This window comes from Tamandua tetradactyla, chromosome 11 (assembly GCF_023851605.1).
Source record: "Tamandua tetradactyla isolate mTamTet1 chromosome 11, mTamTet1.pri, whole genome shotgun sequence".
Classification (NCBI taxonomy): domain Eukaryota; kingdom Metazoa; phylum Chordata; class Mammalia; order Pilosa; family Myrmecophagidae; genus Tamandua; species Tamandua tetradactyla.
The window spans coordinates 98,388,164-98,460,252 of record NC_135337.1 but is presented as its reverse complement, the minus strand read 5'-3'; the positions used below and the strand labels follow the sequence as shown (position 1 = coordinate 98,460,252).

At 34.2% G+C, this 72,089-nt stretch overlaps 1 protein-coding gene and 2 pseudogenes across 1 annotated transcript; 2 read left to right on the top strand and 1 right to left on the bottom strand.

Annotated features, from left to right (window-relative positions):
* Positions 1 to 18,044: 18,044 nt before the first annotated feature.
* LOC143649308 (olfactory receptor 5T1-like) lies at positions 18,045 to 29,109 on the bottom strand (annotated as a pseudogene).
* A 5,516-nt stretch (positions 29,110 to 34,625) lies between these two features.
* On the top strand, positions 34,626 to 35,567 carry LOC143649732 (olfactory receptor 8K3-like). Its single transcript, XM_077119661.1, has one exon. The coding sequence runs from the start codon at positions 34,626 to 34,628 to the stop codon at positions 35,565 to 35,567; it is 942 nt and encodes a 313-aa protein (XP_076975776.1).
* A 1,508-nt stretch (positions 35,568 to 37,075) lies between these two features.
* Positions 37,076 to 37,174, top strand: LOC143651087 (U6 spliceosomal RNA; annotated as a pseudogene).
* The last annotated feature ends 34,915 nt before the right edge of the window (positions 37,175 to 72,089 follow it).

Sequence of the window (72,089 nt, the reverse complement as noted above, 5' to 3'; positions counted from 1 at the left end):
ATATGGTACAGATATGTGTGTTACAGGATCTCTTAGGACCAAGAGCCAGGCCTGCCCTCATATACTGAAAGGGGGTATGTTTTCCCCAGTGTTCAGAGAGCACACGGCCACCAACCTGGTGTTTGGAACAATGAAATTGTCATCTTGGTAGTCAGAGATGGTTGAGCTGTCACTTATGCAAAACGAGAAGACAAAGCATTAAGGCTCAGATCGCCCCATGTATCGAAATATAATAGAATTTGTCCTTCTGGTTTTGGACTTGGTTAAAACCTGCGACATCCTCACAACCCTTTTCCGATTTCTCTCTCCTGGGATGAGAATGCTTGTCTTATGTCCCATCAAAAAATTGTATTCTGGAAACAGGTAAATTGTTTTCTAGGTTTTAACAGTCTGAAAATGGGGAAGAATTTTAAATCAGGGTAAACCATATCTAAGAAGGATTTAGATCAGATTTGAGGTAGATGGTTGGTATTGAACTTGCTCAAGGTCAATGCATATTTTGCGTTTGGTAAGGACATGTTTTATTTTGTTCCACATGGCAGAATGATATGAATATAATTGTGTCCTCAAAAAGGTAAGTCCGAGCCTTACCTCTGTCCAGTGAATATGATCCTTTTTGGAAACAGTGTTTTTGAAGATGTGATTAGTTAAAATGAGGACAAAAACATTACAGAGGATCTAATCTAATATGACTACTATTTCTATAAACAGAGGAAATTTGGATGCAATAAGAGGACAGAGATGGCTATATGATGAAGGCAGAGATAGAATAATGCCACAAGTGAAAGAACATCATAAGCTGCTGCCAGACGATGCATTTCAGAGGAAGCATAGTCCTGTCAGCCCTTTGATTCGGATTTTCTGCCCCCATTATTTTAAGGCAATAGATTTTCTTTGTTTAAGAAAACTAATCCTTGATACTTTTTTATAGTAACCTGCAAAATTAAGACTTTTATATAATGGATGTTATACCACAATTGAAGAAGAAGGTTGGATTCCACAGACATAATATTAAATGAAAGAAACAATATATCCCCAAAGGAACTTACACTGGAATATACTATTTTAAAACATTAATAAGCTATGCTATTAAAATCTGGGTGGTTTGAAAAAGTCACACATACATATTTATCAATGTATAATAGAGGTAAAAGATTATGGTATATGTACATGAATTCAAGGTTGATTTCATATGTGAAAAATCAATGGAATTAAAATTGTTATGATCTCAAATTAAAATGGGCCTATTATAAAACTCAGCATCAGTATGATAAAGTTACAAGGAGAATAGAATTAAAAATATCAACCTAATAAATGCTATCCATGACCTTCTTACATGAAATAGATAAAATAATTGTGAAATATTAAATATGTCCTTATTAACATTGGCCCCATAAGAAGGCTGAATAGGCTATAAAGGGGAGACTCAACACAGTTCTAATCTGCATATCCTGAGAGCTGTTCTTTCTTGATATTGTTCTCTTAACTCCTTCCATATGAGAAATCTCTGTCTTAATGCTAGCTGAATACAAGCTAAGACACAGATTTCAATGATTATATGCATTAAGGAATAGAGACTTTGCAAAAATAGATTGGAAAAATCACTAAGGAGATATTCTAATACCCCCTTCAACAAACAACAACAAAAAATAAAACAAACTTATAGGAAGGAGAGAATATGAGTTGTACAGTTAAAAACATCAAAATATTCATATGTCCAGATTTCAAAATAAATCACCAAATATTCAAAGAAAGAAGATTGTCCATTTCAAAGGAAAAAATAGAGTTACAGGAAACATCCCTGATGAATCTCAGACATTTTGCTTACTACATAAAAGCTTAAAACAAGCATTTTAAAAATGCCCAGAGGTGAAAGAAAACATGGACAAAGAACAATAGGAATCAGGAAAATAACATATGATCAAAATGATGGGACATATTAATGATGACAGAAGTATTGAGCCCCCATAATAACTATGTTTTGCTGGTGTGTGTATATATTGGTATAATCACTTTGGAAAACTATTTGGCACTATTCCCTAAGGCAAAATATGAATACCTAAGGCTGAGCAATTTCAGGCCAATGAATTATATATACATTTATATGATAATAATAATATGCACTAGAATATGAATAGAAGTACTCTACTAGTTTGAAAGTGTTGTGTACCCCAGAAAAGCTATGTCCTTTAATGCTGACTCAATATTGTTGGGTGGGATCATTTTGATTAAGTTCTTTCCACAGAGAAATTACTCATCCAATTGTGGGTGGGAACTTTTGGTTAGGTACTTTCCATGGAAATGTGTCTCCACCCATTTAAGGTGGGTCATTTCTGGAGTCCTTTCAGAGGGAACCATTTTGGAAAATCTTCAGAGCTAACAAACAGACATTTGGAGGTGCAGAAAGAAAATGTTCCTGGGGAAGTTGTATGAAACCAGAAGCCAAAGAATGAGCAGACATCAGCCACATGCCTTCCCAAATCAGCCTTTCCTGAGTAAGGTACCTTTCTCTGGATGCCTTAGTTAGATATTTTTATGGCCTTAGCACTGTAAACTTATAACTTAATAAACCACCATTATAAAAGCCAACCCATCTGGCATATTGCATTCTGGCATCATTAGCAAACTAAAATAAGTACCATTCATAAAACCATGTGGGACTCCTCAGTATTCATGATAATGTTCTTTATTTTTATGTTGTTGTTGTTGAATTGGATTCCAGTTATATATGTGTGGCAAATTTATAAAGATTTATTTAGGATATATACATTTGTTTATACATACATTGTATTTCAATATGTTAAAAATACAACATGTAAAGAAGAAAAATGCCTATGCATAGACACATTATTATCCCCATATGGATTTTTTAAACAATGTAATAGGCAGTGTTTAAACACTTCTCCATTTTATCTTCACTTGTAAAGCTAGGAATAAGCTACTGTAAAAAGGGTTTTTATTAAGTTATAAGACAGATTCAAAAATCTGTCCTACAGGTATAATGTTTCAATTCTAAATCTCTCATGGCAGCAGAGGAGACCTAAACAAGAGGAACTTTGGAAAGTTATGAAAAATAACTTTCCTTTCATTGGAATATAAAGATATCATTTGTAATTAACAGGTATTCCATTGTCTTGCTTTGAAGACTTCAAATGATTTAGGCAAAAGTAATAAACTCAATGCCTTCTTCTAAGGGACAGTCTCAAAGGAAAAAAGAAATCCATCATTTCTTCTTATTGGGTTGATAAGTTGTTCTCAGGGAACAAAGACATGTTTCTCCTTAACAAAAGAAAACCTCCCTTCCATTTTATAGGACTTGTGTTTGAAAGCGTATGTGTCATGGATAGGGACATGTGTCAACTTGGCCAAGTTGTAGTACCTGTTTATCTGGTTGGGCAAGTGCTGGCCTGTCTGTTGCAGTGAGACATTTCTTAGGATTAGATCATGATCACGTCAGCTGCATCCACAGCTGATTCCATTTGTAATCAACCAAATGGGAGGGTCTTCTACAATGAGTGATGCTTAATCTCATCACAGGAAACCTTTTAAGGAGGACTCAGAGGAGACAGGTTCCATTCCTGCTTTGGCTGGTGACCCTCTCCTGGGGAGTTCATCCAGACCATCCATCAGAGTCATTGGCTTCACAGCCTGCCCTGTGGATTTTGGACTCTGTGTTCCTGTGGTCACATGAGACACTTTAATAAATTTTATATTTGCAAGTGTTCCCTGTTGATTCTGTTTCTCTAGAGAACACTAACTAATACAGTATGTATCTCAGTAAAAGATGTTCTTAAATCTAATTCATTACTTGGGTGTGAACTCATTGTAAGTAGGACCTTTAGATGAAATTACTTCAGTTAAGAAAGTGTAGCCAATCTCAATCAGAATAGATTGTAATCCTGTCCTGGAGTCCTTTATCAGAGGAGTGAAATTGACACAGAGAGAAAGCCATAAGGAGCAAGAAGTTGAATCGAGAAGTGAAAGTAGAGGACACATGACAGAAGTCAAGGATTGTCAACAGCCAGCCCCAGAACACAAGTCTTTGGGAAGAAAGCATCATCTTGATGCTGCCATGATGTGGCCTTTATCCCAGCCTCAAATCATGAGCAAATATATTCCCATTGTTTAACCTGGCCCACTACTTGGTTGTTGTTTGAGCAGCTTAAGAAAGTAAAACAGGGATAATCCCTCAAGTTTCCAATGGCCTTTCTGGGCCCCCATTTTCCATTTAACTTGTATGCTCTAATACCCAATCTAGGTGGTTTAGCAATGTGTGTACATGATCTGCCATGATAATTTCATTTTCTAGACTAGTGAGGTATTTAACAACCTCTATTATGGCCTTTGAGGAAAACTATTTCTACACCCATTTCACTAGTTAATTGATATTATTTAGATAGAACAAACATGCATCCTCGGAGGAGGGAAAATTCCACCCCCATATTCCTAAGATTTTCATGATGATTTTCTTTCATCTGGACCCACAGTCAGGATATCAAGTATGATATTGTCATTTGTAATTAATCAGTTTTGTTTCAGAATTGACCTCAAGATTTCCATTGTGCTTCCAATCTATCTTTAAATTAAAAGAGTGTTATTGGGGGATGAAAGAATAATTCAGTGGTAAAATTCTCACCTGTCTTTTGGGAGACCCATGTCTCATTCCTGGCCCATACACATCTCAATAAAACAATCAAGCAAGCAAACAAAAAATAATTAAACACAAATTCAACAATTGGTGCTGCAATAATGGTATACTCACATGGAAAACGAATGAAATGTTACCCCTGCCATACAGCATATGAAGAAAAAAGAATGTTATCAATATTTTCTATGGTCCTTGCATTTACTCTGTTTTGAATATGCACTGGGCAGTTCATTTATTTCCAAATTTACAAATACAGTTCAAGTTATCAATGTCATTTGCAAGGTATTACTTTTAGTTGGAGGGTGAGGCCAAATGAACATATTAAATTGTCTGTTTCAGTACAGTGTGATTCAATACACAATAATGTCTAAGAGTAAAAAGACTGCCCCTGAATCTTACCTCCAAGACTTTGGGGAGTCTTTGAAAGATCATCCAAATTATCATTTGAATGACTAAACACATCTAAAGGATATCAGATCTAAGAATACAATCTCTACAACTATAGATTTAAACAAAGAACTGTTCTTGCAAAATTATGGAGAAGGAACATGTATGTGGCTTAAAATTGTAGTGTTTTCTACTACTCATTTATTTAGTGGTTTTGGGTGTTCTTTCAAAATGGCTTTGTTATTTAAATAAATATATTAGAACACATATGTTTTCTTGATCTCTCATAGTAGAAATACATTTATTGCCATTTATTTTGGTGTCAAAATTTGTATTGGAATTGGTAGTTAGCACTGAACAATTTTTATCTTCTCTAATTTCCTCTTATGGCCTGGTTTTATAGTGATATGACTAGAAAGCTATTCCCTGTTATATATTCAATTGTGAACTAAATGTATTTACCATTCTAGTTGTTATCATGTGTATCATTGCGGATTTCTTTGAGTTGATCCTACTTGGAGTCCATTGATCTTCTTTAGATGTATATCTTCATATCTTTCATCATATTTGTGTTCAGCCACTATCTCTTCAAATATGCTGTTTACCCCTATCTCTCCTTCTTCTCTTTCTTGAACTCTCATTATGCTGATGTTGTTATGTTTGATGGTGTCCCCCACAGGTCCTTTGATGCTATTTGTTTTTGTTTCTACTCCTCAGAGTGTGAAATATCCTATGACCCACAGTGAAGTTCAGTGGTTCTTTCATCAGTCAAATGTACTGTTGATATACAGTACTGATATTTTGTTTCAGTAATACTATTTGTTATTTCTAAAAATTTTCATAAATTTTTCTTGAAAACTTGGTGTTTGTATTTAAATATAAAAAATGATAACTCTTGAATTCAGATTCTCCATCCTCCTCATGGTTGTTTGATTTAGTAGCTTGTTTCAGGATTATATTTATGATAAAAGTATTGTCACAAATATTTCATGGTGATATTACATAATACATGCTTTATGTTAGTAAGAGACACAAATAATAGGTTTTTAACTATTATTTATGTTAATTAATTCATTGGTTAAGGTTCTAATGCTAAGATCTTTTCAGGAGTATGCTTTTCATTTTGTGCATGACAATATGTAGGATAAAATTCCACACATTAAGATGATATTAATATCATCCTTTAATCAATTTCCACAATGTGATTATAAAATTACTGATTGAACCATACTGTATCATATCTTATTCATCATGCATGCCACTCATTTATTTTGGAATAGCTGTTTAATCTTTGTATTGATGTTGCCAATTTACAAGAAGAGATACATGGCCATCAGTGTATTTTGTAAATACAGTAATAATATAGTTATGGATTGATTTTGCACAAATTATTTAAATATTTTTCAATCATATTATCTAAAAGTTGTTGATTGCTCTTATAATTATTTCCAATATAGGTGCCTACTGAGTGGCCTAGGTGGACAAAACCAATCTAACAATTCTGAATCAATTCATTCTAGTGGGAATCAAAGATCACCTTGAGCAGCAGACTCCACTATTTGGGCTCTTCCTCATTATTTACATGGTCTCAGTGGTGGATAATCTGGGCTTGATCATCCTAACCCTGATAGATTCTAGGCTACAAATGCCCATGTACTTTTCCCTCAGACATTTGCTCTTAACTAATCTTGTTCATTCAACAACTGTAGGACCCAAAGTTTTATTTAATTTTCTTGCAGATCGACATCCAATCTAATTCAGTTGTGTGCTACCAAAATCACTTCCTTCAGCATTTTTCTCACTGGTGAAATTTTTCTTTTATCAGCAATGCCCTATGTCCACTCTGTGGCCATCTGCAGCTCTTTGCTTTATGTAGTCATCATGTCACAAAGAGCATTTTATCTGCTGGTGGTGATTATTTATCTCTGCAGTGTATACATGCCTTTACTGGCCATCATAAATATTTTATCTTCATTTTGTGTCAACAATGTCATCAGGTATTTCTACTCTAGTGGTCTTCCTGTGATATCTCTACTCTGGTCAAGAACACAATTTAATTAATCTGAAATTAAACTGATAATACTGAATTTCATAGCTTTCAGTTTGGTGTAATATCTTCTGATAGTCCTCATGTCCCACTTGGCAATCTTCACAGCCTATCCTCAGCCTGAACTCTGCTAAAGTCAGGTATGAAGCTTTCTCCATGTGAGGATGTCACCTGAGAATGGTGGTGTGTACTATGGAATTCTATTCTTAATGTATGTGCATCCCAAATACAGTCATTCCCTTGATACTGGCAAAATGACCTGTGTTTTACACCTTGTTGATACCCATGATAATCCTATGGTCTACAGTTGAGATACAAAGAGGTGAAAAAGACCCTAAATGTGGCAAATGTGTGCAAATTTTCTGTTAAAAATTCACAATAGGATCCAATAACAATAAATTATGTTATAGTCATTTTATACTACATCTGACATTTCCTTAGTTTTGTACTCTTTGCCTCCAAGAATCTATCAATAAGATAGATTAACTACTAAAATGTACAACTGATAATAAATACTATGAGTTTATTTCTGGAATACAAATTTAATTTAACCATTCCAACGTCAATTAATGCCATTCTTTGTACTAATATGCTTAAAAAGAGATAAGCATAAGACCATATCAATGGAGAAGGAAAAGTCATTTGGAAATATCCAATATTCATTAATGATAAAATATTTCAGCAAACTAATATTAAGATGGAATTTCCTCTTGTTAAAAAGGGCATCTATGGAAAATCTACGGCTAACATCCTACATGATAATGAGAGATCTACAATTTTTTTCCAAATAAAATAACCCCACAGACACAATCATGCACGTTCACAAATGTGTACATATTTGTGATATATATACATATATAAATATATATGCATAAAGATATATACAGGCACACACAAATACAATGAGTGATAAACAGATGGGCAGATAGATAAATAGAGAAATAGATAGATAAGCAGAAAGACAATTGATATATGAAGCAAAGATAAAAATATGTTAAAACCTTTTGATGTTACATTTCTAGATGACAATTATACTAACCATAAAGCTTTTTCTTTGTTGTATATATATTAATATAAAATATGCTGAAGCACTTGGACCTCACATTTCTAAACATAGTCCCATGATAGTCCTTATGCCTATAGGTGGTTCAGGCTGAAGCAGTTAACATACTTCACAGGTAAAGGACATATATGTGTTGTGTACTAATGTGTTTGGAAAGAAAGGAAGAAAAACAGAAGAGAGAGGGTTTATCATAGGAATTGGCTCATGTGACCGGGGGTTGGGAAATCCACATTCCATAGGGTAGGTAACAATTTGAGAACTCTGATGAAGGTTCTGATGAATTTCTCAGGAGAAATTTGCTGGCAGAAGTAAACGTAGAAAATTCATCTGTTGTCTGTTTATCTATGTCTGTCTATCTGTCTGTCTCTCTACACATTTATCCATCTATCAATTTATCATCAATTATGCATTCAATCTATGAATACATATACGTGTATGTTCGTGTGTATATTACTTGTAGGATGTGAGTTTACTTTCAAGATCCTTAATTAGGAAATTCATAATGACTTTGTATATTAAAAATCTATCAAGTGATACTATGTGAAAGCTACAGGCTATGCTGATATCTCTCAGAATAGATCACTAATAGACCTGGGTGGAAAAAATACAATTTAACACTGTTGAATGTATCTATTCTAACAGGAAACACAGATTGCCTTGACCTACAGACTCCATTAATTGAGTTATTTCTCATCAGCTACATGATCTCAGCAGTGGGCAACTGGGGCATGACCATCCTCATCAAGAATGACTCCAGGCTACACACATCTGGCATCTCTTTCTCAGAAATCTGGTTTTGAATGTCCTTGGTATGTAACATTGGAACTCAAAATGTTAGTGCATTTTGTTGTAGATGAAAATAATATCTCCTAATATTTTTGAACTACACAGCTAGCTTTCTTTGTAGTATTCATCATTATTGAGCTTTCACTCTCTTGACAATTCCTTGGCCACCATAACCAAGGACACCAACTAAATATTCTCAAACATGTGAGTACTCTTGAATTTACAAAAGAGAAAAGAAAGTCTCTAAAGAAAAGTACAAATTATCAGTGATGTGGTCATGCTAGCTAGAGAACATACACTAAAGAGCAGGTTACTCTGGTGTAACAAAGGAATTCAGAAATGGAGTAGCTTAACAAATGGACAATTATCATCCTTGAATATAACCATGCCAAATTTAGCTGACCAGAATTTGTGGATGGTTCTTCTCCATCAGGTAATCCTGAGGCTCATGTTTCTTTTATGTTATTGTTCTGCTGTCTCACAATATATTGCCCTCTACTACAGGGATGAAAGACTATGGAAAGTGTTTGTTTATGTGGAAAGTTTTCAAGGATTAATTCAAATTTTCAATGGATTTAGGACTACTTAGGTTCCCCATTTCTTCTGGTGCGATCAAATTTAAGCTATTATACAATTCATATATTATTATCAATAAAAACTTTTAAGTATTTTCTTGTTTCCTTTTGATCTTTGTGGGTAATATTGTGATATCTGTTCATTCATTTCTTATATTGGTAATTTGTTTTTCTTCTCTTTTCAGTGTTTTCTCTAAGGATTACATGAATTAATAAAAGTATAACATTTACATAATTGTCCAGTACCCAATAAACTTATAGTGGTAACTATTGCTACTAATTTTTACCCATTCAGTGAGTTATTATACATGCAGTAAATGTTCTCTAAGTAAATGACATGCTCCAGATTCTATGTTTTTTTACTGGTGATAAAATTGTGATGGCAAACAGACACAATGTGTGCCTTTATGCAAGTGGCAGTGTCAATATAGTGGAAGATCTACAAAGTAATCAAATATCTCAACAAATATTAAATGATAACTGTGTAAAATAACATGAGAGGGAGGCCCCATCAGGGACTGGGGTGTCAAGTAATTATTCCTTGAGGAAAAGATCACTGAGCTGCAATAAGTGAAGACTTAGTAATGTGTGAGTTAAATAGATGATTATTCAATATTTATTTGAACAAATAGCAAATCAAGGGGTACTACTTATTCCCAAAAATTGGTTTTTACTTTTAGGAAATAAAAATGTGGGGGACTAGTCGAATTTCATGCATCTTAACTTGACATCTATTTTTGTCATTTTGTTGAATAAATGGTTGCCCAGATGTTTTTAGACATAAGTAAGTGTGTACTTATTCCTAACAGTCAACTCCTTTCTCATAAAATATTATTTTGGCCAATTTTAAAGAGCAACTAAACCAGTGAACCAAGGGAAACCTTGGCTGAAACTTTGCCTTAACAATTTTGAAACCATGATTTGAACAAGCAGATAAAATGATACTGGAATGCAGCAAGAACAAATTAATTTTACAAGCTAACTATTCAGAAACACTTTTGAGATAACATTTCTTTTTCTAGAAAAATCACCTCAAAAGTTTGTAGGAAAAAATAAATAGTTTTATTTCATTGTAAGACAAAATATTTCTTACATTATGGTCTGTGCTGTGTTTCTCAAAATTATTATTTTTTATCATTTAAACCTCTTTTATAGACTTTACATTTAGAAGCAGAATTTAACTCACACAATATTTCATAGAAAGTAGAGTGTCCCCATATGTTCTCTCTATCCCCTCAACACTCCCTCTTATTATCATAAATCACTGTGGTACTTTTGTTACAATTGGTGAACCAGCATTGATAGATGCATCATCATAAACCAAGGCACATAATTTACTTTGTGCTCACTCTTCATTTTGTGCAGTTCTATAGGTTTCTAAAAAATGCTAAGTATCTTGTATCCACCATGACAATATCATATAGAGTAGTTTCAGTGATCTTAAAGTTCCCTGTATGCCATTCTTTCTTCCCTCCCTATTACCTCTGATTCCTTGACAACCACTTGTACTTTCTCTCTGTCTACAGTTTTCCACTTTAAATGTTATATACTTGGAATAATGACATTTCTTGCTTTTAAGATTAGATTCTTCCATTTAACAATATGCATTTAAGGTTGCTTTATGACTTTTTGCATTTTGATAGTTTTTTCCTTTTATAGCTGAAGATAACAAGTATTCCATTGTATCAATGTATCACAGTCTATCTATTCACGTGTTGAAGGAGTTCTTGTTTTCTGCCAAATATTTTGGGATTTTCCTGATTTCTTTGTATTATTCTTTATTAGTTTGATTCCATTGTGGTTCAAATGTTTCCTTTGTAAGAATTTTATGCTTTTAACTTTGTTCGAGGGTGTGTTATGACTCAGGGTGTGGTTTATTGTGGTTAATGTTCCATGTGAGCTTAGGAAGTGTGTGTAGTCTGCTTCTTTTGGATGAAATAATGTGTAAGTATCAAGTACACTCAATTGAGTAATTATTTTGCTAAATTTAACTATATCCTGACTGATTTCTGCCTACTGAATCCTGCAGTAATTGATAGAAAAGTGTTGAAATATCCAATTGTACTATGAATTTATCATTTTCTCCTTGCAGTTCTCTCTGTTTTTTTTTTGGTTGGCTTCTTTCTTTATTTACTTTTAATTAATTAATTTATTAATTAAAAAATTAACAACAAATGAACAAAACATTAACATATGATCATTCCATTCTACATATATAATCAGTAATTCACAGTATCATCACATAGTTGCATATTCATCATTTCTTAGTTCTATCTGCTTTTATCTCACATAATCTGACCTTCTATTGATAGATGCATAGGCATTCAGGATTAATATAGGTTCTCAGAGAGCTGATACTATTATCATAGCATAATGCTGCACTTTATCCTTCATCTAATTTCTTTGTTCTGAAACCTGTTTTATCTCAAATTATAGCTACTTTTATTTAATTTTAGCATGGCATGTAATTTGACATCCTTTTACTTTTAAATTATCTATATTTTAAAATTTATAATTTTTATAGATAGTGTATAGTGATAGTCTTTATCTTTTAATTGGTGTGTTTTGACCAATCTGTTCACAACTAAAATATGTATCGATAGAGTTGGATTGATATCTATCACATCTGCAACAGTTTTCTCCTCCTTGCCCTATTCTTTGATTATTTTTTGACTCCTGTTCTTTTCCTTTCTTCATCAGTGCTAACTAAGTATTTTAGAGGGCTCCATTTTCTTTTATCTTATTATGTCAATTATATTTACTTCTAATTTTCTTAGTTGTTCTGTTTGTTACTGACTCACATCCCCCACAAAAGGTGTGTTCAGTTCCCAGCCATGATCTTGTGGATGTAGGCATTGTAAATGAAATTTCTTCAAGAAACTTAAGGTTGTGGCCCACAAGAATAAGGCTGAGTTTTAATCCAGACTGCCAGAATCCCTCATAAGAAGAGTTATGGAGAAGGAAGTCTCAGGGAACAGTCACAAGCTGGAAATCCATGGAACTTGGAAGAAAAAGAAGAGGCCACCATGTGACCATTGTATTATGGAAAAGTCAAAGATTCCCTAAGATTGCTAGCCAGTCAGAAGGTACTGACCCCAGGAGGAAGCAAGCTTTCTAGGTTCTGAAATCATGAACCAGTGCTTCCCTGTTGTTCAAGCAACCCATTGTATAATATTTGTTTTAGCACACAGGAAACAGAAACTGAGGCCGTCATGTTGGTAATATACAGTGAATAAATCAAAGTCCACTTTCTAATAGCACTTTACTAGTTCACACTTAGTTCTGGTACCTTCCAACAGAAGTCCCAATTCTCATCTCCCTCTCATTGTTTGTAACTTTGTTGCCATACATTTAATTTACCCTTAAGCTATGATAACCAGGTGTATTGTTATGTTATTATCTCAAACAAACTATTATGGGTTAAATAAGTTAAATATAAGAAAAATAAAATGTATTATTTTACTTTCATGTATTCCTTCTCCAGTCCTCTTTCTGTCAATATATAGTCCTGAATATATTATCTGTATAATTTTCCATCTTTCTGAAGCACTTCTTTTAACACTTCTTAAAAAGCAGTGCTATTATTGACAACTTCCCTCAATTTTTGTTTTTCTGAGAAAGTTTTTTTTTCTTTTCTTCAATTTAAAAGATAATTCTGCTGTATATAAAATTCTTAGTAATTTTTTTATTTCAATTCTCTAAATATTCCACTTCACTTTCTGTTTGTTTACATATTTTAAGAAGTATGAAACAATGCTTAAATTTTTATCTCTATACAAAAGTTATTTTTTATTCTGGCTATTTTCAAGACTTTCTCTTTGTCTTTGATTTCCTTCAGTTAAAGGATATGCACATTTTCAAAGAAGTATTTTGTCCCTTTGGAATTATTTGAGTTTCCTGAGTCTGTGGTTTAGTTTCAGTTTTGGTTTGCTAAAACTTTTGGGATACAATATACCGGAAATGGGTTGGCTTTTATGATGGGGCTTCTTTAATTCATAATTTACAAAGAAAATCTCAATTGAAATAAGCTAATCAAAAATTCCCAACTATAATAGGTCTGTACCCAGAAGAACGGGATAAAAGAACATGGGGTACAAACCACCACAGTGTCTGTCAAAACTTTTCAAAAATTCTCAGCCTTTAATACTAATATTTCCTCTGGTCATTTCTTTCTCCTTATGTTCTTCTCCATTATACCAATATAAACATTTTGTTATTGTCCCATAGTTCTTGGTTCTTCAGTTCCATCTTTTAGTCTTTTTTTTCTTTTCTTCTCAGTTTGGGAAATTTCTAATGACATATGTTTAAGCTCACTGATATTTTCCTTGGCCATGTCCAATCATCTAGTGATCCCATCAAAGAAATTCTCTATTTCTGTTACAGTGGTTTTGATGCTCTGCATTTCCTCTTGATTCTTTCTTAGGATCACCATCTCCCTGCTGGCTGACATTAATCTTCAGTGTTAATTATGGTTTTATTATAGTGGCACTTACACATCTCAAAACTCCCCCATTTTTAAAATGTTTTTACATGGGCAGGCACCAGGAATCGAACCCACATCTCCAGCATGGCAAGAAAGAACTCTGCCTGCTGAGCCACTGTGGGCCACCTTAAACTTTTAACCATTTTCAAGTATACAATTCAATGGCATTAATTACATTAATCATTGGGCTACCATGACTGTTCTCTATTATTTAAACTTTTTTATTACCTCAAACATTGCCTAGGCAATAACTATCTATTTCCCTCATAATCTGGCCCCTAGTAACAGGTAATCTACTATCTGACTCTTTAAATTTACTTGTTCTAGGTATTTCACATAAGTAGGATTATACTATATTGGTGTTTTGTGTTTGCTTATTTAAGTCAAGTTCATCAATACAGTATTAAGGTATATATCAGGATTTCATTCTTGTAGCATGCAGAAAGAAGACACTCTTGTCTTGTTCTTGATCTCAGTGGGGAGGTTTTCAGTCTTTAACTACTAAATTTAATGATAACTGCAGATAAAAACCGTATGCCTTTTGTGAGCTGAGGAAGTTCCTTTCTATCTCTATTTACCAAGTGATTAAATTATGGAATTTGGTTAGATTTTGTCAAAATCTCTGTTCTATATCAATCTGTTTGATAACATAATTTTTCTTCATGTATTAATGTGGTATATTACATTGATTATTTTCTTATGTCAAACCACCCTTAAATTTCTGGGATGATTCTCAGTTAGTCATGGTGTGCAATTTTTTTACTATGCCATGATATTCAGTATGCCAGAATTTGTTGAAAATTTTTCATAAAGGAAATTGTTGTAGAGTTGTCTGTGTCCCTTCTTAGTCTCAAGTAGATCCCAGGTTAGAGGACCCCGACATCATCTGAGTCCACAGACCTGGTTGGGGCTGATGTACATAGACTCACAGTATTTTCATTAAGATGAAACAATAACCAGGCCAGATGGACCATCATTTGAATGTGGATGAGTCACCAGGTGAGTCATACAAACTATCAAGCAGAATTAAGGGAGGAAGAGGGACCCAGGACAAACAAACTTTCCCTGGATATCTCCTAAATTTATTGCGTGTGTGTGATTTAAGAAAATAACATCAGTTATATGTTGAGTCAATGTCTAGCATTTATTGGCTTCCAAAGCTTGGAGAAAGTTAGCTCTTAAAAATTCTGCCGATTTTTCATTACTTCTCAGAGGACTGTGTGCCACGTGTTCCTCACTCCACAGTCTTGCTTATATCAGTTTCTATGCAACATTTTTAGCATGTTGCCCACTTTTCCTTTTAAAGACATTAACACATTAATCTCAGCTATTTAAAATTATTCCTCTAATAATTCCAGCATCCCTGTCAACTTTGAGCCTGGTTCTGAGGTGGCACTGATCTTTAAACTGTTGTGTTTTTTATCGTCTTTAAGCATGCTTTGTGATTTAATGTTGAAAGCCAGACATGGTGTATCAGGTAATAGAAACAGAGGTAAATAAATTTTGTCATCAGGATTTATGTTCATCTGGCTTGAAATTAGGCTGTGTTCATTGTTTCCAATAGCTGTGAATTTCAGTGGTTAAATTTCTCCTGAGTTCATGTTTTTCTCTCCTCTGTTGCTTTTGGTTTACTTTAGGGGTTCCTTCTTAAATTGGGTCTGAGCCTTTTAATTCCTAACAGTTTTAACTCTTTGTTTCAAGTTGTTAAATCTGCCAGAATGCAGTATAACCCAAACAATGAATTTTACCAAAGAGATTTATTAAATTCCAAATTACAATTCTAAGGCCTTGAAAGTGTTGAAATTAAAGCACCAACAAGAGGATACCCTCTTGGAGGAAAGCCAGCTGGCAGAAGGAACACCTCTGTCAGCTGAGAAGACATATGGCTGTTCTGCTGGTCCTTGCTTTTAGCTTCTGATCCCAGTGTCTTTCTTTCTCTAAGTGTCTGTGGGCCCTTTCATAGCCTCTGTGGGGCAAATTCTGGATTTCATTTCTTAGCTTAGCATCTCATAGGGCATTTCTGTGTGGATCTCCAAACATTTGTGCTTCTTCAAAATGTCCCTCTCTTAAACTACTCCAGTGACCACATTAGGACCCACCTTCAATGAACAAGGACATATTTCCATGGAAACAACCTAATCAAAAGATCCCACTCATAAGATCCCACACAAGAGTGGATGCTGACTTCTTTCATTCTTTTGAAAAATGAGCAGACATTTTCAGAATTAATTTTCTCCAAACTTTGGAAGACAATCAAGACTAGATATGGATTCAACACATAACCAATGCTATTTTCTAAAATCACACATGGAAAATAAATTTAAGAGAACCCCACAGAAATTTTGCTTGGTTTGGGTCCCTCTCCCTCCCTTAATTCTGCTTAATAGTTTGCATGACCCACACTGGAGTGATGCAAATGTTCTAAAAATGATCATGGTGAAGAATACACAACCATGTGATGATATTGTGAGCTGCTGTTTTCATAATATGATTAGACTGTATGTGTGTGCAGATTTCTCAGTAAAAATATTGAAAAAAATGTCTTTTCTGGGGTATATAACAGTTTCAAACCAACACATCCATTCTTATTTTCAATAACCCTTTAATGTGTTGGTAAGATATAAAAAGATCTAAATGCCTTATTATCCTCTGATAAAGTCATTTACCAAACTTTTGTCCATAAATTGTGATCTCTATGAAAATTTGTTACTTTGTTATATCCCTTAGAGGATACAAGAGTGACAGAAGGGCCTGGCGTTGGGTGTCTGTCTTCATGTGAATCAGACTTCTAAATCCAGGTTGGTTACTCATTGGTAAAACTGTATCATTTAAGGGAAGGTGTTAAGGAGAAAAGAAATCTTTGGGAATAATTAAAATGGCAATATTTACCTTTATCTTGGAAGGGCCACACAGAAATTTTCATTTGAGAATCAGCAGGGTTCATGAAAGTAAAAATCAAGGAAGTGTGAGAGTCCCCATAAGACTGAGCTTCCAGTAATTTTTATTTTCCAAGTAGACACACTCAATATTCAGCAATTAGTCACTTTGAGTACATAATAGTAATTCAAGGAAAATTTAATATACCAACTTTGAGTACTTTAATCTGGAGCTGGCTCCAGGGCAGTTTTTATTGCTAAGGAACAAAAGTTGGAACCAAAGTAAATACAGCAAAAAAGTAAGGTAGAATTTGGGATGCCTTGAAATGACAATCTTTCCATTATGCATCTTTCTCATTAGGAGTAATTTTAAGGAACAATAACAAAGAAAAAGTCATTCCCCATACATAGAGGATAAAGGAAGGGGTAGAAACTGAACCCAATGTCCTAGCATCTTAAGACATCTCAAATATGGACTAATTTTTCAGATTGTGGAGCATCTACATCCTGTAGTCAGTTGTAGGTTCTTCATAATCTATAATTTTCTTTCTGGTCCCCATGTACACTCTTAATAGGTATTGTCATGTAGTTACAATATATTTTGGGGAGTTTCAAAATAGACCTAATCAATATCTGTAATTGGAAAGTGGAAAGGAAAAAATTTAATAATGGAATAAATTTATGCTGTTGAGCCAAAGTGTAAAAGGCACATCTACAGGCCAGGGTGGTGTGGGTGTGGAAGAGCACGTGGAGTAAGTGAGTTAACCACAGAGAAGCCCTTCCATGGATTTCAGAAGGAGGATTAACTTTGTAATGAGTGCAGAAGAATTATTATGAAAATATATGAAGCCATCAAGTCCTGAATATATCAATTCTAAGTGTAACAAGTAAAAATCAAGTTACGCTGTGAATGAGAACAGCATTATATGTACATCAGTGAAGTTTAACATGGGTATGTTCAAACATTGTCATAGGCATATAGATGGCACAGTTAATCTTCATTCATAAAATATTGCACAGGAGGGATAGCTAATTATTTATTTCTGAACATTTTAAGGTATATTAACTAAGAAGCCATTTTTTAAATTATTTCTGACCATAAGATATGGACTGACATGCAGCATTCTTTTCAGTTTGACTTAATGCCAAAAATGTGCTTTATTGATGAACCAATTTTTCTTAAGATGTTTTTTCAATTGCCTCTTTTACATCTTTGTTCAAAATGTAGATGGCAGGACTCAGCATGATAATCACAGTGCTGCAAAATATATACACTATCACATCATTGTACAGGCATAGATGGAATTGGCCTCAAATTCTTGAAGAAGATTGTCCCATAGTAAACTGATATACCAGTTAGATAAGAGCCACAGATGGAAAAGAGTTTTTGCCTCCCTTCAATAGAATGCCTCCTCATGACCAGAAGAATAAAAATATAAAAGATCAGGACTATCAATATAGTATTTCTATTAGTATAGTCCACAACATAGAAGAGTAGAAGCTGACTGATGTGAGTGTCAGAATGAGGAATAGTGAAAAATGTAGGCTATTCACAAAGAACATGTCTAATTTCACTGGGTGCAAAGAAGAATACATTTAAAGGTAGCCACTGTATGTAATGCAGCATTCAAAATGCCAGCAACATAGGATACAATGATAAGTGGCACACAGACTCTGGCTGCCATGTGAACTGAATATAGTAGTGGGTTGTAGACTGCCACATCATGATGATAAACCATTGCAGCCTAGAGAAAGCATTAATAAAAAAGTAGCATCCAGAAACATCTGTGTTGCATATCCAAGAAATGAAGTGACCTTATTAGCTGCCAGTAAATTAACTAACATTTTGGGTGTGGCAACTGAAGAATAGCAGGCATCAAGAATTACAACACAGAAAATACTGCATGGGGTTGTAGAGCCAGGAATCCCCAATGACTTATAAAACAAGTCTCAAATTTCCTAGCAGAGTAACAAGATGTATTCCTAGAAATAGGAAAAACATTGAGAATTATAGCTAAATATTATCACTGAAACATCCCAATATAAACTTGGTGACTTCTGTCAAATTTTTCAACTCAATATTGCATGGCTCCAAATGTGATGGTAACTCTGACATCTTGGTTTGTATTCATAGGTCTGCAAGGCAGTATCTGGTGAAATTGGTTTCAACCAATTATATTCCCATGTCTGTTTCTTAGAGGGCATATGATAATCTAGACAATGATAAGACAGATATTGATGAAACGTTTAAGCCCATATGGATGCAATTTCCTACAAACCAAAAGGAAGGCATGTCCATTCATATGTTGCCTAAATTTGTCATTGTTCTAGTTTGCTAGCTGCCAGAATGTAATATACCAGAAATGGAATGGCTTTTAAAAGGGAAATGTAATAAGTTGCTAGTTTACAGTTCTAAGGTGGAGACAGTGTCTCAATTAAACACATCTATAGATGCCAATCTGGCTTCCAGGGAAAGATATCTTGGTTCAAGAAGGCTGATGAAGTTCAGGGTTTTTCTCTCAAGTGGAACGGCACATGACAAACACAGAGATTCTCTGTCATCTGGAAAAGCACATGATGCACATGACCTCATCTGCTAGCTCCCTCTCCTGGCTTCCTGTTTCATAAAGCTCCCTGGGAAGGATTTTCCTTCTTCATCTCCAAAGATCACTGGCTGGTGGACTCTGCTTCTTGTGGCTGCATTGTTCTCTACTCTCTCAGAATCTCCTTCATTCTCCAAAATGTTCCCTCTTTTATAGGACTCCAGAAACTGATCAAGACCCACTCAAATGGGTGAAGACACATATCTACCTAATCCAGCTTGATGACCACTCTTGATCAAATTGCATCTCCAGGGAGATGATTTGATTACAGTTTCAAACATACAGTATAGAATAAGGATTATTCTACCTTTATGAAATGGGATTTTGATTAAAACATGACTTTTCTGGGGTATATACATCCTTTCAAACCAGCACAACCACTGAAAGTGAAAATTTAGTTCAACAATGAATTAATTAGAATCAACAGTACCAAATTTAAATATTATAGCTTATTATATTAATATATTTAAACACATCAATTGAGACTCGTTATTACAACTTCTAAAATATTTTGCAAGTGATAAGAAAAAAATGTTAGTCTTACCTGTGGGACTGAAATGTTAACTTAATGAAAGTAAGCTCAGACTATTAAGCATTTGGATTCATTTATCAGTTCTTGGGTTATTTTTGAAGTCCACAGGGAATGCTCTGAGTGGAAAACCTACTAATTCTCTCTTGGGACATGATAAGTTGATATTTTTTTCTGTAGAAAATGTGAATGAGTCATGTTTCAAAGACCATATGATAAAAAAAATGAATACATGAATGAACTTTGGCCTCTGACAAAACTTGAACTATAAGTGGAAAATATATTACATAGGATTGGAAGAGAAATCAAACTGTGCAGGACATACTCCTAGCTGTGATATTAAGGAAATAAGTGACACTGGATTAATAACATAAATTTCCTGAAATTCAGTTTCATTTTCTTGGGAATATAGCCTGATTATTTTTTTTAAAGTCCAGTAAAAATGTATATAATGAAATAATGTGGAAACATAATGTGGGATAGAATTTATAGTTGTTCATTAGAAATTAGTTTATTTCACATTTAAAATTTAAATTGCAATAGTTTTAATTATAGCTCTAATGCAATAGGAGATAAATTTAAACACAATGAGATTTTAAAATAAAACATGTGATATGAATAAATAAAATTATCTGTTAACTCAGGGACATGAAATATTAAGAAGTGAAATGAGGCAGTATATAAATACCTACATTAAGCTTTATGATACAACATTACAATATTAGAGATCTGGAAGATTTAAAGGTCACATTTTTTGAGTAGTATAAAATCTTTTCATTATTTGGGAATTTCCTATACTAATTTATAGATTACTACCTGGGAATGTATGTAAGAAACTCTACAAAAATTTATTAAGACACACGTATGCCTTTGCCTCATACCCAAGAGTATAAGTTAGTCAATAAGGAATTCTGGTCATCAAATTTGAATGTAAAACAGAAAGATGATAGTGGTAGCCAGACCACTTGGGAAACATCAATCCATTAATTGAATGCAATCCCAAACCATTCTTTAGATTTAGTGCAACCTTAATAAAATTAAATAAACATTTGCAGAAATCTACAATCTGATTACACAATTGATAATATAAACCAAAGGAAATAAGATAGTTACAACAATTTAGAAAATGAATATAATTGGTAGACACATAATCTAATCTCAGTACTTACCAGAAAGTTAAAATAATCAAGAAAAGCTGATATATACCTAATACAAAAGGAATAGAATAGTAAGTACAAAAATAAATTCACTCCTATATAGTAATTGACTTTCAACAAAGATGACAAGGGAAATTCACAGGACTTGTAAAGTCTTTTGCAAACAATGGGGCTGAAAAAAAATCAAACAGTCTCTTTCCACAAAAAAGGATATAGTGATTCACTATTTGCATCATGTATAAAACTTGTCTCAAAATGAATGTTAGACAGTCATATAAAACTTAATGGCATAAAACTTATAGGGAAAATGTAGGACAGGAGCTGCATTACCATGAGTTGTTAAATTGATTTTAAATAAAAGTCAAAATGTATGAATCATAAGAGAAGACCTTGACATATTGTACCTTGTCGCAATTAAAATCTTATGCTCTGTGAAAGCTGGATGTATCTTTGTGATATGTACAATTTTTAAAATCTAACACACAGAACACTAATCATGTGGAAAATAAAAAAGATTATTTGGACTATTTTAAGAAATTCCCTTTGGTAAAATTAACTGTATGGAAAGAGCAACTGTTTAAATTAGAAGGGGATTTTATATAGGACACAGGTAATCATACATAAATGTCTGAAAAGAACACACATGCAGAATGTAAAAAGAACTTATACAATCAATAAGTAATTGGCATGAAACTCAAAAGACTTGAATAAACACCTTTCAAAAGAAAATTTCTAAACAGCCATTAAACATATGAAAAGTTTCTCAATTTCATTAGCATCTTGATAATGCAAATGAAAACTAGGATGACACCAATACACATCATTGTGAATGACTAACAAGGCTCTGTGTGATGGGAATATTGAGTGCTGATAACTGTCATTTACTGCTGGTACAGGTATATCTTGGTGTAACAAATTTGGAAAACCATTTGACAAAATGTACTAAAGCTATATATACATACACTATGACTCACTAGAATATACCCGACAGAATTGCCTAAAATTTTCCATTAAAATGTACTTTAGAATGTTCATAGCAGAACTAATAATAAACCCCCCAAATTGGAGCCAATCCTACTGAACAAAAGAGTAGTAGGTACCTAATTTACACAATAGTCAGTAAATGGAATTTTATACATAAATGTAAAATGAGCAATTTAGAAGGACATATAGCAGTATATTGTGGGTGAACCCGGCCACAAAAATTAATATACTTAATTAACCACTTAAATATAGTACAGAAGCAGATGAAATCAACATATGTTTTTAGAAGTCAGAAAAGTGCTTATACTTTTGTTGGAGTTTGGAGGTGGTTGTGTGTAGCTATTCATAGCAGAAGGGAACATAAGGTATTCTTTGGGGTTCTAATAATGTTTCATTTTTTTGGTTATTGGTCTTATTTAGGCTTATTGGTCTTATTTGTATATTGGTACAATATATCAAGGGTTGTGGTTGCATAGATATAAGTTTGTCAAATTTATGGTGTGTGATTTTTGTTTATATGTATATTATATTTCAATAATCGGTTAAATGCAATATATAAGGGAAAAATCTCTACACATGGATATACTGTGTTTCCCTTCTAAATTTTTTAAACAATGTGATAAACAGCATGTAAATACTTCTGCATTATGTCCACAATCATAAATCCATACATAAGGCATTGTATTAAAGGAGAATTATTAAGGGGTACAAGACAGGCTAAAATAACTTTCTTACAAGTATAGTATTTGGATTCCACATCTCTGGGTGACAGCAAAAGAGATTTAACCAAGAAGCTACAGAAGCATATCTAGACTGAGTTCCCTAATATGGGAATATAAAGGTGTCCTGTGTAATTAGTAGGTGTCTCATTGGCTTACTCTGAAGTCTTTACATGTTTTAGACATGACTCAAAAATGGCATGTTTTCTCTTCATGGAGGGTCTCATAAGAAGAAAGAGACTTACACATCATTCTTATTGTGTTGCATTAACATGGGGAGCACAGGCATATTTCTCATCAAAGGGGAGTAGAACAGTACCTTTTTGCATGACTCCCATTCAGAGTTCCAGTAATTCTTCATGGACCCATCTTCCATTTAACCCGTATGACTACTCCACCATCCAGGTGATTTATCCACATGCATTAACAACCTTATTTGATAACTGAAGCTTCTGGGGTAGAGTGGTTTTGCAACAATCCCTATTATAGTTGGTGAAGAAAGCTAGGCATTTACTATTTCTTCTGTAGATAGTAGGTACTCTTTGAACAGCAAAAGAGAAAAGAAAAGAAGCAAGCTCTAACAACAGAAAACTCCCCCTCACAAATCCCTAGGCTTTTCATGTCATTTATTTTCATTTGGGTCTTCAACCAAAATGTCAAGTTATGTGCAGAATTGTTTCAGAATTATTAATCTTGAGATTTTCATAGTGTTTTCCCGTTCTGTCTAAAAAGAAGTTTAAAAAAATATTTGTATAACCTTGCATTTATTCTGTTTCAAATGTGCCATATACATTTTATGTAGTGTCTGACTTTACCAATATCATTGTAGGAATCAATGTCATTTCAAAGATGCCACCTTTATCTGGAGGCAAGACCAAAGCAAAATTTTAATGTGTGTAGCATGCTTCCACCACACATAATGCCTCATCAGTAAGAAGACTGTCCCTCACTCTGACCTCCTGTACTTGGAAGATTCTTTGAAATGAGATCAAATGATCACTTGAATGACAAATTATACATATAATGGAGATAAGAATTAAGTTAAAATTTTGCACAGCCATGGGTTTAAACAAATAACAATTCCTTGCAAACTTATAAAGCAGGGAATATGCATTTTTCTTTTCCATTAATCTGGCATCATCTCTTCTCTTCATGTCCTACATGCTGATCCTCATGGCCATGCTCAGGGTGAACTCTGCAGAGGGTAGACACAAGACCTTATTCTGGCAGTGGTGGCTGTCTTCTATGGAACTCCATTCCATATGTATGTGGAGCCCACATCCAGTCATTCTTTGGTACTGATAAAATGACGTCTGCACTTTACATGTTGGTAACTTCCAAAATGAATCACATGCTCTGCAGTTTGAGAGACAAAGAGGTGAAACAATGCCTTACATAGAACCTGAAAGTGTGTTCACATGTTCTATTTAAAATTCACTGTGGGGTAAGGAAGTAACAAATTGTGTAATAAACAATGTGACCTGTATCAGTCACTTTTTATCCTTGTCTTTCTGCAACCATGTGGATGAGCAAGAATTAATGAAGGAGGAGCATAAAGATATATTCCTTCCAAATTGTCAAATTTAAATCTATCTGGGGGTGTGTTGGGATCAAACTCGATTGCAGTTGCAAGGGAGTTCAGCACAGTATGATCAAGTGCTCAGTCAGTTGAATTTGATCAGATGCCTCTATGCCAAACCCTAGCTTCTAGCTCCTTCCTTATCTGTACCTGTAATTTAATATATGACACCAAGGAGTCTGTTAACTCAAAATACTTTGCAATTCTACAACCCACAGTATGATCTTGGCATCTTTCTCTTGCTCTCTCTCTCTTTGTTCTAAGGAACCATTTTATCTACATCAGTGGAGGTCAATGATAGGGCCTTCTAGGATTTTACATTTTTACTATTTCCTTTTGGTATGATCTTGGCTCCTGTCTGTCTGTTTTGTCTCATGGATTATTACATTCTTTATCTATCTGAAAAGCAATATGTACATAGATATATTTTTTGGCATGGGTAGGTTCCAGGAATCAATCCCAGGCCTCTGGCATGGCAGACAAGAATTCTGCCACTTAACCAACATTGCACTGCCCAATAAATGTTTTTAAAAGTCTTTTTCTAACTGCTTTTTTTTTATCTTTGACAATAGTTCTATTTAATGATGAATTGTGTTTCTCCCTTTCTTTATTTGGTTGACTTCTCAAATTGGGTTCACAAGAGTATTTAGCATAGTTTGATCAGGATCCTTTCTAAGCATTGATTTGGTGATTTTACTCAGAGGAAGTGAAAAAAGATAATTCCATGGTTTGGACTATGCTACATTTTTAGTGAGAGTTGGGTGTAATAAGAACCATTTCATACACTTGTCATCTACTTCATACAGTGCTCTATTTGGTTACATGAATTTTCCCATTTACATTTTATTATAGTCTATATAATGTCTATAGGAATTTATTTACATGATTTGGAGACTGGACAGTTTGCTTGGTGCACCATCATGGAATATAATTGTCTGCATGGTAAATAATATTGAAAGGATGTAACTCATTTGAAAAAAGAAAATGCTGCATGGTATAGTGTTATGATAGCATAAGTATTACTAAATAGTTCATTTAAAATTAAGGTAAATTAATTAAGATATAGATGTATATGCAAATATGAGCTATGGACATGTGACTATAAGACCATTATTTTTTACCCAAGGAAAAAGGTATTTTGTAGGGAGCTACAGAGAAATATTAGTATTAGCTATTGATAGTAACTGAAATTATTGAAATTTCTCAGTTTTCTTTTGCTTTTTTTTGCTTATGTGGTCTCCCCAAATTATCTTTCTAAAATGTATAACTTTTTTAACAGATATTTTAATATCTAAATTTGTGAAAACAAGGTGGTTTTAAATGTAACCCAATTACTATTACTTTTAAAGAAACTTACTATGTCTTCTGATTGTTTCTCAAATGAGGAACAAAAAGGGGTATAGCATAATAAGAGGTAAAGTTTTAATATTTGGAAAGTCAGTCTCTATGTCATTATCAGGTAGACATATAAGTTATACAACAAAATTTAATTTTTGTAGAATATGAAAAATTATGTTAGGAACTGGAACATAACTGATTTTAAAGGATATTTGGTAGATCAATATAATCTAATATAGAGTAAATAGTCAGAACATTAAGTAAGAATCTGGAATAAGAAAATCAGAATAAAATTTTAGACACACTAGATGTGTTTTTGCAAAATAAATTCAATTTGTATTTTAGATTAAGACCCTAAGAAGATGAACATCACATATTTCCTGATGTAGGGACTAAGAAACACATTAATAAAAATTCAAAGGGTAAAGGAAAATCAAAATAAAAATTTCTATTTAGAATATCCCCTCCCCTGAAACAAAATCATGTCCAGGTGACTTTATTGGGAACTACTAAACATTTAAGAAAAAAACCAAGTAATCAATTCTCTACAAAGTTTTCCAGAAAACTGAAAAGGATGATATGTTTCTCAAAATGCACACATAGAGGCTGAAATGTGATAAATACATTATGAGGAATTTGGGTCATAGTATTTTAAGGGGCCAAGCACAAGGCTGTGCACTAAAGTTATATATTGAAACGGTATTGATTGTAGCTGATAGTTGAAGGCAAAAAAATTTTACCATTAAAGAGTAGCTATGTGAATTTTTTCTTTGATATGTGAAATTTGTTAGGTGTATGTATATTATGGAACATAATGCTTTAACAATCAAAAATTTGTCACAATGTTGATACTTTTAAGACATTAAAGTGATTTAAAATGTAGCATTAAGATTTACAGCACAATAACATGAATGCGTGGTAGAACATGTACATAAAAATGTTACATTTTATAAACTCAGTAGAATGCATGTTAGGGTGGGAAATAAGAATAGGAATAAAAATTGGACAAAATGGAAAACATGAAATATTGAAATGTAAGAAAAGAAAATATAAATAAGTCTTAAACAGGCAGCTTGTGGCCATCATGATGTAAGTAGGAATAACAAATTTCTGTCTTGAGGTCAAAAAGGGAAAAAAATAAGGCCAATAACCAATGCAAAAAATTTCAATTTCTATGTCAATGTACTTATGTTTTAAATAATTCAGTAGGGAAGCTTTTAGACACTTCTCCATCCCATTTGAAGAGACTACAGTAGAGCCAAGAGAATGTTTACTCACTTATGTTAAAGATATTTTTCATCCACAACATTGCTTATTAAAAGCGAATGTTAACCAAGAGTAAAAAGTAGAAACTTACAAAATAAATAAATGATTAAACAAATTAACAGATAAGGAAACAAGTGAGTATATAAATATTTGCTCACTGGTGAGCACAAATTGTCCTGAACAATTAATAGACACCCCAAGGCATTTTGCGAAACTTTCAAATGCTTCAAGGATAATTAACAAATGGATTAACATCTCCTAAGGGAGAATCTTAAAGGGTGAAAAATATCATAAATTGTTCTCACTATACCTATTAAGAAACACTTAGGGAAGTTGATACAGAAGAGTCATTACAGGTAAAATGATAAAAAATTTCATCTAATGTCATAGTTTACTGTTATTTATAATGTTTCAGTGATGTTTGCAAGATCCCATTTTTATGCAGTGGAAAAGCCCTAGTAAAATATCAGGATTTTGATTTTCTGTGTGCATTCTACTATTCAATAATTCCTGAGCAAAATAGGACCTCTATCCTTTTATCTTCATATTATTTTTTCAAATATTTTGCATCTTTTAAATATCATCATGACATTGCTTATCTCATATTTTTTATCTATATAAATAAGTTTATAATAGGAGAGGTCAAAACAAGAGCAAATGAACATGACTAAATGTACAGGATTAAAATATTTATCACAGAATTCTAAAGGGGCAGATATTCTATCCTAATTTTGAGTGCCTCCACATTTTTGGTCATTTAATGGCTCTAAGTTCTTCAATGTCTTTCTCAAAATTAATTCAATATTTAATGTACACTGAAATAAATGTAGGAAAATGTATCAAAAATAGGAAATACTCAACAAAGTTAGTTAACCATGAAAAAGTACAGGTAATTTCCAAAAAATTCCAAAGCTGGTAAGAGGCATCTTTCTGTCTTCCTCTCAGGAAAATCTATTTACCAATGCAATTTTGTTTCTTAAGTGTTTCATCATTACACCTAAACAAGATTTATATTGCTTTTTATAAGATTTTAGGAAGTGATATTGACACTCACTAACAATATCTTTTCTAAGTGTAATTTCTAGCAATGCTCAATTTGACATTTCTAACATAAGTGTTTGTATGAGGATAAGATTTGATATCAGAAAGTCAAAGCCTTAAAGCAATGTTTTACATAATGTCAGTGTGATATCCCTGAATGGCTTTGACACATTACTTGTATAAATTTTATTTTATGTCTGGTTGCTTGGAGCTTACTCAGAGCCTGCTGTCACTGCTTTTTTTCATTATAACTAGAATCATTCCTTTTTTTAATTTTTTAAAGTGAGTACAGATGGCCAAAATTTCTTAAATCAATAATTTATGCTATCCTTATATTGTAGTAGGCAGGCCTTCCCCTCTTTCTGGTTTAGCTGTGCTCTCTGTGGAAAATCCCCAAATTCCCTCTCCTTGCAAACAAGTGAGATAAGGCACATTTCCTGGGATAGAAACCCCCTCCCCTAGCCTTGAGGAACTGGTGAAGATGCACGTAGGCAAGGGAAGACATTCATGGGGTGGGGGCCCCTCAATGGTTCAGTTCTGGGCCATTCTCAACTTAAATCAGCCAATTGTTTACCTTGTCTTTAACATGTCAAAGAGTCTATAAAATCTAAGGTTGCCTTTTGTTCAGGGCTCAGACTTTCAGAGGCTACTCAGCTGACCCCTATGGCCATAGAAAATAAAACCTGCTTCCTGAAGCTATGGATCCTTAGTCTCAGCCTGTTTTAACTTTGCAGAACATTCCTGGGGGCCTGCAGCTTCATTCATGGTCTTTGTGCCACATTTCTGGAAGCTAACCTTGGATATGAGGTAGGTGTACTTTCACCTCCCTTGCCCACAGTGGTGGTAGCACCCTGACTAGGGCCCGACAGAATCCAGTGCCAGCAGTGGGGCATTTCCTCATCTCTTGGATTCCTGACCTCCCCAGATGGGACGTCTGTCACCACCAGAGTGGCAACTGATCCGGGACAGTTTCTGGAAGCAGGTTTCTTGGAGTACCACTTGTCTCTCTGGTAAACATCCGGCTGCATCAATTTCAGCCCACTCATAAAAGGCTAGGGGGGCCTGAGTGGAAGGGGAGCCTGATCAACTCCCAGACTACCCGAGTACTGGTCTCCAGTTGGAGGACCAGGGGAAACGGAAGTCTCCAGGTTCGGTTCTGGAAAGGGAGGTGCAGGGGGGTGTGGAATGTGTGTGTGTGTGTGTGTGTGTGTGTGTGTGTGTGTGTGGAATTGTGTGAATGAAAGGAAGTCCTGGGCTGTGCACCAGGCCATGAATGAGTTCAGATTCTGCAAGTTTGTGGCAGTCCTCATATGGCTCAGGGTGAGCAACCCTGAAAGGGGGTCCTGGCTAGGGGTTTAGGTGCCCAATGTCCCCAAGGGGGAGCAGCCAGACTGAAGGAAGTGACAGTTTATTCAAAACCCTTTGCTGTTTGTCTGAAAGCCCTCACACTAATCATTGGTGCTACAGATATGAGAGATGAAGTCAGTAAGACACAGTTGAAATGCATGATTTCTAATTTTAAGAAAGCTTTCACTAATGGCTGGGGAATCAAGCTGACCCCTGACTGACTTAGGAAACTGTATGAATTAAAGTGGACCACTTTCAGGGAGAATCCAAAGAAGAAATTTTCTTATAATACAGCTTATCACTACTCTGTCTCATAAATTAAATCTTGCACATTTCAGAGTAAAAGGAAAACATCTATGTAAGGGTTTTAAATTTGATTTCATGAAAAGAATCTGTTCTGTACAATTAATGTTGCCATTGTGTAACCTTGGTAAAACAAACAAAACAGTTAAAATGTGCACTGTAGCTGAGAGGAATGGCTATCCTCTCAGAAGGAGGTGTACTTTAATAAAAATATCTAGGTCCCAGGAGCTCCTCTTGGTCCCTAGCCAGTTCCCAGAGGATCAAACTGGGCCCAGTCACATAAGCTAACTGGAATTTGGCCACTGCTATGTGAAGTTACCATAAAAAGAGGAAAGAGAAAAAAAAACTTATGAGAGAGGAACAGAACCTCATCAAAATCTTATGCTTTGCTATGTATCTTAACAAGGACACTCTGAATGGAGTTCCCAAAGTTGCTATGGATTTTTACTGAGTGTTATAATGCTGCTTCTGAAATTCTCCAGCACTTCTCTTCAGGTGGTAATGCCATCTTACCTGGTGATGTAACTATGCTCTATTTTTGAAACCTTTTAGTTGCTATCTTTTAAATATTTTCTTTACTTACTCTCCTGACAAAATCTGTTTTTATGTTTTATGAAGTCAGTGTTGTCTGCGAATCTGAACCTATAAGTTAAATGGCCACAAATATCACCTTGTCTTTTATGCACAAAATTGGCACTGGGAGCAGGATTCGCATTTCAACATGACTTCATAGTAGTAGAGGTCAATGAGACAAGCTTTAAAAATTTATGCAGAAACTGTGGAGTATGTTCTTCTAAATATTGTGATGCTTTATTAGGACCATGCTTGATAAATTGAAAGTTGCTGTTTTCTTGTCTTTTGTAGGCAGATTTGTTTTAAATTTAAATATTTTGTCTCCTTGGGTTATACTTTCTGGCGCTTTAAGACATTTGGGAATTTTTCTGTCAGTAGGCCCTCTTCAAAGTTTACTTAAAGTGAATTAACAGTAGGCCATGGGCTTTTAGCATAGATTCAGAAATGATGTATTTTTTAGGGAAAAAGATCCTCTAAGCGCAAAATAAAAAAAACAAGAAATCACAGGATGGGATAATTTACCTTATTCCTCACTTGCAGGGGAATGAGCAAAATGCACAGGACCCTGTAAAAATTAGAAAAATAAAATAAAACAGGAAAAGCCTATGAAAAGGAATTGGTAGAATTACAGGAAAAACTGTAAATACTGCAGGATCAAAATTTTGTTTTTGAAGAAGTTGTTTTAATTGTCAATCAATAGCTGAGAGGGCCAGTCCATATAGCCCAATATAAATATAAGAAACATAAGATAAAATAAACAAAGGAAAAGTACATATGTTATTAGCCACAGCCACTGTGATTAGAACCCTGATTGATAAGTAAGATGATAATGTATAGAATAAAACAGATAATAGAAATATTTTAAAAAGAAAAGGTTTGTCAGGTAAAGAAAAAATATATTATCTGGATGGTCAAAATTTCTGATGTGGGGCTGAAGGAGTGGTGTTGGACTCTGCAGACTGCATGAAATTTATAAAAATTGGCACTGACCCCATCGTATAGACTGCTTTTTAAAAGTTTAATCAGCAAGCTGGAAAAAGTTCTATCTTTCTGGTATTGGTTGCACAAAAGTGTAATAAGCAATGCCTTGCTGAAACTGTGGCTATAAAACAATCAACCATGGTATACTTCATAAAATGGCAAAACTAGAAAACATGGGAGACTGGAATACAGGGAAAGGAAAAGCCAAAACAAACAAAAACAAAAATTTTTATATGTTGGAATTTCAGTTGTGCATTAACTGGAGTGTTTTGGGTATTGAACATTATTCTAACAAATTTAATTTTGATAATAACTGCATATGATGAAATGTTTGCTTGAGGTGGTGACTTGAGTTTGAAGGATATAAAGGATTTCTTTTTTGCTGAGAGGAAAGAGAATAGTTTTGTCCTAACATGAAATGAATGGCTGTTGCAAAATGAAAAATGTGGGACAATGCCTGAATGAATAATAGTAAGTTATCAAAGGTTTGTAGAGGGGAAATTATGGTCAAAGTTAAGAAAAAATTTAAATGAACTAAAAGGAGAGGTATTAAAAACAGTACTCAAACGCTTTAGAATCTACCCTCCCTTACCTGAGGTCAAACCAGGAAACATGGTATGGGTAAAAAGCTGAAGAGGAAAAAAAAAATAAAAAAAGAGACTCCCTCCAGTCTTAATAGAAAGATCCTTACCATGTAGTTTTATTAAGCCCAGCAGCTGTCAAAGCTGTGAGAAGCATCCTATAAATTCACCATTCTCAGGTCAAAAGGACCAGTAGAGACCACCCCTGGGGGTTCACCCCTGATCCTGAACACCTGAGATGCACCATCCTCTGGAAACCACTGCACCCTTCTCCATGGCAGCTGAGATGAGCTGATCAGCCTGCAACTGAGGCTGGAGTGACCATCGTTGCCCTGCTCTAGCTCACCAGAAGCAGTTAGTCAATGCACAGCCAAAGCCTGAGGAGACCTCCAAGCCCTGCCTCAGTCACCCCAGAAGCTGACTGATCTATGCAGGTTCAAAAATTAGAAAATCAACACATGGACATCCTGGCCTGCTGGGTCTGTGCACTAACTGTCTTTTCTTGTTCTTTGTATTTGTCTTTTGCTTAGCAGTTTCAGCCCTCCAGGAAATAGGTCTCCTAGCATTCTTCCTGAAAACCAAATTTACTCTAATTTAATGGAATCCCTCTTACCTGGATAACTTCCCCCTTCCTAGCTGTTGCTCATTGTGTGTGTCTACATTAACATTATGAAAAGGTTTTTAGAGTAAAAAATAAGTTACTGTTTGTAGGAGTTAAAAGGTTGATATTTAACCTAAAGCTTGCAGACACAAGTCTATAAGGAAATGCAGACTTGAGCTTTCAGGATCTGGAACTTTAATAGAAGCTGAAATATGCAGATAAAGCACAATGATGTGTGGAAGAGACTTGCTTAAGTGAAATTAACATCCTAGCCTTTGGAGTATTTACTTCCTGGAACTTATTTTGCATTATATAGCTTTTGCATGCAAACAACCTTTATCGTCTTTCTTGCTAGTAAATAATTTCGTACTTGGCTGAAAATATACCCCAGTATACTATAATCCCACCTCACCAGGTTCAATAATGCTGTTTTCATTACTCTAGGATGGCAAAACTGAGAAGGCTTCCTGGGAGCTGGTGCTAACTTTATCTCTTACCCAAAAGTTATGAGCTAAGCCTTCACTGAAGGAAAAAACAACATGGGCTCCCAAAAACATGTAACCAAAGCTAATGCCCCACCACTAGGTGAAAAAACCTTAAAGCAGGTACTGGGCATAGAGGCTGGGTGCATAGGCTGTCAAAAAGACAGATAAGACCCTCTCAGGGGTTGTTACTGCTCCCTCACTTGCACGCCTCATACCACCCTTCTTGGCCCCAGAATATGGCTGGATAGCCAAATATGGATAAGATTCCTCAAGGGAGGAACAACCTAAGACAGGCACAGTCACAAAGGAGCCATCAGGAGAAAACCTGAGACCAACAGAGGGAGGACCCAGACCTTTACCCCCACAACTTCACAGGGGCCTAAACCCTGCATGGCTACATTGTTTCCCATGCCCAGCTCAGATTGGAACATACCAACACCTGCAGCAAATAAATAAAATAAAATATAAGTGATGCTATAAGCATCAAAGGGGGGAAATGTAGCAGGCAGGTCTTCCCCTCTTTCTGGCTTAGCTTTACTGTCTGTGGAAAATCCCCAACCCCCCTCTCCTTGTAGGCAAGTGAGATAAGGCACATTTCCTGGGATAGAAACCCCCTCCCCTAGCCTTCAGGAACTGAGATAGAAGAGAACGGCTGTGGTCAGTCACATGGAGAGCACCCTTCTCAGCCTGCTCAGCACCATGGCCCTGTCAAGTCACATCAGAAAATGTAAATAAATATAAATGAAAGAAATGCCTTTCATGGGACTTAATGGCATCACTAAAAAAATGAAAATATGCAAAACAAATAAACATGATGTACTTGATATTTGAGAGGTACTTCCTGGTGCCACAAACACAGGGAAACATTTAATCCTCACTTATCTTCCTCAACAGGCATGCAAGGAAGTGTTGATTTTGAAGATGTGTTTAAAGAGATTTAGAAAACTTCCACCATATGCCCAAAGCACCCCTTTGTATATGGCACATGTGATGGTATACAGAGATTTTATCTCTCTCTTTCTTTATCTGTCTCTCTGCTTGCCTCTCTGTCTGTGTATCTATCTATCCATCCAAACATCCATGCATCCATCCATCTTTCTATCCATCTATGTATCTCTCTATAATGTATCTCCTGGATATTTCCCTATATAAAGACAAATGATCCTCATTGTGATCAGTGATGGTTTCATATTCTTATCCTCACATATTTCATAGACCGATTATATATATTAATTGTTTCAGCATGTGCCATCTGTCATAAAACTATGCAGTGTAAAGGGGTTCCAAATGGTTCCACATTTTTTTAAATTTGTGTATTAAATTTTAAGTGGTTGAGATGTGCAACATGTCAAATTCTGTTTAATTCCATAAGTATCATCATGTAGCTGGCATTACATAAATATAAAGCAAAAGATTATCATGCATATGACCAAGCATAATTTTTCTCTATCTCTTTTCCTAATGCTACCTGTCATCTTTGTGAATCACTATCATTGTCTCTATACAGGAATGTTTTATTTGTGAGAACTGATTTTATGTTCAAATATTCTAAAATTGGAAGATTTGAACTTACATATTCATACTTCCTTTATACAAAATATGTCTTAGTTAATAGTAAATTAAAGCTATTATGTTGATGTTTCTATCCAGCATAGATGTCCTGATAGGTTCTCATGGACAAACACAATCTAACGGTGTTGAATGAATTCATTCTGATGGGGATCACAGACCGTCCTGAGCTGCAGGCTCCACTATTTGGGCTGTTCCTCATCGTCTACCTGATCTCAGTGGTGGGCAACTTGGGCTTGATCATCCTCACCATGATGGACTCCAGGCTGCAAACACCCATGTACTTTTTCCTCAAACACCTGGCTTTTACCGATCTTGGTTACTCAACAGCTGTGGGACCCAAAATGTTGGTAAATTTTGTAATGGATGAAAATGCCATCTCCTATCGTTTTTGTGCCACACAGCTAGCATTTTTCGTCATGTTCATCATTAGTGAACTTTTCATTTTGTCAGCAATGGCCTATGACCGCTATGTGGCCATCTGTAGCCCTCTGCTCTACACAACCATCATGTCACAAACAGTGTGTTGGGTATTGGTGGCAATCCCTTATCTTTACAGCACATTTATTTCCCTACTTGTTACCATCAAGATTTTTAATTTAAAATTCTGTGGCTTCAAAGTCATCAGGCATTTCTATTGTGACAGTCTTCCCTTGTTATCCCTGCTCTGCTCAAATACAAAAGAAATTGAATTGATAGTTCAGATATTCTCAGTTTTTAATTTAATTTCATCCCTTTTCATTGTTCTTGTGTCTTACCTGCTCATTCTCGTTGCTATTCTCAGGATGCACTCTGCTGAGGGCAGACACAAAGCCTTTTCCACCTGTGGATCCCACCTGACAGTGGTAGTAGTGTTCTACGGGACTTTAATATTTATGTATGTGCAGCCCCAGTCCAGTCATTCCTTTGATACTGATAAAGTAGCTTCCATATTTTACACCCTGTTTATTCCCATGTTGAATCCCTTGATTTATAACTTAAGAAACAAAGATGTAAAATGTGCCCTAAATAGGAGTTGGAAAAAAATACGTGATATCTTTTCTTAAAGTTCACTGTAGAATATGACACCTATAAATTAGGTTATACACTTTAAACCTTGTTTGACGTGCTTACAGATGGGATAGCAACAGAAATAATTTCAACACATATTTACAGGTCCCTTTGTACCAACCACTGTTCTGAATGCTGTAAATAATTAATGGCCAAAGCAGTAAAAATAATTGTCTTTCTTGAAGGGGACATATTGTAAATGTTTTACATTTTATGATAAAATAGAATGCATCAGGTATCAGTTGACAATTAAGTGTTCAAAGAACGTAGGTATGCTGAGTGGAAGTGGGGAAATATAGGTACCCAGGGGGCACTTATAAATATTCTATATTTTACTAAACTATTTACACACTTTAAATAAACATTTCAGTGTCCTTGCATGTGTTTGTTTATGTATATGTTTTGATAACCCCCTTGTTCCTTTTTTTAATCTTTGTACTCTCCTCTGGGGTGTCTTATAATTAGCTCAATTGTGTGTGTGTGGAGGCTCAGTGAGATGTGAGGATTTGAAGTACTCAATCTTCTGAATTTTCTCAAATGCTCCTATTCCAAACCTAAGGACCCACTCTCCTCATCAATGTCTTTCATTTAAACTTGAACCCTAGGGAATCTGGTAGCTCAAGGTACTTTGTAAACAGTAATCTATGGATTCTTCTCAACATCGTATTTTGTCTAAATCAACCAATTTTGTCTGTACCAGTTAGTATACCAATCAACAGAAACTTCTTAAAGTCAATGATAAAAGCTTCTAAGCGTAAATATTTGTTCCACTATGAATTAACATTCTTCTGCTTTTTCATGAGGCTAACTATTCTCCAAGATTGGTTCATATTTGTGTGCAATAAACCTTGATTAAGATCTGTTGTTTGCATTGATTTTATCAGTGTCCTTGAAGTGAGAAAAAGGGAAGATCCCATGGTTGGAAAACACAGTATATCTAGTGAGGATAGAGTATTATATGTAGCAGTTTATGTCGCTGTCTTGTGTTCTGGAAATAATTATTCCATGATTTCTCTCTAAATTTTACCATGTATTTTTTGTTTACTTTTATTTCTTTTAGGATTCAAAGGATTTTATTTATGTCATATAGAAGTTAGAATGCTTGTGTACTTCACCTTGAAATAATTTTTTTATTTATTTGAATGAAATTTGAATAAAACCAATTCAATGGGGTAAATAAAATAGTACTGTCATGTGAAAATAAGTATTACCACAATGTTTATACAGTAACTTTTAAAATGTTAATATTAATTAATGGGACTGCTGAGATTTAGAAACTTTAAATTTTTTCTTATATCTTTTGTTTGCATGATTTTCCAAAAATTATCATCAGTAAATATTTATGGCTTGTTGCAGAAAGTAAAAAGTCATAATGTCTGGATTTGACAAAAAATATTGGGAAAAAATATAACCCTTTATCTTATTTTACAAAAAGAATCATGGGTCTTTATTTCAAACTTCAAATGATGAATCCAAAACGGATAAAAATATACTGAGATGGTAATTGCTTTGGCAGCACATATACTAAATTAAGAATGATACAGAGATCACATGGCCTCTGCACAAAGATAATATGAAAATCTGTGAAGTGTGCCCTATTTTTTTGAATCCAACAATACCTTCAAAAATTATACTCTAGGGTTAAGTGGAATTTATCCAAGGGATGCAGGTATGCAAGCATTGTTCAACATAAGAACACCAATTCATGTAATACATCACACCAACAAAATGAAGGGAAGAAAAACTACATGATTATTTCAGTTTAGGCAGAAAAGGCATTGGACAAAATCCAGCATCTTTTCTTGAATAATAAAACCTCAAAAGGCAGGAATCAAAGGAAATTTCCTAAATATAACAGGGGGGCATATTTGAAAAACCACCTGCTAACAATGTACACAATGGTGAATGTCTGAATGCCTTCCCTCTAAGATCTGAAAAAAGACAAGATGTCCACTTTCACAGCCATAATTCAGCATTGTGCTGGAAGTTCTAGCCAGAGAATGTAGGCAAGAAAGAAAAAATGTATCCATATTAAAAAGAAATAAGCAAAACTTTCATTATTTCAAGTCCATGTTTCCTATATAGAGAAGATGTCATCTATACAGGGAAGATCCCAAATTATCTACAAAATACTACCAGAGGTATTAAATGAATTCAGTAAGTGACAGAGTACAAGCTCAATGCATTTTAATCCATAGTGTTTCTATACATAATAATATATGAGCAATCTGAGGTGGAATATGAGAGATAAATTCTATTTACAATAGCAACTAAAATAATCAAATATCTAGTAATAACTGGGACTATCTAATACTTGGTGTAAATTTAACCAAGGATGTAAAGGAAAACTACAAAACTTTCTTAAAAGATATGAAAGAAATTTCTAGATGAAAGAAAAGATATTTTAGGTTCATAGATTAGAAGAGTAAATATTTTTAAAATGTCAGTTTTACCAAAAATGATTTACTGATCAAATACGATCCCAGTCAAAGTCCCAACAGCCTAATTTACAGAAATGGAAAAGCAAATCATTAAATTTTGAAAGGAATGGGATTCCAAATATCAAAACCATATTGAAAAAGAACAGGAAATTATGCCTTTTGGAGAAGATGTGGGGAAATAGGAAGACATTCATTGCTGGAGGGTATGTAAAAACCAAACAGCTGCTGTGGGAGACATTATGGTAGCTACTCAGAAGTAAAACAAATACAATATAATTTTTTTTTTGGAGGAGAGTGCATGGTCCAAGAATCAAACCCAGGTATCCTGCATGTAAGGCAAGCATTCTACCACTGAGCAGTCCATGCACCCAGAACAATTACAGCAGGCAGACCTACCCCCCTTTCTGGTTTAACTGTGCTCTCTTTGGAAAATCCCCAAACCCCCTCTCCTTGCAGGCAAGTGAGATAAGGCACATTCCTTGGATAGAAACCCCCTCCCCTAGCCTTCAGGAACTGGTGAAGATGCATGTAGACAAGATAAGACATTCCTGGGGTGGGGCCACCCAACGGTTCAGCTTTGGGCCACTTTCAACTTAAATCAGCCAATTGTTTACCTTGTCTTTAACATGTCAAAAAGTCTATAAAAGATAAGGTTGCCTTTTGTTCAGGGCTCAGACTTTCAGAGGCTACTCTGCTGAACCCTATGGCCATAGCAAGTAAAACCTGCTTCCTGAAACTATAGATCCTTAGTCTCAGCCTGTTCTAACTTCGTGAAATGTTCCTGGAGGCCTGTGGCTTATTTCCTGGTTTTCACACTACACAATTACCATATGACCCAGAAATCCCACTACTATGTACATACCTGTGCTGGTTTGAAAGGGTGTATGTCCCCTAGAAAAGCTCTGTTTTAATGAAAATCCCATTTTGTAAAGGCAGAATAATCTGTATTCAATACTATATGTTTGAATCTGTAATTAGATCATCTTCCTGGAGATGTAACTCAATCAAGAGTGGTAAACTGGATTAGGTGATAACATGTCTCCATCCATTTAGGTGAGTCTTTATTAGTTTCTGGAGTCCTATAAAAGAGGAAACATTTTGGAGAATGAAGGAGATTCAGAGAGAGCAGAGCAGAATGACATAGCCATGAGAGACAGAGTCCACCAGCTAGTGACCTTTGGAGATGAAGAAGGAAATTGCTTCCTGGGGAGCTTTATGAAACAAGAAGCCAGGAGAATAAACTAGCAGATGATGTCATGTCCACCATATGTCCTTCAAGATAAGAGATAAACCCTGACCATGTTCACCACTTACCCTTCCACTTGAGAGAAAAATCTTGAACTTCATCATCCTTCTTGAACCAAGGTATCTTTCCCTGGATGCCTTTGGTTGGACATTTCTATAGACTTATTTTAATTAGGACATTTTCTTAACCTTAGAACTGTAAACTTGCAACTTACTAAATTCCCCTTTTAAAAAGCCATTCCATTCATGGTATACTACATTCTGGCAGCTAGCAAACTAGAACGATACCTAAAAGAATTGAAAGTAGAAACTAGAATAGATATTTGCACAGCAACTATCTTAGAAGTATTATTTACAATTGTCAAAAGATGGAAGCCACTCAAGAGTTCATTAAACAATGAGTGGATAAACAAAATATGGTAAATACATACAATGGAATGTTATTCAGCATTAAAAACTAATGGTGAGGGTGCATAGGTGGTTCAGTGGTAGAATGCTCGCCTTTCATGTGGGAGACCCAGGTTTGATTCCTGGACCATGCACCTACCCTCCCAAAATAATAATGACCTGATTCATGTGACAATATAGATGATCCATGAAGACATCATTGTTGGCTGCAGCTATGACCCTAAGGAATGTTAAAGTAAAACCCGAGAGAGAAAGGGATCAGGGATCCAGAGACATCAGTCTTCAGATAAGTTTATTTTCAGCCAAGTACAAAATTATATGTTAGCAAAAAAGTTGATAAAGGTGATTTGCATGCAAAATCTATACAATGCAAAAACAAGTTCCAGGAAGTAAATACTTCTAAAGCTAGGATGTTAATTTCCCTTAAGCAAGTCTCTTCCACACCTCATTGTGCTCTATCTGCATATCTGAGCTTCTATTCAAGTTCCAGATCCTGAAAGCTCAAGTCTGCATTTCCTCATAGACTTGTGTCTACAAGCTTTAGGTTAAACATCAATCTTTTAACTGCTACACATCATGTTGTATGAAGTAAGTCAGATACAAAAAGACAAAAATTGTATGATCTCTCTGATATGAAATAATCAGAATAAGCAAATGCATAGAGTCAGAATCTTAGAATATAGGTTATCAGGTCTGGGTTGGGGGGATTGGGAATGAGCAATTATTCTTAAATTGTATAGAATTTTTATTTTTGTTGATTGCAAAATTTTGAGAATGTATGGTGGTCGTGGCAGTACAACATTGTGACTGTAATTAAAAACATTGAACTATACATGAATGTCATGAAAAAAGCAAGTTCTAGGTCATAGATATGTTAATAGAATAAGAATTAAAAGAAAAAAACATAGGTTTGTGCAACACATTGAACCCTATTGTGAATGATGGACTATAGAAATTTTATTCCAAAAGCACACATTTTAACAAATGCACCACAATAATGCAAAGTATTAATAACAGGGTGCTACATGTTCACTCTGCATTTTATATGTTTTATGTATGATATTTCTCTAAACCTACAACTTCTCTAATGAAAATATATTAATTAAAAAGTCAGATAATAAGTATTAGCAAGGATGTGGAGAAATTGGAACTTGCAAATATTGCTGATAAGAATGTGAAATGGTGCCGCCTCTTTGGAAAACAGTTTGATCATTCTTGAAACAATTGAACATAGAATCATATGGCCCAGAAATTCCACTTTTAAGTACATATCTAAGAGAAATGAACATATATGTCTATTCAAAATCTTGTTTACAAATGTTTAGAGCAGTATTAATCATAACAGTCAAATGATAGAAACAATCCTAATGACCATTGAAAAAAAATGGATAAATAAAATGTGGTATAGCCATACACTGGGACATTCTTTGACTATGAAAAGGACTGAAATACTAATACATGACACAACTAGGATGAACCTTGGAAACACTATGCTAAGAAGTCAGTCACAAAAGATCACGTATTGTATGATTCCTTTCCTATAAAAATACAGAATAGGGAAATGACTTCTATAAGGCAAAAAGTAGATTAGTTATTGCTTACTCTTGGCTGAGAGTAGATAGAAAGTCAGGGGGTGGTAGTAAAAGGGTATAGCTTTTTTGGGGGTAAATATAAAAATGAAAAAATTAGGAACCTGTATAAAACTGATATGTTTGGTATGATATCATGAATATTGATATAATTTAATATATTATGTAGTATTGAAAGTTGAATAAAAATTTAGAATAAGAATAAATAAAATATTTTAGGAACAATGATGGTGACTATGAAACAAAAGACAGTATTTGTTTTTATAATGATCATAAAAAGAGGAGTATGCAGTGCCTGCTCTGTTTTAAAAAAAAATAGAGAGAGAGGAGTCTGATACCTTTCCATGTGTACAGAGACCAAAAAACACATTAAAAATAATTGATGGAAAAAGAGTATAGCAAAATATAAACGTTTATAAAAATAAGTCTCCATACACTCAGGTGCAGGTTCCTTGAATGGAGAATTTTACTATGCAATTAGGGTGACTAGCTCTTCCAGAAAAATGCAGAGTAGGGTATGTTTCCTAACTCTCTTTAAAAGGAGAGATTTACCATGGTATCAAAAGTGGACAAAGACATTATAAGACAATAGCACTGCAATCTCAGTCATAAATTTTTATGAAAATATTAAACATAATTTTAGCAAATTAAGTCTGGCAGTAAGTAAAATCTAACAGAGAAAGAATGTGCAGTTGGTTTAACATTCAAAATTAAATTAATGTCATTCACCAGAATAAACAACTAAAATAGAAAAACATATAATATCTCAATAGTTGCAGAAAAATACTTCAGAAGTTCTATTATCTATTAGTTATTTTTAAAAAGTACAAAGCAATGACCAATTATTAAAATGGAACTTCCTCAAACTGAAAAGAGACATTCATTAAAAATCTACATGTTACATTATGCATAATACCAAATGATTGGAAATATTTCCACTAATATTAGGACCAAAGTAAGATCTGCTCTTCTATTTGGCATTGTGTTAGAGATTGTTCTCAACACACTAAGGGAAGATAAAAAGAATAGAAAGCATCAAGATCAAAAAAGGGAATGATTTGCTTTTATATTTACAGATGTCATAATTGTGCAAGTAGAAAATGTAATGAAATCTACAAAATGTCACTGGATCTAAAATGTCAACTTAGCAAGCTTTCAGAAAGAAAGATCAATTTTCAATTACTATATACTATCATTGAAAAATTATAAAATAAATTTTAAAACATGTTACAACGCCATCAACACTATTAGACATTTTAAGATAAATTTTTTAAAAGATATTCTAGGCCTATGTATCAAAATTTAGGGAAAAAAAGAGGTACAAAAACCTAAATAAATAGGAGATTTACTATATTTACTTGCATTAATGCTCAATATTTTATTTCAATAAATGTGTGTAGATTCACTGTAATCCCAATATAAATTTGAGCAGGGATGTTTATTGGAGAAATTGATGAACTGACACTAATATAAAAATGAAATGCAAAAGACCTTTGACTAAATCAACTTTAAAAAGATGAACAAAGTTGGATGACAAATATTAAAGAAACAGTTACTGATTTTAAGACATTAAAATGCTACAGAATTCAAGACAGAGTTGTTTTTGCATACAAATTGAGACAAAGATCAGAGAAACAGTATTGAAACAAGACTGGAAGCAATCCACAGGTATATGAAGATATTTCCGTGGTAGCACAAAAGCAATCCAGTGGAAAAAGGAGAGTCTTTTCAACAAATGGTACAGAAATAATTATATATCCTTATGCAAAATTGTGAATATGTATCCATACTTTATGTCATGTACCTTAAAGATATACTCAAAATGGAACACAGATCTAAATGCAAAGCCTAAAACTACAAGCATTCATGATAAAACATAGCATTAAAACTTTGAGACCTTGGATTATGCAAGGACTTCTTAGAACAGCAAAAGGAATTAATAAAATAAAAATTTGATGTATTGAACACATAAACATTTAAAGCTTTCAATTTGTGGCTTTGAAAATGATATAAAAACAAGTTGTATACTGAAAAACTATATTTTCAAATAATGTATCTTATAATGAATTTATATCCATAATGCATACAGAAGTCTCAAGTCAAAAATAAAATAAATAGACACTCAAATAGGAGTTGTTTGTATATATTCTTCACCAAAGAACATACACAAAATGGTATATAAACAAATGGCCTATACTAGTGACTACAAGTACATGAAGAGATTCCAGTATCATTTTTCATGAATGTCATTGTCACTTATGTATTTCCCTTTACATCTATTAGAATAATCTAGTTATTGAAAAGTATTTAGGGAACTAAAACTTCAAACACTGCTAGTGAAAATGTGCACTGGTGTAAATACTTTCATTTGATTTAAGCAGCAACACCTTAGTCAGTCCACTCCTGTATATTTATCAAGAGAAATAGCAGCATATTTCCTTGGAAAGGCTTGTGTATTTGTCCAAAACAGCTTTATTTATATTAGACAAAAAATGGAAACAACTCAAATTTTCACCCAACTGAGAACGGAAAATTTTGTATTCTGATATACGTAAGCAGTAAATAACACTCAGAAATGAAAAGAAATGAACAATTATTTTGCACAAAAATCTTGGTGGATCTCAAAATGGTTGTGCTGAGTAAATCATTAAATCAGACTAATAAGAGTATATAACAGGATTACATTTACAGACACATTATCAAAATGCAAACTAAGTTTGCACAGGGTTTACACAGAGTTTCCAAAAGGAAAATTAAATTAGAAGACCAATATGCCACCACAAGCATAGAACATAAAATCCATACACCTTAGCAAGGGAGAAATGAAAATATTCCTATTTCCAAATGGCATCTTATCTGCATAGAAAATCAGAAGGACTCTACAGAAAATAACCCACTAAAACTTAGAGTTAAAATGTAAATTCAGCAAGATGACAGGCTAAAAGATTAACAAATATGAGGCAGATTTATATGTAGTAACATGAACATTTAGAAAAATAAATTAAGAAATAGTATTACTAATCACATCAATAATAGTGAAATATTAGATAAAATTCAATCAACATGCCTTGGATCTGAAGGCTGAAAACTGTGAAATTCTGATGAAAGACATCAAAAACAATCTATATATGGGGATAATATTGAGTTAATGGATCATAAGACTAAATGTAGCAGAGGTATCAACTCTTCCTAAATTGACTTACAGGTTCAATGCAAACTCAATTAAAATCCCTGCAAGATTTTTTTCAGATATAAACAAACTTGCATTAAAATTTATATTAAAGGCCAAGGACCAGAATTACCTAAAATAAGTTAAAACAAAACAAAGCAGGATAATGTGAAAAGAATAATTCTACCCAAAGTTGAGACTCACAATGCTGCAGCAATCAAGACCTTGTGGTATTGGAGGAGGGGAAGACACATAAGGGAAAAAATAATAATAAGATCCCAGAAATACACCCACAGAAAGAAAGACCAACTAACTTCCACAAAGGTACTGACAATTCAATGGAAGAATAGTCTTTGCAACAGATGGTGCATGAGCAAATGGGATGTGCACAGGAAAAACAAAACAAAACACTTTTATTAAACCTTATACAAAATTTAACTCAAATGTTCATGACCTCGTGAATGTTTATAGATGATTATTTCATAATAAGAGTAACTAGAAACTGCTAATAAGTCCTTCAAGGAGTCAATCATTAAATAAACTGTAGTACATCCATACTATCTTAACTTTCTGGCAGCATATAGTAAGCAATGATAGAAGAGAGGTATTAAATATAGACATTAAGAAACTTTAGAGGTGATGTTTATGTTCATTTGTTTGCTTGTTTTGATGGCTTTCAGGTGTGCAACAACAAACTTAAAAGTTTTATGCTTTAGATTTGTGAAATGTATTATAGTCAATTATACCTTATAGAGGTACTTTTTTAAAATTTAAGAATCAAACAACACCTTTAGAACCACCAACAATGGACATCTTAGTTAGCTTAATCATAGGGATAAGTAAAATAACCATATAATCATTGTAAAACATGTGTTTGCACAGTAAGTTTCAAAAACCAATTTAAAATTAAGGCAAAAAAGAAAAATCTACAGATTCAGACAGCAAAGTTCTTAAATTCTAAGTATTAAACACCAACTAAGAAACAATTTGATAAGCTGTCAAACTGTGAATGTTCTCAAAATATCAAATAGAAGGTTCTTACAAATATCTGCATTGCTATACAAAAGACCTATGTTACTAAATATCATCCTGATTTCAGGAAAATGTGAATATAAAAATATTTTTATGATTAACATGTGGAAATCTTAACCATCTAAAATGGATATCTTAGCTTATCAATAGGATATTGAAAAAAATCTAAGTAAGCATCATAAAGCCTGTTTGTACAATATTCTCATAAACCAACTTAAAATTAAAACAAGGAAGGAAAAGAATCTATAAATACAGATGTTGGAGTTATTTGAATTTTAAATATTAAACAGTATCTTAAATACCATTTGATTAACCACCAAAAATGTATGCATTCTCAAAATATCAAGTAAAAAGTTACTACAAATATCAATTTCGCTATAATAGTGAGCTATATTACTGAATATTTTCAAATTTTTGATTTCAGGACATTTATTTTTTCTAGTATTATTGTAACTGCCTGTTTTTTTAAAACCATTTTTAGTTATAAAATATAACATATAGTCAAGGAAAAGAAAGGAAAAAAGCAATAATTTTCAAAGTGCACTAGAAGAGTTTCTACAGTTTGTCATGGGCTACCATGCTCTCAACTCAGATTTTCCCTTCTAGCTGCTCCAAAACACTGGCAGTTTTATCAGAGTCATAATAATGGAATCATAAAATATCTGTCCTATTGTCTCTGACTTATTTTGCTCAGCATTATGTCCTCAAGCTTCATCCACATTGTCATGTTTGGGATATAATTTTGTCTAAATGCTGCATAATATTCCATCATATGTATATGCCACATTTTGTTAATCCACTCATCTGCTGATGGGCACCTGGATTGTTTCCATATCTTGGGAATTGTGAATAGTGCTGCTATGAACATTGGTATGCAAATGTCTGTTTGTGTCACTGCCCTCAACTTTTCTGAGTATATAGCAAGCACTGATATTGCCGGGTCATAGGGCAACTCAATATTTAGTTTTCTAAGGAATTGCCATGCTAAGTTGAACACTGTTGGACCATTTTACTTTCCCACTGTGCCAATCTGAATCTGTGGTGGACCCCAGAAAAGCCATGCCCTTTGATCCTCATTCAATATTGCTGGGTAGGAGCATTTGATTCCATGAAGATGTGCCCCACCCAATTGTGGGTGGTGACTTTTGATTAGATGATTTCCGTGAAGACATGTCTCCACCCAGTGAAAGTGGAGTTGCTTGCTGGAATCCTTTAAAAGAGGAAACATTTTGGAGAGAGTGACTTTTTGGTAGAGCCATGTGAAAGCCAGCAGACGCTACCATGTTCACCATGTGCCCTTCCTGCTGAGAGAGAAATGTTGAAGATCATTGGCCTTCTTGAACCAAAGTATCTTTCCGTGGATACCTTAAATTGGACATTTCTATAAATGTGTTTTAATTGGGACATTTTCTCAGCCTTAGAACTATAAACTAGCATCTTAGTAAAAGCCCCTTTTAAAAAGCCATTCCATTTCTGGTGTATTGCATTCTGGCAGCTAGAAAACTAGAACACCCACCCACAGTGAATAATTGTTCCAATTTCTCTGCATCTTCTCCAACATTTATAGCTTCCTGCTTGTTTAACAGGAGCCATTCTTATAGATGTGAGATGATATTTCATTGTCATCTTAAGTAACATTTCCCTTATAGCCAATGAAGATGAACAGCTCTTCATGTGCCTTTTAGCCATCTGCATTTGCTCTTCAGAAAAGCATCTATTCATTTCCCCTGTTTTATAATCAGATTGTTTGTTCTTTTGTTGGTGAGCTGTATAATTCTTTTATGTACATAGGATATCAAGCATTCATCCAATATGTGGTTTCCAAAGATTTTCTCTCGTTGAATTGGCTGTGTCTTCACCTTTTTAGCAAGTATTTTGAGGCATAGAAGCTCTTGCTCTTAAACTGTTCCCACTTGTCTATTTTTTCTTTCACAGGGTGTGCTCATGTGTAAAATTTAAGAAGCTTCTTCATATTACAAGATCTTGAAGAGTTTCTCTCTTTCTTTTTCAAAAAGTTTTATGACACTGGTTCTTACATTTAGGTCTTTGATACATTTTGAATTAATTTTTGTCTAGGACATAGGGTACAAGGTAAGGGTCCTCTTTTGTTCTTTTGGCTATTAAAATCCAGTTCTTCCATGCCCATTTCTTGAAAAGACTTTTCTGTCCCCTATTGAAGATCATATGGCTATAAATTTGGTGGTCAATCTCTGCATGCTTGATTCTATTCCACTTGTCAGTCATTCTGCCTTTGTGCCAGTACCATGCTGTTTTGACCACTGTGGCTTTATCATAAGCTTTAGAGTTAGGAAGCGATAAATGCCCCCAGTTTGCTCTTCTTTTTTAGGATGTCTGTGTTAGTTAGATTCAGTTGTCAACTTGGCCAGGTGAGCATACCTAATCTTGTTGCTGCAGACATAAGCCAATGGTACGAGAACCTCATCTGTTGCCAGTTACATCTGCAGTCAACTAGGAGGCGTGTTTGCTGCAATGAGTAACGTTTGACTTAATTGGCTGGTGCTTAAATGACAGAATGCCATGTAGCACAGCCTAAGCAGCTCGGTATTCCTCATCTCAGCACTTGCAGCTCAGCCCAGGTCTTTGGAGATGCAGAAAGAAGTCACCCCGGGGAAAGTTATTGTAACCCAGGGGCCTGGAGAGAAGACCAGCAGAGACCATCTTGTGCCTTCCACATAAGAAAGAACTTTCCTCAGTGGAGAGTTAGCTGTCTTTCCTCTGAAGAACCAACAAAATAAATCCCCTTTTATTAAAGGCCAATCTGTCTCTGGTGTGTTGCATTCCAGCAGCTAGCAAACTAGAACAATATCTTTAGGTCTTCAAGGTCTCTTTAGCTTCCATTTAAATTTGATAACCAGTTTTTCCAAAACTTCGATGTAGGTTGTTGGGATTTTCTTGGTATTGCATTGAAACTGTATATAAGTTTGGGTAGGATTGACATCTTGATGATATTGAACCTTCCTATTCATGAGCATGGAATATCTTTCCATCTATTTAGGTCATTTGTTTTTCCTTTAGCATTTTTTTTGGTAATTTTCTGTGTGTAAGTCCTTGACATCCCTGGTTAGGTTTATTCCTAGATAACCAATTCCTCTCTTCACTGTTCTGAATGGATTTTTTTCCTTACTTGTCACCTCAGTTAGGTCATAGCTTGCATATAGAAACATTTTTTATTTCTGTACATTAATCTTGTATCCTGCCACTTTGCTGAATTTCTTTATTAGCTCAAGTAGTTTTACTGTAGATTTCTCAGGATTTTCTAAGTATAGGATCATGTTACCTGCAAATAATGAAAGTTGTTTCTTCTTCCCTTCCTATTTGGATTATTTTTATTTTTTTGTCCTGTCTAACTACTTCAGCTAGTACTACTAATACATTGTTGAATAGTAGTGGTGATAATAAGCATCTCGTCTCATCCCCAATCTAAAGGGGAATTCATTCATTTTCTCACTGTTAAGTATGATGCTGTCTATGAGTTTTTTATGTATGTCTTTTATGAAAATGAGAAAGTTTCCTTCAATGCCTAATTTTTGAATTTTTTTATCTGAAAAGGATGCTGGACTTTGTTGAAGGCTTTTTCAGCATCACTCCATATGATCATATGATTTTTTCATCCCAGTTTGTTAATGTGCTGCATTTTATTGATTGGTTTTCTTATGCTGAACCACCTTGCATTCCTGGTATGAATCCCATTTGATCATGAGATATAATTCTTTCAATGTGGCATTGGATATGATTTGCTGGTATTTTATTAAGAATTTTTGCATCTATGTTGATTAGGGAGGTTGGCCTGTAGTTTTCTTTTCTTGTATAGTCTTTATCTGATTTTAGTATGGAGTGATCTTAGCTTCATAAAATGTGTTATGTAGTGTTACTTTTTTTTCAAATTTTGGGAGAGGTTGAGCAGAATTGTCAGTTCTTTTCAAAAAGTTTGATAAAATCCTCCTGTGAAGCCATCAGGTCCTGGGCTTTTTATTTGTGAAAAGATTTTTAATGACTAATTGAGTCTCCTTCCTTGTAATTGGTTTGTTGAGATCTATTTCTTCTCTAGTCAGTTTAGGTAATTCCTGTGTTTCTAAGAATATGTGCATTTCATCTAAGTTATCTTATTTATTGGCACATGGTTGTTCATAATATTAAGTAAATTTCTTCATGGTCTGTGGTAACAGCCACCCTCCCATTTTTTATTTTATTTATTTGTGTTCTCATTTCTTTCCTTCTTTGTTAGTCGAGCTAGGGGACCATCAATTTTATTAATTTTCTCAAAGAAGCAAATTTTAGTTTTTTGAAACTTTCTACTGTTTCTTGTTCTCCAATTTGCTTATTTCTACTTTAGTCTTTATCATTTCTCTTCTTTTGTTTGTTTTGGGGTTAGTTTTCTGTTCTTTCTCTAAATTCTCCAAGTGAATCATTAAAACCTCAAGTTTTGCTCATTCTTGTTTTTTATTTATTTTTTAATTTAGTCATTTAGGGCAGTACATTTTCCTTTCAGCACTGCCTTTGTCACATTCCATAAGCTTTTATGTGTTGAATCTGGTTATCATTCATTTCCAGATATTTACTGATTTGTCTAGCAATTTTCTCCTTAATTCACTGATTATTTAAGAGAGTGTTGTTTAATTTCCATATATATTTGAAAGTTCTGGTTCTTTGGTGATTAATAATTTCCAACTTTATTCTGTTGTGATCAAGAAAAAGTGCTTTGAATAGTTTTTATCTTGTTAAAATTGTAGAGACCAAATTTATGACCAGTATATGGTCTACCCTAGAACATATTTCCATGTGCACTAGAGAAGAATGTGTGTCTAGGTGTTTTGGGATATAATGGTTTATATATGTCTATTAGATTTAATGAATTTATTTAATTGTTTAGGTTTTATATTTCCTTGTTGATCCTCTCTGTGGTTGTTCTATCTATAATGAAGAGTGGTTTACTGGAGTCTTCCACTGTTAATTTTGATATGTCTATAGCTCCCTTCAGTTTTTCCAATATATGCCTTATGTACTTTGGACCTCCTTGATTGAGAACATACACATTTATGATTGTTATTTCTTCCTGGTGAATTGTCTCTTTTATTAATATGTAGTATCCTTTTTCATCTCTTATGATATATTTACATTTAAAGTCTATTTTTTCTGATATTAGTATAACTAATCCTATTTTTTTTGGTTAGAGATTTCATAGAGTGTTTTTTCCATCCTTTCACTTTCACTCTGTGTCCTTGAGTCTAAGATGCCTCCCTTGTAAACAACATACATATGGATTATGCATTTTCATCCATTCTTTCCACCTTTATCTTTGAATTGAGTTTAGGTTGTTATTGTCATGATCAGGTTCATGTGTCAAGTTGGCCAAGTGGTAATACATATTTTTCTGATTGGGCAGGTGCTGGCCTGTCCATTGCAATGAAGACATTTCACAGAATTAGATCATGGTCACATCAGCACATCCACAGCTGATTCCATTTGTAATCAGCCAAAGGGAGGGTCTTCTGCAGGAAGATGCATATTTTCTGTTTATATATAAAGTTTACATTTTCCTAAAAGGCTTTTTATTTTGTTGTATTTAGAGTTTTTGTTTTACTTTTTTATTTCTATTATTTTTGGTCTCTAAGTGAATGTAACATACTTTTTATGTGTATGATTCTTTATAAATATATTTTAAAATGTTTAAACTAAATTCAAGAAACCATGCATATTGTATATCTTGCTTAATAATCCAACATATTTTTATGTTTCCAAAAATTACACAAAAACACAAATTCACTTAAATAATGTATGTGTTCTAAAATTTCCATTTTCCATTTGTGAATAAAGAAATATTTCTTAAAAAATATTATATTTCTTGCTGCTTAATAAATTAGATTGTCAGAGACACTTCAGTAAATTATCCTTATTTTAAATGAAGTCCTAATCTACTTCCTCTGAGATGATCTTGTTAGTAATGAACATTGTGCCATATGCAGGAATAGCCAAAAAGCATAAATAAGAACCAAACTGATAAATCACACAAAAAAGTAAGTTCACTTAAATAACCTATGTGTTCCAAAATTTATATTTTCTATTTGTGAATAAAGAAATATTTGTTCAATGTTATATATTGCTTGCCACCTAATAAATCAGATTGTCAGAGATGCTTCAGTAAATTATCTCTATTTTTAAATGACATCTTAATCCACTTCTTCTGGGATGATCTTGTTAATAATAAACTTTGTGTCATCTGTAGAAATAGCCAAAAAACTTAAATAAGAACCATACTGATACTTTTCAGATTGAATATATTAATCTGAAAATTATATATCTATATATACATATATGGTATGCTGCATACTAAATTTAACAACTCAAGTAACTTAAATACATTTAGCAAACACCCAGTCAAACATTTTTTCTTGAAAAGATATTGTCCTTATTATAAAAGTTAATGAGAAACTTATTTAAACATCAATATCAGTAATAGTGAGCCTATGAAATTTTGAAGTCTGAGTAAATTCTGCTGTACTGCTAAGAAAAAGAAGATTGATTTTTAGATTTGCTTAACTTTCCTATGCTTTAATCCCATCCTGGTGCATTTCCTTCTCTAAAACTATTTTATTTGTCATATGTATATTTTTTGGTGCTTCCTTTCACTTTCTCTTTTTGCAAACTTCCTTACAAGTTCTTCAATAATAGGATTAATTCCTATCATGATTGAATTGGGTGACATCTCATCCGAAAAGTCCTATTTACAAATTAAAAACAAGCTACAGACTGGGAGAAAGTATTTGCAAAATTAATACCTGCCTAATGACTTGCATGCAGAATACAGAAGGAACCATTAAAAGATTTCAGATGTTTTAAAAACTGTTAATACTCAACAGTAAGAAAGCACTACAAAGACCTCACCAAAAAAATACAGATGAGAAATATAGACATGAAAAAATTTCACCATCAATAGCATTATTGTTTTGCAAATTAAAGTAACAATATCATACCAGTGTACTCTTATTAGAATGGAGAAAATAAAATAAATCAAATGCTGACAAGGATGTGCAGTATGAGGAAGTCTCAATCATTGCTGGTAGGATGCAAAATCATACAGACACTTTGGAAGAGAATTTGGAAGTTGCTTGTGAACTCTACGTAGGCCTGCTATATCACCCAGCAATGACACATTTATTTACTCAAAGTAGTTGAAAATATATGCCCATGCAAAAATCATCCCAGGAATGTTTATAGAAGTTTTACTCACAATTGCCAAAAATTTGAACTGGCTATGATGCCTTTCTATAGGTGAATGTATAGACTGTGATACATCCATATTATGGATTATTATTCAGGAACAAGTAGGAATGAGCTCTCATGCCTAAAAAAGGTAGGAGGAAATGTAAATACACAATGCTAAGAGAGAGAAACTAGTCTGAGAAGCCTAAGTATTGTCTGACATTCTGTAAAAGGCAAAACTGCAGAATCCAGAAAATGATCAGTGTGTGCCACTGGTTGTTGATGATAGAAGGAGGGATTAAGAGGTCAATCACAGGGGATTTTTAAGGTGAGAAGAAAACTATTCTGGATGATACCATAATGGAGGATCCATGATATTGCACATTTATCAAAACCCATAGAACTGTACAACACAAAATTTCTATTCTGATGCTAATTATAAACTTTAGTTGGTAATAAATTATCAATAATACTGGTTCATCACTTGTTAAAAATTATCACAATGAGGCAAAGTGTTAATAAAAGGGAAAATTAAGTGTGTGGTGTGTATGGTGTGCATGGTAGGGAGGTGGTGGTGAATGGAAACCCTGCACTTTTTGTGCAATTTTTCTAAAATCTAGGTATACTGTAAAAATGAAGTTTATTTAAAAAAAGAAGGCAAACTATGAACATTATCAACTAAATATCAATTTTTTTAAATGTAGGCAAAGAAGATATGTTTCTAAGGAATACTATTACCAAAACTAGCTTGACGAAATTACAAAACCTGCATAGTATATAAACTAGCAAGAAACAGAATTAATTAAAAATAATCCCATATAGGAAATATCAGCCCCAAATGGGGCTATATTTTCAAAAACTAGATTATTCTGTTTTTGACCCTTCTGGAGAAGAGCAAAAAGCAAAATATCATTGATTAATGTTGCCAGATTATAGTTTAAGAAAAGAAAACTAATTATTGGTGCCTTTCTTTCCAAAATTGAGTCTCTAAAATGTATTAACAAAATAACAGAAAAATTACTCTTACTTAGTGTTTAAAAATTAATTAATTGTACAATACCAAGTTAATTTTTCCCAGATATTCTAGGTTTACTGATAGAATTCCGATAAATTTTATCTACAAAATCAGAAGTGTAAAGCAAAAAATCAATTTTTTAGTAATACAGAAAAATCAGGTGATGAACTTACATAATTTCACAGTAAAATTTTTAGTATATTAAGAATATAGTGAATCTGGCTCACCACTAAAAATAATATTTAATACACCTTAGAGAAAATGTTATCTTAAAGGAAATAAGGTAGACACATTCTCTTTAAAATTAAGAACATGACAGAGGCGCTGAAACCATATTATAAAGCAGGTCCTAATGAACACAGGGAGTGAAAAAAATAGTACAAAGAAATTATAGAAGATAATATAACTAGTCTTATTGATAGATGCATGATCATTTATGCAGAAAGCCAAAATGTTCTACTGGTGTTAATATAAATAATAATAGGTACAGCAACATAGTGATCAACAATAAAATTAATGTACAAAATGAATTACATGCCTTTGTGCCAGCAGCAAACAACCAAAAAAGTAATTCAAACAGAATTTTAATTCTGTTTTAAAACACAATTTACAATAATTATAAGGAAGACTGAGTCCCTAGGACTTTTCTAGAATTTTTGTTTATTCTATTGCTAAAGTATTTCTCAAAGTGTTTGCATTATTTTTTATTCCCATCAGCAGCGAACTACAGAGAACCCTTGGAATCAATGGATTTTTAAATTTAGAAACTCTAATATGTGTGTAGTGGCATCACATTGAGGTTTTCATTTAAATTCCCTTAATGACTAATGATACTGAACATCTTCTCATCTTCTTAACTGCTATCAATGCATCTTCAATGAGATATCTGTTCAAGTTTTTTACACATTTCTTTGGCCTGTGGGTTTTTCTTTTTAAATTACTTCAGTTCTTTCAAAGAATTCTGAATTTGATATCATCCAATTTACATTATTTATAGATTATGATTTGGGATTCATAACTAAGAAATTGTTGCCTGATGAAACATCAGAAATATTTTCTCCTAAGCAACATTTACATCTATAATCCATTTCAATGCAATTTTTGTGTAATGTAAAGTACTTTAGTACTTTACTATTGTCCTTCATCAATGTAAAGACATTTTTACATGTGAATATCTAACCACCAAAGCAATACTTGATATAAAAGACTATCCTTTCTCTATTGAATAAATTGGCTTTTCACCTTTATTGAAAAAGCAATATATATATATATATATGCACAAATCAATACATTTTTTAACTTATGATTTAGGCTCTGTGCTAGATTTTTCTACTTGACTCATATTCAGGATGTTCAAAACTAATACCAATAATTGTATATAAAATAACACTTGCCAAAAAACTAAGGAACATTTTTAATAAACATTCTGATTTATTTACATACACTACCCATGTCCAGAAGATTTTATCTCCTAAGTATCCTTAGAAAGCATTTTTCAGTTTCCCTTTTTCTGTTTTATAAACTGCTTCAGTTGTTCCGATTTATTTTCTTTCATGAGGAGCTTAAAATAAGTGCTGATTATTCATTCTATGTTACCTTTGACCACATTATATCAATCCAATATATTTCCATCCTAGTGAAAACCCTTTGGTACTATTTTATATCCCACAAAATGCAATTGAAACTCCTTCACATGAAATACCTCACTTTTCATAATCTGATTCCTAAATACCTGTTTAGCCACGTTAACTGCCATGCTCTTTTTAGTAGTTTATCTTTAGTAGTTGTCATGCCACCAACGTGGCCAAGTGGTAGTACCTGTTTGTCTGGTTGGGCCAGTGCTGGCCTGTCTGTTGCAATGAGGACATTTCATAGAATTAAATCATGATCATGTCAGCTGCATCCACAGATGATTACATTTTTAATCAGCCAAAGGGGATTGTCTTCTGCAATGAGTGATGCTTAATCTAATCAAGGGAAGCCTTTTAAGGAGGATTCATAAGAGACAGGCTCTCTTCCTGCTTCAGCTGGTGAGCCTCTCCTGTGGAATTCATCCAGACCCTCCATTGGAATCATCAGCTTCACAGCCTGCCCTGCATATTTTCGACTCTGCATTCCCACGGTCATGTGAGACACTTTTAGAAATTATATATTTGTGAGTGTTCCCTGTTGATTCTGTTTATCTAGAGAACCCTAACTAATACATCTTGGTGCCAAGAGTGGTTATAAAGAAACAGAATCTTAAAAATGAGTTTTATGAATGGTTTTCTACTCTGACTGGACTCAAAGGAACTAAGGACTCTGATTCCCATAATCAGAATGACACTCCCAATTCATGGAGTGAATTGGCAAAAGAGATAGTCAAAATATCACCATTCAATCCTCCTAATGCTTCACTTGTACAAAGACAGGCTCAGCGGGATAATGTTTTTGACACCTTTACAGAGTTTTGTGAAAACAAGACGTATAGAGATGCTGGATGGTTTTTGTTAGATACACTGGCTAAATTAAGGAGTGAAAAGGATGGGCTTACAGCTTCAAATGAGAAGCTTAAATGCCATCTGACAGATGTAGAAGTTTCTATGAATATCCTGAAGGAAACTCTTACTTCCTGGAGCCAGAGACTTGAGATCTCTGAAAATCAGACTCAAAATCTTATTGTTAGAGTAGCAACTTTACAATGTAAACTGAAATCTCAATGTTGCATGTTGTCTGCTGTTAAAGTGAGGACATTGACTCGAAAAGAGTGGGACCTAGAAAAATGGAATGGTGACATGGATCAATAATGATGTTAGGGATGAGGTTGAAACCCTAGGTCATGCTAAATCTTCTCTAGATAAGCTTGTAATAATTTGCCCTGAGAACATAACTGCCTCACCTCCAGCCTGTTGTGAGGAGTTAGCCACCCAACCTCCTCCTGAATTTCCCACCCCCCAAAAAAGTCCTAGAATAATTAATCCTGCTTCACCAGATGAAAATGCAAATGAAGGCCCTGAAGCAAATGGCTTGGAAGATATTTCTAATTCTTTTCATGACCCACCCCCACCACCCCTCATTTCTTCCAGACCTATAACTAGACTAAAGTCTCAACAGACCCTAAAGGTGAGGTACAAAGTATCACACTTGAAGAGGTTTGTTATACTCCAAAAAAACTGTGTGAGTTTTTCAATTCATATAGACAGAAATCAGGGGAATACATGTGGCAATGGATTTCAAGGGTGTGGGATAATGGTGGGAGGAATATAAGGCTGGATCAGGCTGAATTTATTGATATGGGTCCACTAAGCAGAGATTCTGCATTCAATGTTATAGCTAGAGGGTTAGAAAAGGTATTAACAGTTTTTTTTGAGTGATTGGTTGAAACAAGGATCAAAAGGTGGCCATCATTACTTGAGATTGAAATGACAGAACTGCCCTGGTATAATGGAGAGGAAGGAACACAGAGGTTTAGAGAGATTGAAATGTTAGAGTGAACTTATCATGCATAGCCTGTTCTTACACCCCAGGAATGTCTGGAGGATGCACCTTTTACCAGAACAATGAGAAATAAATTTGTGAGGCTAGCACCATCATCCCTGAAGAACGCTGTGGTTGTACTTCTCTGTAGGTCAGATATTACAGTGGGAACTGCTGTCACTGAGCTGAAATCCTTAAACACAATGGGAATGATGGGATCCCGTGTTGCAGAAGGCAGTTGGCAGCATTTAATCACCAAAGACAGAGTAGATGTGGCTATTATAATAGACACCAAACTGAAAGCAGGCATCAAAATTATATTACTCACAGAGCTTTGTGGAATTGGCTAGAAAATCATGGGGTACCTAGAAATAGAATAGAAGGGCAGTCTACTAAATTCTTGTTTGAGCTGTATAAACAAAAAAATTCTAGGTCAAGTGAACAGAAGTCTAATCTGAATTACAAAAACACAGAGTCATAACCCCTTAATCAATTTCCAGACTTGAGACAGTTTACAGACTCAGAGCCCCTTGAATGAAGAGGAGGCCAGGTCTCTTTGGGGAAGAACCCTGTAACACTGCCACAAATTTATACAGTTAATCTTCCTCCAAGCCTTCCCCAAGGAGACTGACAACATTTTACCATAGTAACTGTACATTGGGGAAAAGGAAATGATCAGATATTTGGGGGATTATTAAACACTGGTTCAGAGGTGACTTTAATTCCAGGGGACACAAAACATCACTCTGATCTACCAGTCAGAGTGGGGGCTTATGGAGGCCAGGTGATCAATGAAGTTTTAGCTTAGGTTTGTCTCACAGTGGGTCCAGTGGGCCTCTGGACCCATTCTGTAGTCATTTCTCCAGTTCCAGAATGTGTAATTGGTATAGACATGCTGAGCAACTGGCAGAATGCCCACATTGGCTCTCTAACTCATGCCGTGAAGGATATTATGGTGGTAAAAGTCAAGTGGAAGCCACTAGAACTGCCCCTACATAGAAAATAGTAAATCAGAAGCAATATCGGATTCCTGGAGGGATTTCAGAGATTACTGCCACTTTTAAGAATGTGAAAGATGCAGGGGTGGTGATTCCCACCATATCCCCATTCAACTCTCTTATTTGGCCTGTGCAGAAAACAAATGGGTCTTGGAGGATGACAGTGGATTATCATAAGATCAACCAGGTGGTAACTCCAATTGCAGCTGACTGTCATGGTCAGGTTCATGCATCAACTTGGCCAAGTGATGGTACCTGTTTGTCTGGTTGGGCAAGTGCTAGTCTGTCTGTGCAATGAGGACATTTCATAGAATTAAATCATGATCATGTCAGCTGCATCTACAGCTGATTCTATTTGTAATCAACCAAGGGGAGTGTCTTCTGCAATGAGTGATGTTCAATCTAATCACTGGAAGCCTTTTAAGTAGAATTCAGAAGAGACATGCTCTCTTCTTGCTTCAGCTGGTGAGCCACTCCTGTGGAGTTCGTCCAGACCCTCCATCAGAATCTTCAGCTTCAGAGACTGCCCTGTGGATTTCGGACTCTGTATTCCCATGGTCACATGAGATACTTTCATAAATTTTACATTTGCAAGTGTTACCTGTTGATTCTGTTTCTCTAGAGAATCTTAACTAATACATTAACATTCAAACTCATTACAAAAAGCAAATCTTGATTATACCATCTTGTCCTTGAGTTTTTATTTGTCAGATCGGTATATTATTTTCCTTCTCTCTCTCTTTTCCTTTAAATTACTTTTACTCATATTCTTCAATTCTATATCCTCCTCTAGACCTCCATCTCTCATCTTTTTTATCACCTGATAAGACTTCTTTTATATTTCTTGTAGGGCTGGTCTCTTGTTGACTAGTTACCTTAATCTTTCTTTATCTTTGAAGATTTTAAACTCACCCTCAATTTTGAAAGATAGCTCAGCTGGATAAAGAATTCTTGATTGAAAGCCTTTCTCATTCAAGATCTTAAAAATATACCACTGCCTTCTTGCTTCTATGGTGCCTGTTGAATAATCTGAATTCATTCTTATGTGTTTTCCCTTGTATGTAGTAGATTGCTTTTCTCATGTTGCTGTCAGCACTTCCTGTTTCTCTTGAACATCTGACAGTCTGATTAATATGTGTTTTGGAGTGGGCTTTCTCAGATTTATTCTATTTGGAGTTTGCTGGGTCTCTTTGATGCTCATATTTGTGTCTTTTATAAGGGTTGGGAAGTTTCTCCAATTATATCTTCAACTAACTTTCCCAACCCTTTCCTCTTCTTCTGGAACACCAATAATCCATATATTTTTGTGCCCATTGTCCATCATTTCCCTATGATCTAGTCTTGCCCTTTGTTCTTTTGTGAACTCTAGTTCTATTGTTCTATCTTCTAGCTCATGTATTCTTCCTTCTGCTTCTTTGAATCTGCTATCATGTATCCCCAGTATAATTTTCATTTGATCTACTGTATCTTTCATTTCTGTAAAAGCTGCCATTTTTCTATTTAAATTGCTGTATTTTTCTTTATGCTCTTCTAGTGTCTTCCTGATATCACTTAGTTCTTTATAAATATCCTTGAGTAGTTGTTGCATATTCTGTGTCCCCTCTGGAATTTTGATTTGATTATTTGGCTGGGCCATTTCTGCTTGGATCTTCATGTGTTTTGTGATTTTCTGTTATGTTCAGGGCATTTGATTATCTGGATATGTTTATTATGCAAGTCAGTTTCCTTCACTCTTCTAATGGTTTGTATTTACTTAGTTTTGCTGAATGTTTCTTTTTGCACTTTTTCAGTAATTCTTTACTGAATCAAGGCCCAGATATCACATAGGGGATAAAATTCAACTTAAGGGTCTATTATAATTTAGGTCAAGGTGTATAGGCAACAGAATGATTGACTACAATGCAGAACACCCAAGGTGAGCTAGCACCCTGGGACCTGCAGTCCTGGATATTTTCTCCCCATCTTCTATCTTGTTTCATGGAGCAGGAGTGAACTCACTCCACTCTGGTCCATTATCTTTTTGGAAGTCCATAGGTTATTAATTGCTGAAAATGCTAATGCATTCAACCAAAAATGAATGGAGAAAATAAACAACAAAAGAAACATACCTATAGTTAATACTTATGTAAAAATGTCAATATCAGGCAACTTGGAGAGAAAAGGGAAGAAGCAACATGGTAATATCTATGAAAGCAGCATAACTTATCATATGTACCCAATTAATGAGAAGGACACAATTCACATATCTTCTGTTGATGTGAATATCCAGAAACCTTCATTAATTTACTTCTGGAAGTCTATATTAAAAATAAATCTGAAATATAGCAAAATTAAATGTCATATTATATTTCCTTTTACCAACATAGGTCACTACTGATCTGTGTGTTTGCATGTATAAATGCATATATGTATACAGAAATATGATATCTGCATGCACATACATAGTTATAGGTATAGGTGTGTAGGTAATTAAATAAGCAAATATATACATATATATACACACACATGCATACTTGTGTTTTTATCTCTATTCATCCATATCTCCACATATACACACAAAGTCACAAGGCAGATGTGTGATGTATATAATCTGAGGAATTTTGTTCACAATATTTTAAGGGGACAAGAACAGTTTACAGCTGTTCATTAAAACTATACATTGTAATGGTGTTGATGTTAGTTGAGAGGTGAAGACAAAAAAAATCTGCCATTAAAGAATAGATATGTGAAATCTGTTAGATATACATCATGGATGATAATGAAGAAGAAACAAAAAAATCACATTATGGAACCATCAGTAATAAGTAAAATGACATAAAATACAAAATTAAAATTTGCAGCACAGTAACATAAATGCATTCTGTATTTATCACAGTTCTCTACAAGAACACACACAGACACACACAAAACCAGGACACATTATTTATTTATTAAGTTTGTTAGGAAGTTATGTAGGTATTAGGTTGTTAATAGTTTATTTACGGAATTTTTACACGTCCTAGTGGAGGCTGGAAAATGCGTGTTCTATAAGGCAGGAAAGCAGGTTGGAATTTCCAGTAGAAATATGTCGAAGTCTTGAGGCAGAGTTTTTCCTTTGAACACTCAGTTTTTGTTCTCATAGTCTCAAACTGATTGGAAGAAAGCCTTCACACATTATGGAACATAATCTCTTTACTTAAAGTCAACTTTTGTAGATGCAAATAACAATAAAATACTTATATAGAAATACTTAGGTCAATGTTTGACAAAAAAACTGTACACTATAACTCAATCAAGTAAGCACACATGCAAAAAACATAATATATACTAAAATATTTACACTCAAATATTATATTTTAACAAGAATATTTTAAAAATGTAGGGCATATTCCAAACACAGGAACATTTGTCAAAGTGGTAAAGAAGAATAGGAGGGGAATTGAGAAGAATGGATAAAACATGAATTTTGGAATATAAGAAAGAAAACATAACAAAAGTGAAGTCTTGAGGAGACAGATGCTGGAAATTCACTATAAAATGACAAACAAGAGTAGCAAATTTTTGTCCCTGAGATAAAAAGCAAGTAAAAGCAAATACAAACAAAGACAGAACAACCAAACCAAAGCAAAACAAATTCCCAAGGACTCAACATCTCATATATACACAATTTATTATTTAATCTACTTAAATCTCCTAAATAATTAAATATAGCAATATTTTAAATGCCATTGTCTTATCCATTTAAGAAGAGCAATGTAGAAATAGTGGAATATTATGAGACTTGTCTTATGGATGCAGTATTTTAGTCTAGATCCCAGTGTGCTGAAGTGTAAATGTAACCAAAAGAGAAAAAGTAGTAATGTATGAAGTCAAGGAATAAATAAAGAAATACTTGCTCCTGGTAAATTCTAGTTGTCCTGGACAAATAATAGACACTACCCAAACATTTTGTTATGCCTTCGAATGCATCAGGTATACTCACAAATTGTTTAGAATTTCCTCAGGGAGTGTTTCAAGGTTGAAGATATCCATAGATATTATTCTATGTCATGCTAAGAAGCAAATAAAGGAGTCAAGACCAAGGATTTATTACAGGGAAATAGATTACTTCTCCCAGTGAAATAGTTAAACAATATCCATGATATTTCAGTAATGTTTCAAGACCTAACTTTTATTCAATGATAAAGCCATAACACAATATTAAAAATTCTGATTTATTGTTATGTGCATTACACTCCCTCATTTTCTTTTCATGTTAGTTTTTCTATTATTTTCACCTGGTTGGCAGGTTAAAATTTCGAACACGACTTTGAAACATCACAAATTATATTCTTATATATGAATAATGGAATTAAAAACCAAAAATGAAGTCTAACTAAAGAGATAACAATAAAAAAATATTATCTCAGATTTATGAGATCTCCAGCATTGCCTTTAATTTTTGATGTCTTTGCAAATTTTTTGTCATTTAATGTCTCTTCTGTCCTTCTCAAAAGTAATTTGATATTTATTGTATACTTACATTGTGAGTGTATAAGTGTGCATTAAAATTAAGATTTGTATATTCAGAAAAGATAGAAAACTATGATAAAGTAATTTATACTTTGCATAGAACTCCAAAGTTGGTAGGAGGAAGCCTTTTGCTTACCCTGACATTACAGGAAATTGTTGCTCATCACAGCAATTTTTTCTTTGGCCTTATGTCATTGCAACTAAATAAGATTTTTTTAATATCACTTTTTACAGTATTCACTGAAGATGTTTTTTTCTAATTATAATATCCACTGAGTATCAGTTCAATATTTGTGACATAAAATATAGTGTGTACATGACAGTGTAAGATATTAGAAAATCACAAATGCATCAGCAATGTTTCATATCAGATAAGGATGTATTTATTGTACTCACTTTTATTCACGTGCTTAGGGTACATCAGAGACTGCTGGAACTGCTGTATACATTTGTTATTAGGATCATTCCTATTTGCTTTTGCTTTTTTTTCCAAAGTATATATTGGTAGTTAAAATTTTTTAAGCATCAATTATTTTGCCATAAGTTCTCATCTTTATCTGGCACTTCTTTTTTTCAATCTCAGATTTATTAGGGATATGCACATAAATTTTATTTGATCATACTTGTGTTTATTCACATTATATACTTACATAGAGGAATTCCTCTGGAATTAATTTTAGACTAATTTAAGATAACATCCAGGAATCCAGGAACATATCAACCTCACCGTATTATATTTTGCCTTTTTATTGTTGTTTAATATAGATATTCTAAACTATTTATTGAAATAATCTTTTTTATCAATGTGAATTTTTATGAGGCTTCACTATATAAAGGCAATGCCACTGACCCTACTTCCTTCCAATTTGCTCAGATTTCTGTATATTATCCATAGTTCTACCATGGCAAAGTGTATTTGAATTCTTACAATCTTCTACGTACCAGTCATAATTGATACTGCCCAGATACATCACATGGAAACTATTGACAATTCCATTGTCCCTGTCAGAATAGGTTTCCTGATAAACCTGGATGGGCAAACACAATCTAATGGTGCTGAATGAATTCATTCTGATGGGGATCACAGACCACCATGGCAGGCTCTGCTCTTTTGGCTCTTCCTTGTCATTTTTGTGACTTCAGTGGTCAGCAACTTGGGCATTATTATCCTCACCATAATGGACTCCAGCTGCAAATACCTCAGACACCTGGTTCCCACTGACTTGGTTATTCAATTACCATGGGACACAAAATGTTAGTATATTGATAGTGGGTGAAAATACAATCTCCTATCACTCTATACCACACAGTTAGCTTTCTTTCTTGTGCTCATTAGCAAAATTTTCATTGTCAACAATGTCTCATGACCACTATATGGCCATCTTCAACCCTCTGCTTTACTCCACCCATCATACCACAAGGGCTATGTTGGGTGCTTGTGGGAATCCCCTATCTCTATGGTACATTTGATTCTCTTCTCATTACCATCAAGATTTTTAATTTATCCTTTTGTGGCTACAGTGTTGTCAGTCATTTCTTCTGTGACATTCTGCCCCTGTTATCTCTACTCTGCTCAAATACACCAGAAATTGAGTTGATAATTCTCATATTAGCAGATTTTGATTTGATTTCACAACTTTTAATAGTTTTTGTGTCTTACCTGCTCATCCTTGTAGGCATTCTCAAGATGCTCTCTGCTGGGGGCAGACACAAGTCCTTCTCCACCTGTGGATTCCACTTGACAGTGGTAGTAGTGTTCCATGAGACTTTAGCTTTTATTTATGTGAAACCCAGTCACATCATTTCTTTAATACTGAAAAATTGTCTTCTATAGTTTATGCATTGGTTATCCCAATATTAACTCTTTTGATCTATGGCTTGGAGAATGAAGATAGAAAATATACCCCATATAAGGGATGGAAAAAATTGTATATTTTCTTAAAATTCACTATAAACTATAATTTCTGTAAATTAGATTACAGGTTTTAAATCCTGTTTTGTGTGCCTACAGAGGGGATAACGAGTTCAAATAATTTCAATGCATATTGATAGTTTGATTTTCCTGCACCCAGTCACATTTCTAAATACTGTAAGTAAATTATGAATGAAACAACAAGAATATTTGCTTTCCCTTTGGGGGAGAAATGGATTATGAACATAGAATGTAAGTAAATATTAAAGTGTAATAGAATGCCTTGGGGGTGTGGTGTGTTGAGTTGTGTACTCCAGTGTGAACATGTTCTTTGTCTGGGTCTGCATTATGGCGGGTGTGGACCCATTTTTACTATGATCTCTGGAAGACATTATTTCAGCTCATGTGTAACACAACTGAAACAGTGTGAGCTTTAATTCATATCACTGGGGTCCTCTAAAAGTAGAATGAAATAGACACATACAGAGAGAAAACCAGAGGGAAAATCTAAAGTAAATGGCACTCAAGAGGGAAAGGATAATACATCACTATATGCATTGCTGTATGACAGAGAAATTTCCCTGGATACCTTTGATTAGACATTTCTATAGGCTTGCTTTAATAGGGACATTTTCTTGGCCTTAGAACTGTAAACTAGCAACTTATTAAGTTCCTCTTTTTAAAAGTCATTCTCCTTCTGGTATATTGCATTTTGGCAGCTAGCAAACTAGAACACAGAACATTGCTCTTCCTATAATACCTCATAATTTCTGTTAGGAAATAGTGAAGTACAGGGTGCAAAACTTTGCTATTTAGGTTCTGTATATTCTTTGGCCAGAAAAGACTCCCTGAGGTCTCTTTTTGAAATATGAACTACATACACTGTTCAAACAACAAGTTTCTTAATTCCTTAAGTTCACAGAGCCTGACTGGACACAGGCTAACCTATTTTGTCACTTTGCCCTGGAGACGTGGTAATAAACTTACCCACTTATAACATAGCACTGTGAAAGACCCCCTGCTGCTCTTTCAATTCTCAGAAGCTCAAATCAATCACGCAGTAAATTGTGTGTTCTTATTTGTGTGCAGGAGGCTCCTTTAGCTGCTTTCCCATGCTTTCATGGTGTTTCATAAGAAACTAACACACTGATTTAAGAAAATGAACATAAGTGAGTTGTTCCCATCTATATAATCTGCCAGAGATGAAAGAAGGGCTCAGAAATTTGGGGTTTCCTCCCTAGTTCTGGATTATGATGCTTCCTGCAAATATATCCAATGTGTGATTATATTATAAAGTAAATCTTACTAGAAGTTGGCTAAAAGGCTAATTAACAGGAATACTTAAAATACAACATCCAGTAGGTGATGCTGTCTCATTTTTAAGGTCCAAGTGGAAGCCAGTGCCTGCCCAGCCTTTGGGACAGCGAAGAGGCTTCCACTGGTTTCCGCATGGTCCACCCTCACTATGCCCAAAATCACTGCTCTTACTACATTTTAACCCAACATTTCCAGGCACCTATATCTGTTCTGCTGCATTTCAAGCTGAGTGGCCCTAAATTCTGTTTTTTCCCCCAGAATTTCCTCTTGATTTGCTTGGTCAACACACACATGCATGGCCACATCTGGATTTTAGGTCTTCCAGACAGGAAGGTGTCTTCAAATATTCAATTTCAATTGCTCTTTCTTGTTCTCTGAACAAGTTCTGCTTTTTCAGAAATGTGGCTTGCAGAAACTTGCTCTCCTCTCTTTCCTTGGTGGGGTGCATAAGGAGGGTACTCCATTTGTTTTGAATGCTTGGGAACTTTTTCATTTTTTCAGCTTCCCTCACAATTGATAGAAATCATGTTTTGTCATTTATTTATCCTCATTGTACTAAGATTCTGATAGAAATCACATGGATACAGTGTCTTATTCTTCCATTATTTTTTTTCTATAAATGAATTGATCTCATGCCCAAGCCTGGAAACCTGAGAGATTCCAGTAGGCAGTGTGCAGAGCCCATACAGCCAGTCAGAAAGATGGAGAAACTGTACTCATGTGCAGCTTACTGCTACTGGCCTTATTGTTTAATGTTAAAATGTGTGCCCTTTAAATTAATCATAGTTCAAGCTTTCAGGGTGCATACAAAGTGAAAAAGGAAACATTTCACTTTGCCCCAAACAAAACTTGACCCCTGCTATTTGGTTTTCCACTTCAGTTATTCATGACTCTATTCTTCAAAGGCTGTTGACAGTGGATACAGAGCAGTGTAATGGGGAAAATAGGCACTTTGGAGGAAGTGTGCAGGTGGAAATCTTGATTCTGCCACTTACCATATGGCATTGGATAAATTATTAACCTCTGAAAATTAGTTTATTCATCTGTAAAATGGGAATAGTACAGCCTTTCCTGGAAGAGTTATTTTTTCTTTTTTGAACAATAGGTAGAAGATTTTGTGAGTGAAGGAAAAAATAAGAGAAGCCAAAGCAGCAGCTTAACAAAACATTTGCAGACTCAGAACACTGAAACCTGTGGGTTATGATGGAATGTTAATTTTAGAACACTAAAGTCAGTCAAGGTTGAGAACCACATCCACTTGGCTAACATTCCAGTAAAGATAGTGCAAAACATGCTCTTTGAGATGGAAACAGCCAAAATGTCCATCAACAGATGAGTGGCTAAAAAAACTGTGGTATATACATATGATGGAATATTATGCAGCTCTGAGATGGAATAAACTTATGAAGCATGTAATAACATGGATGGACCTAGAGAACATTATGCTGAGTGAGTCTAGCCATAAACTAATGGACAAATACTGTATGGCCTCACTGATGTGAACCGACATTAGTGAATAAACTTGGAATATGTCATTGGTAACAGAGACCATCAGGAGATAGAAATAGGGTAAGATAATGGGTAATTGGAGCTGAAGGGATACATACTGTGCAACAGGTCTGGATACAAAAACTCAGAAATGGACCGCACAATACTACCTAATTGTAATGTAATTATGTTACAACATTGAATGAAGCTGCATGTGAGGTATAGTTTTTTTAAAATTTTTTCTCTCTATTATCGTTTTATTTCTTTTTCTGTTGTCTTTTTATTTCTTTTTTGAAATCATTGCAAATGTACTAAGAATTGATGAATATGCAACTATGTGATGATATTAAGAATTACTGATTGTATATGTAGAATGGAATGATTTCTAAATGTTTTGTTAGTTAATTTTTTAATTAATAAAAAAAAGAATCCTGTTTACAAAAGCTTTTAATGATGTGGAAAAATGTTCATATACTATGTTAAGTGAAAAAAACAATGCAGAGAAAAATGCCTAGAACTATAAGTATTAAATCATTCATTAACACCAAAAAAAAAACCAAACAAAAAAACATACTCTTTGTCCCATAATCATTACCCAGATAATTAAGTAACAGTCACTCTCTCTGTCTGTATGTACTGTTAAAGAATAAACAAAAGCAACAAGTTATTTCTGTGCACTTCCTACTGAGAAAATAAATATGGTGCTGAGCAAGCATTCAGAGTTCTTGTCCTTTGAGACATGAGTTCCCTGCTCTCATCTTAACAGACTCTTCTGTGTTAGTGTCTTCATTTTTCAGATTCGTGGTGCCTTCCTTGATCCCTCATGCTGAGCTGGTCTCAGCAAGTGGCACCCAATGTGGGGATCAAAGAAGAAGAGGCACCCGAGTGAAAGTTGAAATTGTCACCTCATGAATCCCTAAGTGTATTTAGAGGACTCTTGAGTCCAGGAAGCAGAAACTAAAGGTATGGACACTCTCAGGTAAAACAAGCAGGGTAGTCATGGGGAACAGTGACAGCACTACTGAATATCACCCCTATGTCTGTCTTCTGAAACAACCCCTCCAAGCAGGAGGAGCTAGGGCTAGTGAGCCCAGCATTATGGAACTTTTGCAAGTTATAGAAAAACACAGTACTGGTTTCCAACATTGGGCAGTTTAGAATTAGGAGATTGGGAATGAGTGGGTAAAGAGCTTAAAAACCTACATGTTCAAAGGGTCCCACTCCATGTCACTGTCTGGCCAACCTATACTATTATTCAATCTGTTCTGGGACCTTTGCAGACTGAGGATGAGGAGGAGGAAGAGGAAAAGGTGTTTAATAAAGTTCCTCTTATTAGATCTTCTGAGGATTCTAATGTTAAAATCAACTTGCCCTTGGACTCTAAGTTAATTAGGTTTAGAGAGGCTGACTTGCCTCCTCCTCCACCTCCTCCCCAACCCCCTCCACTGGTACCTGGAGACACCTGATGACCCCAAATTTGTAACTCCCCTTTGGTTTTATATTCCATATTTTTAAATTGGAGAAGCTGTTTAAGATTGAGAAACTCCTTACTTGCAAGTTTTAGCTTTATTTACAGTTTTGCTTTACTCTTAAGTTAAAAAAAATCAGTTAACTTTCCATTACATAAATTGTACATCAGTGAAACCTAGCCTAATTGAAGCTTTAAATTCATTAACATCTTGTAATTAGGTTTGTTTTATAAAAGAAATATGATAAAAAACTTTGAAAAAGTGAAAATTCTTGTTAAAAATTGTATATTGATGCTTCAAATATGCAGTGACTAAAGTATTTTAAGTATTTAACATTGTTCTAACAAATTTTATTTTGTGGTGAAATGTTCACTTAAACTAATGACCTAAGTATGAAGGATATAAAGGATGTGTTTTTATTAAAAAGAAAACAGAAAGTAGTTTTGTCTTAAGATGAATTAAATGGCTGTTACTGCATGAGAAAAATGTAAGATAAAGCCTAAACAGATATATTATGTTGCTGAAGGTTTGTAGAAATGGAAATTATGGTCACAGTTAAGAAAGATTTAATGGGTCTATCTGTAATTTTTTTAAAAAAACATTAATATCAAATAATATGGTGATGCAAGACTAAAGTTCAGTTTTCTCTCTTTTAAAGTGACATTTTCTCAAAATGTTGGCCTTTTCTAAGGAAAATTATAAAATCCTTTTCTAAGTAATCATTGTAAAAATCAGAGAGTCTGTGTTTATCAAAGTGACTTCTTATGTTAACTTTATCATCTCCTTGGCTGTGTAAGCAAAATAAATCATCACACTTTTGGAAAAAAATTCACTGATTCATAAACAGTGGCTAATGGATTAATTATTTGAATGCTTATGGTGGAAATAAAATAATTAATAAATACATGGTAGGAAATTATGAAAAAAAACATTATGGAAATTATGAAAAAAAACATTATGGAAAAGGAAATATGGGAAGATTGTTCAATGTGCTAATGTATCTGTCCTCCATGTAGATGTCTACTTGATCCTAAACTCACCTGAATGTGAGCAAAACGCTACTGCAGATGTCTTGGCAAAGGTTGCTGTGAAGACTATTACTGAAGGAGACTCTCCTCATGTGCAATGGGTGCATCAGCAACCTGTACATTTAGGTGCTTCCACTATTTTCAAGTGGGCACAAGCCAAAGGGATTAATTTATCTTTTTCTATTTTAATTCAGATTAAAATTCAGTGAAAAATTTGTAAAAAAAAAAGCTCCATAAATAATATTGAAAATAATAACAGGGGAATTTGCAAAACTCCCTTTTCAAATATGGCAAATTAACTATATCTATTATAAAGTGCTTGTTGCCTGTGCATACCAACGTGCCACACAAAGAAATACTTGTAAAACCTTAAATATTATTACAAATCCCCTTTACAAATTCAAAGTGACAATGGTTACCATTTTAAGAGCAATTAATAATTATTCCTTATAAAAAGGAAACTGAAAAAAGGTAAATCATGCTCCTAATGATTTGTGTAAAACAATTTGGCTCCACTGATATCAAAATTAGCTTTAAAATCTAAATTAAAAACACAATTAAAACAAGCCAAGGGCCACTGAAAAAATAGCAGAGCAACATAATAATACAATGGTAATGATGTATGCTAAAAAATAAAATAAAAATACTGCCTATTAATCAACTTTTTCTTTATAACTAAGTGTGTTACAGAGTTCACAATTTTAAACTGTATGATTGCTGGAAAAATAACTAATAGTCTGACATCATGGGCTCATACGTATGCCCGAGTGCATGATATCTCTCACTGCTGAATTTGTGCTAAATTCCCAACTAATACAGCTGAAGTTCTTCCATGACAAATAACATCAACCACTAAACAAAACTAATACTTGGCTAAATCTAACAACAGCTCATGGAGGAAATTGTGCTGTAATGCATGTAAAATATATAAATATATTCCCAATAATTAAAACTCTATTAAATCTGTTTTACAGGGTGGGCCATGGTGGCTCAGTGGCAGAATTCTCACCTGCTGTGCTAGAGACCTGGGTTTGATTCCTGGTGCCTGCCGATGTGAAAAAAAATACAATTTTACAAGAAATAAATGAGGAAGTAAAGGTTATACACACCCTTTCCCAAGATGCTTTGCAGTCATGGTGGAATTCCCTTACTGGTGCTTGGTGTTCAATATTAAAAACATTAACTTGTATAACAGCATCTGTAATCCTACTCCGTTGTTTGTTGTCATGTTGCTGTACTCTTTGTCGACTCTTTCATGGGATTCTATTAATCTAAGGTACCATGGCAAAAGAATAAAAGAGAAGTATAAGAAAAATACTGTACTTGGTGTTTAGTGAACTGAGCTGGATAATGCTTTATGTGTTTGTTTTTGCCCCAGACCAGGGTAGCTAGTATAAAAACACTGTAGCAGCTGGGTAACGTGTTTGTCTGTCTCCTAACATATTGTACTGAGTGCTCCAAACTATGCAAATCTGGTTTAAAAATGTTGCATTGGCTGGAAAATGTTTCTTTTCTTGCCCCAAACCAGTTGGCTTAATCTATTAATCTAAAGTAATATTGCTGTAAGTGAATCTTTTCTCAATGTATACTCTTGTTGTACTGGCTAAATAATGTTCAAATCATATAAATACCCAAATTCCTTTAAACCTGTATAAAAATATTTTAATGCTTTGTCCTGCATTTACACATAAACATATGTATAAACTAAATTTACCCCCCCAAATAACCATGGTTTACATCGTGAACAGATCAGATTCTAAAGGCCAAATGTAAAGGAAAAATATATTTTTAAGTCTGTTCTATTCAACTGATGTGGCCATTGCATGCAACTGATTTTGCTATTGTATGACCTTGGTTAAAAAAAAAAACAGTTAAAGTGTGCACTCTAGCTAGGCAGACTGGCTATCCTCCCAAAAGTAGGTGTAATGTAATAAAAATATTTAGGTCCCAGAAAGCTCCTCTTGGTCCCTAGCCAGTTGCCAGAGAACCCAACTGGGCCTGATCATGTAAGCTAATTGGACTTTGGCCACTATTGTGTGAAAATACCATGAAAGCAGCATGCAAGTAGCTAGAGTGGAAAAAATAGAAGGAAGAAACTTATGGGGGAAAAAAAGGAAAGAAAAAAGAATCTTAAAAGAGAGGGCGTGCCCCTCATCAGGATCTTATGAATTTTAACTAAGGAGAATCTAAATGCTGTCTCCAAATTTGCTGTGGATTTTACTCACAAAACTTGGAATGC

Bases quoted from the DNA above. Each gene is read 5' to 3' on its own strand.
- LOC143649732 (XM_077119661.1), top strand. From the start codon at position 34,626: ATGGACAAACACAATCTAACGGTGTTGAATGAATTCATTCTGATGGGG.